General features: G+C 48.1%; 1 protein-coding gene across 3 annotated transcripts; it reads right to left on the bottom strand.

Moving 5' to 3' along the window:
* Nucleotides 1-37783: 37783 nt before the first annotated feature.
* Nucleotides 37784-71064, bottom strand: sh3bp5lb (SH3-binding domain protein 5-like, b). 3 transcript variants are annotated; one of them, XM_072259161.1, is made up of 7 exons: nucleotides 70654-70738; nucleotides 68013-68092; nucleotides 44285-44347; nucleotides 42789-42917; nucleotides 41356-41517; nucleotides 40247-40420; nucleotides 37784-39824 (listed from the first exon to the last, which is right to left on the bottom strand). In XM_072259161.1, the coding sequence occupies exons 2-7, from the start codon at nucleotides 68028-68030 to the stop codon at nucleotides 39396-39398; spliced, it is 975 nt and encodes a 324-aa protein (XP_072115262.1). In that variant the 5' UTR covers nucleotides 68031-68092; nucleotides 70654-70738; the 3' UTR covers nucleotides 37784-39395. The 3 variants fall into 3 exon arrangements, with proteins under 3 accessions (XP_072115262.1, XP_072115261.1, XP_072115263.1); XM_072259160.1 differs by having other exon boundaries at nucleotides 67290-68092; nucleotides 70654-70673; XM_072259162.1 differs by lacking the exon at nucleotides 68013-68092 and having other exon boundaries at nucleotides 70654-71064.
* Nucleotides 71065-72089: the final 1025 nt, after the last annotated feature.

The following is a 72089-nucleotide window of genomic DNA, read 5'->3' as shown; positions in this document are numbered from 1 at the left end:
ACACTAAATCATTCAGCAGCTGCATTTTACAGTGTATCCACTGGACAGCTCAGCCACTGGAACCATTTAACACAATCAGCTTTCATAAAACATCTATCTGAGTTAGTTCATCTGTGAAGACGCTCCCATTCCATCATGGCTGCTCACCAGAACATCATACGTTGTGTCCAAGATTGGAAATTGCTGGATCCAATGATGATTTCAAAATACAGATGGTGAAAATCAGTCTGAACCTGAACGTGCCCACATACCCATCCCCACTGTGTTCCCGATCCCCATTCCCAATTATTCCACATCTCCATCCCCACTGTGATCCCTCTCCCCATTCCCACTGTGATCCCTCTCCCCCATCCCCACTGTGATCCCTCTCCCCATCCCCACTGTGTTCCCTCTCGCCATTCCCACTGTGATCCCTCTCCCCCATCCCCACTGTGTTCCCTCTCCCCATTCCCACCATGTTCCCTATTTCCATTCCCACTGTGTTCCCCAACCCCATTGTGTTCCCTCTCCCCATTCCCACCATGTTCCCCATCTCCATTCCCACTGTGTTCCCCATCCCCACTGTGATCCCTCTCCCCATCCCCGCTGTGTTCCCTCTCCCCATTCCCACCGTGTTCCCTATTTCCATTCCCACTGTGTTCCCCAACCCCATTGTGTTCCCTCTCCCCATTCCCACCATGTTCCCCATCTCCATTCCCACTGTGTTCCCCATCCCCACTGTGATCCCTCTCCCCATCCCCACTGTGTTCCCTCTCCCCATTCCCACCATGTTCCCTATTTCCATTCCCACTGTGTTCCCCAACCCCATTGTGTTCCCTCTCCCCATTCCCACCATGTTCCCCATCTCCATTTCCACTGTGTTCCCCATCCCCACTGTGATCCCTCTCCCCATCCCCACTGTGTTCCCTCTCCCCATTCCCACCGTGTTCCCTATTTCCATTCCCACTGTGTTCCCTCTCCCCATTCCCACCGTGTTCCCCATCTCCATTCCCACTGTGTTCCCCATCCCCATTGTGTTCCCTCTCCCCTCTGTGTTCCCTGTCCCTGTCCACCCTGTGATTGCCACCTCACTGTGATTGGAAACTTGTTCCTGTCGTGATGTCTGCTGGAGTGTGAGTGGAGTTTGCCTGTTGTGTTTGGTGTTTGTCCGGGCCAGCACGCTGTCGGTGTGCTGAGGGGCCCGTTCCTGTGCTGTACCACTCTGATAATCTGCAGTGTGAGAGAGAGTTTATCAGAGAGGGCCCACAGACTGAGAGAAAAGGAGAGATAGCGACAGAATTAGAGACACACAGAGGCACAATCAGATGGATCGACAGAGAGAGGCAGGGAGTAACAGAGAGAGACTGACCAAGTGGGAGGCAGACACAGAAAAATGGCAAGACAGGCAGACAGACATAGTTAGAAAGAAAGAAAGATAGACAGATTTAGATGGAGACGGAGACAAATAGAGAGAAGAAGACTGACAGAGACAGACAGAGAGACACAGACAGGGAGAGACAGACACAGACAGAGCAACAGAGTGAGACAAAGGGAAAGAATGTTAAGAAAATGATAGAGAGAAAGACACAGTGAGAGACTGAGAGACAGAGAAAGATGGGGGTGTGCACATCCGGGTGGTTTTCTCTCAAAGAATCAAATTCCTTGCTGATGTTTGGGCTCACGTTTACAAAACCTTCTCCGAGTGTTTGGGGCCGTTCCCACGACTGCATTAGCAGTGTTCAATGGGATATGAATTACAGATATTAAATTATTCAACCTAATAGCATTTGTGAAAAGCATGCAAACACAAGCAAGATCAGGTTTTTATATTAAATATTAAATCCCGGGAATGGGCCTTTGGAAGTCTCTGGAGTAGTCAGGATGAGCACGCAGCTCATCACTGGAAATACTTAGATTAAAGCTCAGGATCACAGAAATTCACAGTTATCCACACCAATCATCATCTCATTTATCCAGGATTATGTGTTCCCAGTTCAGCGAATAACAAGGGTTAGACACAGAGTGAAGCTCCCTCCACACTGTCCCTCACACACTCCCAGGGCAGAGACAGTACGGGTTAGACACAGAGTGAAGCTCCCTCCACACTGTCCCTCACACACTCCCAGGGCAGGGACGGTATGGGTCAGACACAGAGTGAAGCTCCCTCCACACTGTCCCTCACACACTCCCAGGGCAGAGACGGTACGGGTTAGATAGAGTGAAGCTCCCTCCACACTGTCCCATCACACACTCCCAGGGCAGAGACAGTACGGGTTAGACACAGAGTGAAGCTCCCTCCACACTGTCCCTCACACACTCCCAGGGCAGGGACGGTATGGGTCAGACACAGAGTGAAGCTCCCTCCACACTGTCCCTCACACACTCCCAGGGCAGAGACGGTACGGGTTAGATAGAGTGAAGCTCCCTCCACACTGTCCCATCACACACTCCCAGGGCAGAGACGGTACGGGTTAGATAGAGTGAAGCTCCCTCCACACTGTCCCTCACACACTCCCAGGGCAGAGACGGTACGGGTTAGATAGAGTGAAGCTCCCTCCACACTGTCCCTCACACACTCCCAGGGCAGAGACGGTACGGGTTAAACTCAGAGTGAATCTCCCTCCACACTGTCCCTCACACACTCCCAGGGCAGAGACAGAACGGGTTAGACACAAAGTGAAGCTCCCTCCACACTGCCCCACCACATATTCTCAGGGCAAGAAGACAGTAAATCTTATTGTGTGTGTGTGTGTTTGTTTTTGTGTGTTTTATGTTTCCCTTTCTCTACGCTCCTCATGATTCTGGACACGTCTATAACATCACTCTCTCATCTCTTGCACTCGATGGAATGAAGTCCCATCCTGTCCAACCTCTCTCTGTATCTTGGTCCCTTGCGACCCAGCAACATGCTGGTGAATCTGCTCCTCATTCTTTCCAGCTTACCAGCATCTGTCCCACAGCAGGGAGACAGTACAGATCGTGTTCAGTGAGTTGTGGGCAGGCTGTGTTCATGCCGGAAGCATGCCAGCACTCGCAGGCTGCCCCCAGCTCATCCTCAGCTGGTGGTTGATGCAAACAATACATTTCACTGGATGTTTCGATGTGCAAGTGACAGATAAAACCAACCTTTCATCGTTGTCTTTAGAAGTGAAGGCAATACTCCAACGAGTTTGCATCACAGCCTCCCCACCGTGACCCTCTCCCCTCTGCCTCTCTCTCTCTCCCACACACAGCCACAGACTCATCTGCTTTGCCTGTCCATCAATTTAAAACAAATTCATTTCTACACACATAACTCCTCCGATTAGTCCTCCCGTCTTCACGAATGTCTGCTTCAGGCTTCCGTTTAAGAAGACGGTCGGCAGCCCGACCCTCTCCAACTGTGGCTGGGCGATGAGAGAGCCTCCTCAAAAGCTCTGCCACTGTCTTACGTTGGACCCCCTCAGGTTTGAACCTTGGACCGGTGAGACAAGCACAGCAGGAGGAGGCCATTTGGCCCCTCGGGCTGACCTGTCCTGGGACTCAGCTCCTCCTCTGTGCCTGTTCCACGTTTAGAACACAGAGCGGTACAGAGTACAGCACAGGAACAAGCCCTTCAGCCCAAAACTACTTAAATTGGTAAAAAGATGGGCCAGTTACACTAATCACTTCTGCCTGCACCAGGGGTTCCCACCCCGTGATCCACGGACACCATGCTTCATGGTGGACACCCATGGAACCCCTGGCCTATGACCATATCCTTCCGCTCTCTTCGTGCCTGCTAAACGTCGCCCAGAAGTCGCCAATGTATCTGCCTCTACCAGTGTAGTGCCGCGCCATCACTGTACTGTCTCCGGATATCTGACCTACCGACGTGCAACACTTCACAGTTGGCTGGGTTAAACTCCACCTGCCACTTCTCTGCCCATATCTGCCTCCACTTAAAATCCTAATGATCTCTGGGTTACGCAGACTCACTGCCCGCTACGAGAAGAAACGTTGACATCCGTCCCATGGTTTTACATTGACCGGCCCCTCATGGTAAAGAATGAAAAGGTTAAAGATAAAGATTAGCTTTAAACACCAAGGCATCGATTGGTCTTAGAGCAGGCTGAAAGGTCGGCACACCATTGCGGGCTGAAGGGCCTGTACTGTGCTGGGAGATTCTGTGCTCTGTACAGTGAGACGTGTTGTTTCCACGTCAACAGCCCGAGGCGCGCTGGGGGCAGTCCGCAAGTGTTACTGTGCTTCTGGTGCGAGTGTAGCACGCCCACAATTTACTAACTCCAATCCATGCGTTTTTGGACTGTGGAGCACCCAGAGCACCGGGGGAAACCCACACTGTCACAGGGAGAAAGTACAGGCTCAACACAGAATCTTCAAACGGTGTCCTCTCTTTCAAGGTTCTCCAACTAGTGGAAACATCTGAATATCTACCCTCATACTCTTCTCACCACCCCCCTGTGGTTCCCCTCCTCCTTCCCTTTCTTTCATGGTCCTGTTAGAATCCTTCTTCTGCAGTCCTTTCCCTCTTTCTCTTCTCACTTCCCAGCTTCTCACTCCATCATCCCTCCCTCACTCCCCTGTCTCACCTGTCACCTGCCAGCTGGTACTCTATCCCCCTCCCTCACTCCCCTGTCTCACCTGCCAGCTTCTCACTCCGTCCCCCCTCCCCCACTCCCCTCTCTCACCTGTCACCCACCAGCTTCTCACTCCATCCCCTCCCCCACCCCTGTCTCACCTGTCACCTGCCAGCTTCTCACTCCATCCCCTCCCCCACCCCCATCCCACCTGTCACCTGCCAGCTTCTCACTTCGTCAGCCCTCCCCCACTCCCCTGTCTCACCTCTCACCTGCCAGCTTCTCACTCCATCCCCCTCCCCCATTCCCCTGTCTCACCTGTCACCTGCCAGCTTCTCACTCCATCCCCTCCCCCACCCCCGTCTCACCTGTCACCTGCCAGCTTCTCACTCCATCCCCTCCCCCACCCCCGTCTCACCTGTCACCTGCCAGCTTCTCACTCCATCCCCCCTCCCCGACTCCCCTGTCTCACCTGTCACCTGCCAGCTTCTCACTCCATCCCCCCTCCCCGACTCCCCTGTCTCACCTGTCACCTACCAGCTTCTCACTCCATCCCCCCTGTCACCTGCCAGCTTCTCACTTCGTCAGCCCTCCCCCACTCCCCTGTCTCACCTGTCACCTGCCAGCTTCTCACTCCATCCCCTCCCCCACCCCCCGTCTCACCTCTCACCTGCCAGCTTCTCACTCTGTCAGCCCTCCCCCACTCCCCTGTCTGCCCCCTTCCTTCCCAGTCCCAATGAAGGGTCTCCGCCCAACACATCGACTGTTTATTCCTCTCCATCGATGCGGCCTGACCCCCGAGTTCATCCAGCGATTGTGATGGTCAACATCTGCCTGGTTTCACAGACACAGTACCACCTGCTTTGCACTTAAAATAACTTCTTTTCCAAGCACAATAATCAAGCCTCTGGCAAGCCCCCTTGGGATGGCACATGTTTCAATAAGGTGCCGCCAGTGTTGGAAACTCAATACAGACCCAATCAGTGAGTTTCCCTTCCCAGGACCATCAACCATAAATATCTGGTGAATCCCCTTGGAACTGTCTCCAATGGCATGACACCTTTCCTCAGGCAACGGGAGCAAAGCTCCATCAGACACTTGAACTGGTGTACATGACATCTTCAGTTTCCTGAACTGGTGAGGAAAACTTAATCCAGTCTCCTGAACTGGTGTGGATAATTTCATTCAATCTGCTGAACCGGTGAGGATAACATCACTCAGTCTCCCGAACTGGTGTGGATAACGTCATTCAGGTTCAGAATCAGAATCGGGTTTATTATCATTGGCATGTGATGTGAAATTCGTTAACTTAGCAGCAGCAGTTCAATGCAATACATAATCTAGCAGAGACAGAAATAATAATAATAATAAATAAAATAAAACATAATAAACAAGTAAATCAATTACATATCTTGAATAGATTATTAAAAATGTGCAAAAACAGAAATACTGTATATTAAAAAAGTGAGGTTTTGTCTAAAGCTTCAAAATCCATTTAGGAATTGGACGGCAGAGAGGAGGAAACTGTTCCTGAATCACTGAGTGTGTGCCTTCAGGCTTCTGTATCTCCTACCTGATGGTAACAGTGAGAAAAGGGCATGCCCTGGGTGCTGGAGGACCTTAATAATGGACGCTGCCTTTCTGAGACACCGCTCCCTAAAGATGTCCTGAGTATTTTGTAGGCTAGTGCCCAAGATGGAGCTGACTAGATTTACAACCTTCTGCAGCTTCTTTTGGTCCTGTGCAGTAGCCCCTCCATACCAGACAGTGATGCAGCCTGTCAGAATGCTCTCCATGGTACAACTATAGAAGTTTTTGAATGTATTTGTTGACATGACAAATCACTTCAAACTCCTAATAAAGTATAGCCACTGTCTTGCCTTTTTTATGACTACATAATGTGTTGGGACCAGGTTAGATCCTCAGAGATCCTGGCACCCAGGAACTTGAAACTGCTCACTCTCTCCACTTCTGATCCCTCAATGAGGATTGGTATGTGTTTCTTCATCTTACCCTTCCTGAAGTCCACAATCAGCTCTTTCGCCTTACCGACGTTGAGTGCCAGGTTGTTGCTGCGGCACCACTCCACTAGTTGGCATATCACACTCCTGTACGTCCTCTTGTAATCACCTGAGATTCTACCAACAATGGTTGGATCATCAGCAAATTTATAGATGGTATTTGCGCTATGCCTAGCCACACAATCATGTGTACACAGAGAGTAGAGCAGTGGGCTAAGCACACACCCCTGAGGTGCACCAGTGTTGATTGTCAGTGAGGAGGATATGTTATCACCAATCCGCACAGACTGGTCTTCTGGTTAGGCAGTGGAGGATCCAATTGCAGAGGGAGGTACAGAGGCCCAGGTTCTGTAACTTCTCAATCAGGATTGTGGGACTGATAGTATTCTCCTGAACCAGTGAGAATAACTTCATTCAATTTCCTGAACTGGTGAGTAAAAGTTCATTCAGTCTCCTGAATCAGTGTGGATAACTTCATTCAGTCTCCTGAACCGGTGAGGATAGCTTCATTTAACCTCCTGAACCAGTGTGGATAACTTCATTTAACCTCCTGAACCAGTGTGGATAACTTCATTCAGTCTCCTGAACCAGTGAGGATAACTTCATTCGGTCTCCTGAACCAGTGAGGATAATTTCATTTAACCTCCTGAACCAGTGTGGATAACTTCATTCGGTCTCCTGAACCAGTGAGGATAATTTCATTTAACCTCCTGAACCAGTGTGGATATCTTCATTTAACCTCCTGAACCAGTGTGGATAACTTCATTTAACCTCCTGAACCAGTATGTTCAGTTCAGTGTGAACTGGTATGTTCACACCAGTCTCCTGAACTGGTGTGGATAATGTCATTCAGTCTCTTGGACCAATGAGGATAACTTCATTCAGTCCTCTGAACCAGTGTAGATAAATTCATTTAGTTTCCTGAACTGGTGAGGATAACTTCATTCAATCTCCTGAACCAGTGAGGATAACTTCATTCAGTTTTCTGAACTGGTGTAATTCACCTTTGCTCTGAGCTGATTCTATGATCTACAGATTCACTTTTATGGACACTTCACAACTCATGTTCTCAGTATTATTTTTAGATGCAGTTTACCTTCTTTTATACATTGGTTGTGTGTCATTCTCTGTCCTTTTAAGCCTAGTTTCATAAAACCCAATTTCTTTTTTTCTGTAAGTGACTGCTAGAAAATGAATGTCAAGGTAGCACATAGTAATTCTAAGAGTATTTACTTTGAACTTGGAGCAGTTCTGTCAGAGAGTGTCTTACCACAGATGCTGTCTGGCTGGCTGGGAGTGGAACTTCGAGCTGTGTACAGTACTCCAGACCTATTCACACCAACACCCTGTACAATTGGAATGAAACTTCCCAATTTCTAAACGCTACTACAGTGCCACTTGCCCTTTTAGCCACTCAACGCACCTGCAGGCTAACCTTATGACTGCAGGACAAGCTCCTTATTCAGGCGTAGTCTCTGGGAATTCGAGGACAAGTACGGGTGAGCTGTTTAAGATGTTGAACATTCAGTCTACCTCCTCGTGGCCCTCACACTTCATGTGTCCACCTAAACTGCACTTTCTCTGTTTCCTATTTGGAACTCCTTGATGTACTTAGAGAACTTAGAACTAGTATTCATTAATCTCATTTTAATAGTGTGTAAACCCATCGACCCTACTTCACTATTCCTTCCCTTTGTTTTATTTATTTATTTTTTGTCATTTTCCTGGTGTTCCTCTGACTGTATAGGGTGGGCTGCACACCACACTTTGATGGACACAATTGTGAGGGTGCCTCAGGCGATGGGGTGCAATGGGGGATTACATTCCAGGTACAAGTAATCCAGAGGTTTAGAGAGATTAGTGCCAAATGGATCAGGAGTTCGATTCCCTCCATTCCCACTGGACAACTTAAATCCCACTTAAGTCAGGGAAAAACAAAATTGGAATTAAAAAGTTGACAGAAGTTGTTAAAAAAAAAGTTCATCACTTGTAGGTTGTACAACTTGTGGGATAATGTGTGTACGTTGTATATGGGTTATGTCAATTTAAGTTCATGTTATCTTCTGCTTGACATTGCATTTAAGGTACAGTTTCTGTGTCTCCATCCATCTCTCCTCCTCCCCCATGTCTCTATTCCTCTCTCTTCCTCCGTTGTCTCCATGCCCTTCCCACCGAAGTGTCTCCATTGCTGTCTCCTCCCATATCTCCATCCTCTCACTCTCTCCCGTAGTATCTCTCTCCTCCTGTATCACCATCCCTCTATCTCCCGAGTACCTCTCTCTCCTCCCATATCTCCATCCATTCACTCTCTCCCCAGCATCTCTCTTCTTATATTATCTCCATCCCTCTCTCTTTCCTCCCATATCTCCTTCCCTTTCTCTCTCTTCCCCAGCATCTCTCTCCTCCCATAACTCCATCTCTCTCTCCTCCCATATCTCTACCCTCTCTCTTCCTGAGCGTCTCTCTCTCTCCTGTATCTCAATCCCTCTCTTTCTCTTCCCCAGTATCTCTCCTCCCATATCTCCATCCCTCTCTCCCTCCCTAGCATCTCCCTCCTCTCATATTTCCATCTCCCTCTCTCTCCCCCAGCAACTCTCACTCCTCCCATATCTCCATCCTCTCTCTCTCTGTTCCCCAGTATATCTCTCATTCCATATCTCCATCCCTCCCTCTCTCCCCCAGCATCCCTCTCTCTCTCTCGCTTGTCCATCCCTCTTTCTCTTCCAGTGTCTCACTCTCTCTCGTCCCATATTCCCATCCTTCATCCCCCCCCCCCACTACCTCAGAGTATCCATCCCACTTCCTCTCCTGGATTTCCTTACATCGTCCTTCTCCTTCCTCCCACTCTGACCCCGTCTGCCTCAACTCTGCCCCCACCCATCCACCGCCCTCGTCCACATTTCCCCGACGCGGCGCCATGTTTTATAAATCCCCAGCAGTTTGAGGTTGACCATGATGAAGTTACACCTTCCGTATGTGTACGGGGGAGAGCAGGCTGCGTCGCCCCCAGGAATGAAGCCCCCAATGCACAGGATCGCAGGAGGATGCAGCCACCTTCCCCTCGTTACTACCATCAGGGAGGAGGTACAGGAGTATCCTCAATGCTCAGGAGCAGTTTGTTCCCCTCCGCCGTCACATCTCTGAATGGTCCACGAGTTCTCCATATCGCTTTCTTCTGTATTTATGGTCGTAATTTCCATGCCTTGCGCCGCACTGCCTCTGTGAAACAGCAACGATCACGCGAGTTCAGTCGGTGATAGTGAGCCCGGTTCGGAATCTGAGACCAGTGGAGGAGACCCAAGGGTCGAAGCGGAGTGTTCTCCTCTCCCCTCACGCCCACCACCCCTCGTGATGCCCCAGCCCGGCTGCCGATTCCGTCAGCTCCACTTGTCCGTCCCCCGCAGGTCTGCTGAAGGATGAAATCAGTTTCAGCAGGTAACACCGCGGAACAGTCAGTCTGCTATCGATCGCGCAGCGCGGTGAGAAACATTCGCTCTTCACTCCCGCTTTAATGACTCAACGTGTCCCGTAACAGAGAGGAATTGGAAAGCAGGCACTTCCAAATTAATGAATTATTGAGTAATCTAATCTGCTGTTAATAGAGAAGTGTATAGATTGCATAGTTCGACTGGTTGAAATCAGCCTGGCGCTGCACAGAGTGAAGCGCTATTATAAATCAGCATGTCACCGGAGCTTAACACAATTTCCAAATCAATACGACATATTGTTCTAGATCACTGTCATATTGCTTGCTGTTTCAAGCTGTTCTGGATCGCATCCGCACGGTGTAGCCTGATATATATTTATAAGCAGTCACGATGACTGGCACAGAACACAATGTGAAACCAGCGTAATTTTCTGCAGCGAGGCGGTCGCACGTTTCCGTCAGTAGAGCAGGGCCGGCGAACCTTCTGTTTTTGAGAGCGTCTGCCCAAATTGGCGATCATCTTCCCTCGCCTGCCGCAGTAATCTTCAGCAGAGAATATCAGTGATTTAATGAATTAGTAACAATTAGTGGAGAAACATAGACAAAATGCTGGAGGAACTCAGTCGGATTCCACTCCATAGATGCTGACTGACCTGCTGAGTTCCTCCAGCATTTTGTGTGCGTGTGTGTGTGTATAGCTTGTTTACGTGTACTCATTATTTTCTGTCAATAAAGGTATTACAGGGACAGATTGAAACAAAGGAAGCATTTTAGAAAACCTGTTCAAATTTATTAATATATTAAAAAGACAATTGAAAAATAACGTCATTTCCAAATAGTCTTGTCATTGTGACTGGTCAGCATCCAAATACTGATGCGTGACGCCAGGTGTTTTTTTTACACATAATGACAGCCCCATATTGACCAGGTTGTTACAAAAGCCCGTGACGTTAAACAACTTCATCCAATGAGGAGATCAGCTGTTGGAGTCTCGGTGCTTCAATCGTGCTGACTCCGCAATCAATTTAACCCTTACCTCCTAAACCCTCCAGTTTTCTTTCGCCCATGTGTCTATCGAGGAGTCTTCTAAAAAGTCTCTCATATATCAGCTTCTACCACCACCCCTGCAGTGCGTTCTAGACACCACTCTGTGTCAAAAAAACCTCCCTCCAGTCAGTTTAAAAGCAGTGCCCCTGGTTTTGGCCATAACTGCCCTGGGAAAAAGATGCTGGGTGTTCACTCTAAGCCCCTTATCATCTTATACCTCTATCAAGGCAACTCTCATTATCATGAGCCCTTCGGGCCTGTGTGGGGCGCCAAAGGGCGTTGGGCTCCAAGGTTTCTAGAGCACCTGAATTGGCTAATTGTTGTTTAGCTAGACTCATTAATCATTTAGAGTTCCTTATGTTTTTCTGGAGCGACCTGCTCTCCGTAATGTGGTCTCCCGGTGCCTTCTGTTTAAGCTGGTTAAGTTTATTTTGATAGGCTGAGGGATTCCACGTTACTTGCATTATTTAAGTGGATGTCTGATTAGCGCTAATCACGGGGTCCGAGTTTTGAGAGTGTAACTTCTCACAGTGTTGCTCTGCCGTGGCACCAATGTTCTTTTGGAATTATAATGAATAAACTCTTGTCACCATCTCTTTCCCAGAGTCTGTCGTTCCTCTGCACTTGGGCTCCGATATTGCCAGCACAGATCTGTGACACTCTGTTGCCCCCCAGAGAAAAGCCCTAGTGCACTCACCCTTTCCTCTCCAATCCAGGCAAATCACCTCTCTAATGCTTCTACATCCTTGTTCAACCTACTGCCTGCAATTCCAATGGCACAGATACTACTTATGGGCCCGCGCCCGAATGGGTCTTGCTGCACACAGGCATAGGCAGCTTCCTTTGGTGAGGAGCTGTGAGTGGAATTGGCCAGCACTCGGTGAATACCGCAGCCATAGTCTCACGATGGAAGGAAGGTCACAGGTGAAGCTCTATCAGATGTAGAAGCAGAATTAGTCCATCTAACCCATTAAGTCTGCCATGCTATTTAATCCTGGCTGATTTTTTTCACTCTCAGCCCCTTTCTCCTGACCCTTAACCTCCCTTTCCAACTAAAACCTATCAGTCTCTGCCTTAAACACACTCAACGGCTTGGCTTCCACAGATTCAGCACCTTCCGGCTGAATAAATTCCTCCTCATCTCTGTTCTAAAGGGATGTCCCTTCATTCTGAGGCTGATCCTAAACTCTCTCTCTATCAGAAACATCCTCTCCGCATCCACTCTATCCAGGTTCCAGTAGGTCCTCATCTCTGTTCTAAAGGGATGTCCCTCCATTCTGAGGCTGTGCCCTCTGATCCTAAACTCTCTCTCTATCAGAAACATCCTCTCCGCATCCACTCAATCCAGGTTCCAGGAGGTCCTCATCTCTGTTCTAAAGGGATGTCCCTCCATTCTGAGGCTGTGCCCTCTGATCCTAAACTCTCTCTCTATCAGAAACATCCTCTCCGCATCCACTCTATCCAGGTTCCAGTAGGTTTCAATTGGACCCTCACCCCTCATTCTTCTAAACTCCGGTGAGCTCAGAAATCAAATGCTCCTCATACTGAGGTTCAAGGACAGTCTCTGCCCTGCTGTTACTGTTTTACCTTGTTCTACCTCAGTGCTCTGTGTAACGATCTGATTTGCATGAACAGAATGCAAGACAAGCTTTTTTGCTGTACCTCGATCCATATGACAATACTTTTATACATTATTGAGATAATAAACCCATTTACCAGTTTAAGCCTTTCATTCCTGGTATTATTTTTGTGGACCTCCCCTGGATCCTCTCCAACACCAGCACATCTTCTCTGAGTTATGGGGCCCAGAACTGCTCACAATACTCCAAGTGCACTCTGTCCAATGCCTAATAAAGCCTCAGCCTCACATCCTTGCTTTTGTATTCTAGTCATTTGAAATTAATGATAACATTGCACCTGCCTTCCTCACCACAGACTCGAACAGCAAGTTAACCTTTAAGGAATCCTGCACAAGGGCTCCCAAGTCCCTTTGCACCTCAATTTCTGAATTCTCTCAGATTTCTGATTGGAAGCTCCCTTCACCTTTGAGGCAGCTGCTCCCAGCCTCGGAAGCTCATCCCATCGTCCCACATCAGCAACATCCAGGGAAGTAAAGCAGGGCAAGGAGTCACATATAGGCTGCACCCATTAAGAACAGCCGATCTCCCTGGGGGAAGCTGTTGAACCTGATAGACATTTACAGCAAGCTGGTCAATTTGGGACTGTTGTTTACTGTAAGGAAATCATTTAAAAAATTATTTTAATAATTTAATTTAATAATTGCTGCTGAGAGATTTGAACTCAAGTCTCAGGATTTGCACATTCACATGCACTGCAGAGGTGGTGAACAGCTTTGTCAGTAATGTCTCGGTGGACCACGCAATTGTCAAAGTCTTTGCCATAAAAATGGGTGTCAGTAACCAGACACTGCTCATTGTCCTTTCCCCACCTCTCACTACCTCCCTTCTCCCCCCACCTCCCCGGTCGCAACCTGCCTACTCGTGGTTACAGTGCTGCCCTGGGATCTGACTGTGCACAGCTTGCCAGCAGGGACAGCAGTTGTAGGCAGGCCACTCATCATGAACATGAGGAACGAGGTAGTGAGGGTGAAGGTTCCTGTCACTTTGCTGGTGGTTGAGACTGTCTGACTGGATCAGAATCACTGATGCGTGCTGCGAAATTTGTTATTTTGTGGCAGCAGTGCACCACAACGCGTAAAAATCACTATGTTACAGTACAAAATTTACGTAAAAGTAAAGAAACGGGGCAAAAAGGGAGAAAAATAGTCAGGGGGTGTTCATGGACCATACAGAAACCCGGTGGCAGAGAAGAAGAAGATGTTCCCAAAATGTTGAGTCTGTCTCTTCTGGGTCCTGTACTTCAATCTGGGTCCTGATGGTAGTAATGAGAAGAGGGCGTGTCCTGGGTGGTGAGGGTCCTTCACGATGGATGCCACCTTCGTGAAAAATTGCCATTTGCAGATGCCCTCAATGGAGGGGAGGGTTGGGCCCTCAATGGAGGGCAGGTAGTGTTCTCGATGGAGCTGATGGAGCTGTCTGAACTTACAAACCTCAGCAGCTTCTTTTCAATTTTGTGCACCGCAGGCTCCATACCAGGTATGCAACCAGTCAGAATGCTCTCCACTGTAAATCTGTAGAAACTTGTTAGAGTCTTTGGTGATACACCGAATCTCCACAAACTCCTAACGAAGTCTAACTCTTGTGCCTTCTTTGTAATTGCATGAACACTTTGGGCCCAGGGTAGAACATCACAGATATTGACACGCGGGAATTTAAAACTGCTGAGGACCTGTGTGTGTTCCCTCGACCTCCCCTTCCTGAAATCCTCAATCAGTGCCTTGGTCTTACCGATGCTGAGCGCAAGGTTGTTATTTCAACAGTGTTCAATAAGTAGATCTATCTCACTTGTGTACGCCCCCTTATTGCCAGCTGAGATTCTGCCAGCAACAGTTGTGTCATCGGCCAATTTGGATTCGTCCCAGACACTGTGAACAAGACAAAGTCCTGGGCAACGTTGTTTGGCAGATACCAGCGTTGTAACTGTACTGGAGCTGCCTGGCCAGAGTTGGACCTTGTTCTGGGCTGTGACTGTCCCACACTCCAGTGGGGATGTTGTTTGTTCCCAGAGACATTGAATTTATTTTATCTGTATCTCTGCCAGTCAACAAAGAAATCTGTGAACTCTCTCTGTACAGTATGTTCTGAAGCACTTTCTGCCCACACTCTGCAGTTAATTGCAATGTTCTAGATTGAGAGTGAATAGATTTCTTTGAGCCATCAGTAGTTGTCAGGCAAAGGGAGTGAGGTCAGGATTACTCATGCTCTGTTGAACGGGGAAGTTGACTTGAGAAGTGAATCATCTACTGTTTCAGAATCATTGAATTTTAAGACCATTGCCTCTACTGGGGCATAGACTAATGACAGCTCCTTGTCAGAGCCCTCTGTCCTGGGACAGTCTTTCAAGCTGTCCTCACCTTTGCTGGATCCTTCCGCTCCCAGGGATGGGGCCTTTGGGACTTCTGTTGGCATTCCCGTAGCTCCAGGTTTTTACGGAAGAGGGTTGCTTTCCCCCTCCTTTCACAGCTGGACTTGGGACCGTCAATGGCAGAGCTCATAAACATTGTACAATAGAAATCAATTAATCCACAAGATCAGCAGGACACTGAAACGGAGAGAGCACAGCTCTAGATCAACATGTCCCTTGATGCAATGTGATAAAGTTCAAAACTGCTTTGTGTGTGGGAAATGTTGTCTCACAAATTCACTAGTTTTATTTCAAGCGGGCAGGAGTGCAAGGTAGTGAACATTATCTATACTAACTTTATTTCATTTTCTTTTAGAGATACAGCATAGTAAGAGGCACTTCCATCCCAATGAGCCCACACCACCCAATAGCACCCATGTGACCAATTAACCGAGTGACCCGTGTGTCTTTGGGATGTGGGCACCCAGGGGAAACCCATGTGGTCTTGGGTAGAACATACAAACTCCTCAGAGACAGTGGGGGAACTGACCCCAAGTTACTGGCGCTTACACTAACTGCAATGCTACTCTGTCCCTTGATAAGTTCCTGTACGTACGGCTGGCGTACAAGGTTAGATTGCTTGGGATCGAGGAGACATCTACATTATCACCGAGGGCAACGCCTGCTGAATGCTGGAGGATCTCAGCGTTTATGGAGGGGAATAAACAGTCAATGTTTTGGGTCAATGTTCTGTCGTCAGGACTCATAGCAGAGTGTGATGGTGAAAGGTTATGGCTCGGACTGGAGGCCAATGATTCATGGCATGCTACCAGGATTGGTACTGAAGCCGCTGTCACTGACAACAAACAATGTTCCCACACTGCTGTGACACTGTGCACAAGTTCGTGTGGGTCCATGCAGTCTCACTGTTCCAAATCAGTGTCGGTGTTAGTTCATTATTGTCACCAGTACCGAGATACTGTGCTTGAGCCTATGGTAGATGCTTTCTGTCTTTTGTATCTTCTGCCTGATGGGATGGATGGAGTCTCTGATTCTGCTGGCTGTTTTCCTGAGCCAATGAGAGGTGTAGACAGAGTCAATGGAGGGGAGGTTGGTTTCCATGATATACTGACTCAGGTCAATGACTCTCTGCAGTATTCCATGATCCTTTCTCCACAGGTCTAGGCCAACAACACGGAGGTAGACGCGCCATACATGCACCAACAGACATCAGACCACATCAGTCTCCCAGGACGTTTGGGACACAGGATTCCCACAGATGAATCCCAAACATCTTCCACAGGACCTCCTGCCCCTTCTTACTTCCCCTTCCAATGGAAGGAGGGGGACAGGGAGGGGGAAGGGGAAGGGGTGAGTGGCTTCCTTCAAGCCAATGGGAAGCGGCCCATCCAAACCCAGTGCTGCTGATTGGACGATGGGAGGGAGAGCGGAGGCTGATTGGTTCCTCGGCAACACGCCAAAGGCTGGAGGAGCTCAGCAAGCCTGTCAGCTCTTGCCCCCCACCCCCCACTTCCCTCCATCTTTTCTCACAGTCCACCAACCCTCGACCTGTCAAACCAGATGATGTCTTGGACCGGGTATGTTGACTGTGCATTGCTGCCCTACCTGCTGAGTTCCTCCTGCAGTTCTTTTTTTGCTTGGGATTCCAACTTCTGCAGACTCCTGTATCTCCTGATTGGTTCCTCACTGAAACTGCATCCCAGTGAACCAGACATCAAAGTCTTTTTGTTATTTTCTCCTTTTTCTAAAATTTTATTTAGAGATTTAGCATGGTGACAGGCCCATCTGGGCCAATGGGGTGCCCTACAGACAACTGCCCTGTCTCAACCTGCCTGTACCTGTGGGCAGGGGTGAGGGGCTGGAGGAGAACCAGGTGCAGTCTCCACCTCTGGAGGGAAGGCATCCACCCCTACCCTCCTGAAGAAAGCAGCAACCATGAGCAATGGCTGAGATCAGGAGCAGAGTCCGTGGTGGTGCTGAGGAGAGTGACCCAACCCCTGACCTTGACCTTGCAGGATGGAAATGGCTAACACAAAGGCCATAATTTTAACGTATCTGGGGGATGTCAGAGGTTAGTTTTTTTTACAGCAAGTAGTGGGTGGCGGTAGAGGCAGATACATTAGGGGTATTTAAGGAACTCTAAGATAGGATCTGGATGATAGGCACATTGACTGTCCATTCCCCTCTACAGTATGACAGAATGGAGTCATACCTCACAACTGGCCTCGTTATGATCTTGCACTGCCCTTTCTCTGTAGCTGTTACATTTTATTCTGTATTCTGTTATTCTTTTATCTTGTTCTACCTCAATGGGTTATGATGCAAGACCACAAGCCTACAAGTCATAGGAGCAAAATCAGGCCGTTCGTCCCACCAAGTCTAAGCTATTCGATCGTGGCTGATTCATTTCCCCTCTCGACCCCATTCTCCTGCTTCTCCTCGTAACCTTTGAAACCCTGATTAATCAAGATCCTATCAACTTCTGCCTTAGATATACCCAATGAACTGGTCTGTGGCAATGAAGTCCAGATTCACCACCCTCTGGCCAAGGAAATTTTTCCTCATCTCTGTTCGAAATGGAAGTCTCTCTATTCTGAGGCTGTGCCCTCTGGTCCCAGACTTCCCCACCAGAGGAAACATCCTCTCCACATCCACTCTATCTAAGTCTTTCAATATTTGACAGGTTTCAATGAAATCCCCCCACATTCTTCTAAACTACAGTGAGTCCAGGCCCAGAGCCATCAAACACACCTCAAATGTTAACTCTTTCATTCCTGGGATCATTCGCATGAAACTCTTCTGCCTTCTCTAATCTCCAATGCCTGACATCTTTTCCTAGGTAAAAGCCAAAACTGTGCAGTTTGACCATTGCCTTATAAAGCCTCAGCATTACATCATTGCTTTTATATTTTGGTCCTCCTGAAATGAATGCTAACATTACATTTGCCTTTCTTACTACTGATTCAACCAGCAAGTTAACCTTTAGGGAATCCTGCACGGGGACTCCCTTTGCACCTTGGATGTTTCAATTTTCTCCCCATTTAGAAAATATTCCACACCTTTATTTCTTCTACCAAACCGCATGAACATACACTTTTCTACAGTATATTCCATCTGCCACTTCTTTGCCCTTTCCCCAATATGCCCAAGTCCTTCTGCAGACTACCTGCTTCCTCAACACCACCTGCCCATCTACCAGACTTCGTATCGTCTGCAAACTTGGTCACAAAGCCATCAATTCCTTTGTCCAAATGATTGGCATAGAATGTGAAAAGAAGCCGTCCCAACACAGTCTCCTGCGGCGCACCAGCAGCCACCTGCAGCCAATTGGAAAAGACCCCTTGCCTTCTGCCCATCAGCCAATCTTCTAAGCATGCTAGTATCTTTCCAGTAATACTAAGGGGTCTTACTTTGTTAAGCAGCCTCATGTGTGGCACCTTGTCAAAGGCCTTCTGAAAATCCAAATAAACAGTATCCAAACTTTTCTTTGTCCATCCTGATTATTATTTCCTCAAAGAGTTCCAACAGATTTGTCAGGCAAGATATCCGGTTAAGGAAACCATGCTGACTATGGCCTATTTTATCATGTGCCTCCAAGTATCCTAAGACCTCGTCCTTAATAATCGACTCCAACATCTTTCCATCTACTGAGGTCAGACTAACTGATCTATAATTCCTTTTCTTCTGCCTCCCTCCCTTCTTAGTGTGGAGTGACATTTTCAATTTTCCAGTCCCCGGAAACATTCCGGAATCCAGCGACTCTTTAAAGGTCATTACTAATGGCTTCATAATCTCTTGAGCTACCTCCTTCAGAACACTGGGTGTAGTTTATCTGATCCAGGTGACTTATCCACCTTCAGACCTTTCAGTTTCCCAAGCACCTTCTCCATAATTAAAGTAGTTACATACGTTTCTGGTCCCTGACACACCTGCATTTCTGACACTCTGCCGGTATCTTCTGCAGTGAATACTGACGCAAAATACTTAAGTTTGTTTGTCATTTCTTTGTCCCCCATTACTAGCACCACAGCATCATTTTCCAGTGGTCCGATATCTACGCTTGTCCTTCTTTTACTCTTTATGCATCTGATCAGCCATCAGACTCAAAAGCTTCTCGATACACAGGATGGACCCAGCTGCTGATTTGGAAACGGTAAAAGGTGGGGGGTGAGTGTTTCATGATCAACTCTCGGTGGTGCTCCAATGTGGAGGTTTTTTGAACTTATGTTCCCCGACCTTGAACACCTAAAGTCATCCATTCTATTTACTTAGGACGTTCTCCTCCATAATTCAGACCACAGTTTTCATAGCACCAGCGGCCGACTATAACCAAGCTCTTGAGAAACGACATGATGCTGTTTCAAACAAGAAAGAGTCCATCCCGACACATTTTAAATCATGGTCGGGGGCTTCAGCCAGGCTTGATTGAAGAAAACCCTGTCCAATTACCATCAGTATATAACCTGTAGCACCAGAGGTCCCAACACACCAGACCACTGTTACACTACGATGCCTACCGTTCCTTGCCCAGATTTCATTTTGGTAAATCTGATCATTTGTCTGTTCTTCTCCTATCTGCTTACAATCAGAGGCTAAGGAGCAAAGCTCCAGGAATTAGGACAACAAAGAGGTGGCCGCAGGAGGCAGAGGAGTGGCTATAGGATTGCTTTGAATCAGTGGAAGGACACATCTGTGGATCTGAATGAATACATCGTGATTGTCACAGACTTCATAAAAACAGTTGTAGATGAGGGTGTCCCCACTAAATCATTCAGAGTCTCCCCCAACCAGAAGCCTGGGATGAACCATGAGATCTGCAACCTGCTGAGGGCCAGATCAGAGCCATTCAGGTCTGGCGACCAAGCAGTCCATATCTGATCCCTGGAAAGCCACCTCACAGGAGGAGCGGTAATTCGGACTAAACTTGAATCAATGAGGGATGCTCAACAGTTCTGGAAGAGCTTGAGTACTGTCATCTCTTATAAAGTTAAATCAGGTGACATAGGTCACAACAGGGCTACACTTCCAGATGAGCTCAATGCCTGCTAGTTTGGCTTTGACCTGTGGAGGAACAATCACAAACTCCCACAGTCCCCGGTGATCCTGTGATTTCAGTCTCTGAGGTCGACGAGTGAGCAGCCTTTGGGAGAGTGTACCCGTGGAAAGCATCCCGCCCAGACGGGGTACCTGGACAAGGATGAGTAACTGTGCTGATCCACTGGCTGGAGAGTTTCCAGAGATCTTTAATGTCTCGCTTTTGCATTCTGAGGTACCCATCTGCTTCAAGCAGACTTCAACTACACTGATGCCTGAGAAGAACATGCTGACCTGTCTCAATGACTGAAATCCAGTAGTACTTACATCCATAGTGATGAAATGTTTTGAGAGGTTGGTGATGAAACATATCTACTCCCGCCTGAGAAGTGATTTAGATCTGCTCCAATTTGCCTACCGGCAGAACAGGTCCACAGCTGATGCCATCTCATTGGGTCTTCACTCAACCCTGGAACATCTGGACAGCAAAGATGCAAACATCAGGATGCTCCTTATCAACCACAGCTCAGCATTCAATACCATCATCCCCTCAAAACTAATCCATAAGCTTCAAGACCTTGACCTCAATACCTCTTTGTGCAATTGGATCCTCGATTTCCTCACTTGCAGACCTCAGTCAGTTCAGATTGGCAACAACACCTCCTCCACAATCTCCATCAGCATAGGTGCACCACAGGGCTGTGAGCTTAACCCTCTGCTCTACTCACTTTACACTTATGATTGCATGGGTCAGCACAGCACAGCTCCAATGCCACGTGTAAGTTTGCTGACAACGCCACTGTTGTAGGCTAAATCAAAGATGGTGTAGAATCAGCATAAAGGAGGGAGACTGAAAATCTGGCTGAGTGATGCTATAGCAACAACCCCTTACTCAATGTCAGCAAGACCAAGGAGCAGATGATTGACTTCAGGAGAATAAAGCAAGAGGTCCATGAGCCAGTCCTCATCAGAGGAGCAGAGGTGGAGAGGGTCAGCATCTTCAGATTCCTCCGTGTTACCATCTCAGAGGACCTGTCCTGGGCCCAGCACGTACGTGCAATTAGGAAGAAAGCACAGCAGTGCCTCTACTTGCTTAGGAGTTTGCGAAGATTTAGCATGACATCTAAAACACTGACAAAGTTCTTTAGATGTGAGGTGGCGAGTATATTGACTGGCTGCATCACAGCCTGGTTTGGAAATACCAGTGCCCTCGAACGGAAATTTCTACAAGAAGTAGTGATATAGCCCAGTCCATCACTGGTAAAACCCTCCCCGCCGCTGAGCACATCTAAACGAAGTGTTGTCGCTGGAAAGCAGCATCCATCATCAAGGACTCTCCACCACCAGAACATGCTTTCTTCTCTCTGCTGCCATCAGTAAAGTGGTACAGGAACCTCAGGGTTCAGGAACAGTTATTACCCCTCAACCCTCTTGAACCAAACTCAAATTCACTCAATTTCACTTGCCCATCATTGAAATGTTCCCACAGCCTATGGAATCACTTTCAAAGGTTCTTCATCTTGATATCACAGGAAAGTTACCGGCATGGTTAGAGCATTGGCTGATTGGTAGCAGGCAGCGAGTGGGAATAAAAGGATCCTTTTCTGGTTGGCTGCCAGTGACTAGTGGTGTTCCACAGTGGTCGATGGTGGGACTGCTACTTTTTATGCTGTATATCAATGATTTAAATGATGGAATAGATAAGACCATAAGACCACAAGACGTAGGAGCAAAATTAAGCCATTTGGCCCATTGAGTCTGCTCCACTATTCAATCATGAATAATCCTTTATTCCCCTCCTCAGCCTCATTCCCTGGCATTTTCCCTGTAACCTTTGATGCCATGTCCAATCAAGAACCTATCAAACTCTTCTTTAAATACACCCAACAACCTGGCCTCCATAGCTGCGTGTTGTAATAAATACCACAAATTCACTACCCTCTGGCTAAAGAAATTTCTCCGCATCAGTTTTAAATGGATGGCCCTCCATCCTGAAGTTGTTCCCTCTTGTCCTAGACTCCTCCACCATGGGAAACATCCTTTCCACATCTACTCTGTCTAGGCCCTTCAAGATTCAAAAGGTTTCAATGAGATTCCCTGTCATCCTTCCAAATTCCAGCAGGTACAGACCCAGAACCATCAAATGTTCCTCATATGATAACCCTTTCATTCCCAAAATCATCCTTCTGAACCTCCTTTGGACCCTTTCCAATGCCAGCACATCTTTTCTATGATGAGGGGCCCAAAACTGTTCACAATACTCGAGGTGAGGCCTCACCAGTGCCTTATAAAGCCTCAGCATCACCTCCCTGCTCTTGTATTCTCGACCTCTTGAGGTGAATGCTAACATTGCATTTGCCTTCCTCACCACTGACTCTACCTGCAAGTTAACTTTAGGGTGTTCTGCACAAGGACTCCCAAGTCCCTTTGTATCTCAGATTTTTGGGTTTTTTCCCTGTTTAGAAAATAGACTGCACATTTATTTCTACTACCACAGTGCATGACCATGCATTTTCCAACACTGTATTTCATTTGCCACTTCCTTCCCATTCTTCTAACCTGTCTAAGTCCTTCTGCAGCCCACCTGTTTCCTCAACACTACTTGCCCCTCCATCAATCTCGGTAACATCTGCAAAGTTGACAACAAAGCCATCTATTCCATCATCTAAATCACTGATATATACAGCATAAAAAGAAGTGGTCCCAACACCAACCCCTGCGGAACACCACTAGTCACTGCCAGCCAACCAGAAAAGGATCCTTTTATTTCACTCATTGCCTCCTACCAATCAGCCAATGCTCTAACCATGTTAGTAAATTTCCTGTACACTATGGGCTCTTAACTTGATAAGCGGCCTCATGTGTGGCACCTTGTCAAAGCACTTTCTCTCTTGTAAAAATTCCTTGCACCCGTTATTTCTCTGACCTCATTTTCTAGCTGTCCTATATCCACTCTCATTTCCTCTCTTTTCTTTGACATATTTGAAAAAGCTTTTATTATTCACTTTGATATTGTTTGCTGGCTTGCTTTCATATTTCATCTTTTCCCTCCTAATGATTCTTTTAGTTGCTCTCTGTAGGGGTTCAAAAGCTTCCCAATCCTTGTCTTTCCACTAATTTTTGCTTTATTGTATGCCCTCTCTTTTGCTTTTACATTGGCTTTGACTTCCTTTGTAAGCCACAATTGTACTATTTTGCCATTTGAGTATTGTTGTTGTTTTTGGAATACATCTGTCCTGCACCTTCCTCATTTTTCCAGAAACTCATGCCATTGCTGTTCTCCTGTCCTCCCTGCCAGCATCTCCTTCCAATTTACTTTGGCCAGCTCTTCTCTCATACCACTGTAATTTCCCTTACTCCACTGAAATACTACTACATCAGAATTTACTTTCTCCCTGTGAAATTTCAAGTTGAACATAATTGGTAACCAATAGAAATGGCACATATACCCATACACACGCGTGTGCACATACACACACACACTCACACGTGCACACACACACAAACGGACTACTCATAGGACACATAAAAGATGAACTATGTAGATCACCAACATTTCATTCGAAACTGAACTGATGGTGTTGCCCAGCTGGGTAACGAAACGCCTGCAAGCTAACAAGCCAGCTCGGCGAGCTAGTCAACAACAACAACAACAACAACCATCTCGTAGGCATTCAACAAACTCACTCTCTTGAGATCCATTACCAACCTGATTTTCCCCAAATCGACCTGCATGTTAAAATGTCCCATGACTACTATAACACCGCCCTTTTGACATGCCTTTTCTATTTTCTGCTGTAATTTGTGGTCCACCTCCCAGCCACTGTTGGGGGGCCTGTATATCACTGCCATCAGGGTCCTTTTACCCTTGCAGTTTCTTAACTCAACCCACAAAAGATTCAACATCATACCTGGCAATCTGTGATAGTGCAACAAGATCATCCACTTTATCTCTTATACTCCATGCACTGAGACATAACACTCTGAGTACTGTATTTGCTACCCTTTTTGATTCTGCATCCCTAATGCACTGATACTCACCCTGCTGGCTTCAATTATGTCCTATTATCTGTCTGCCCTTTCTGACAGTCTGACTGCATCCTATCTTTGCTTTTTTTTAAACCATCCGTCCTATCCCGAGTTATTTCACTCCAGTTCCCACCCTCCTGCCACATTAGTTTAAACCCTCCCCAACAGCTCTAACAAGCCTACCCACGGAAATATTAGTTTTCCTCGGGTTCAGGTGCAACCCATCTCTTTTGAACAGGTCACTCCTCCCCCAGAAGAGATCCCAATGATCCAAGAACCTGAAGCCCTGCCCCCTGCACCAGCTTCTCAGCCACACATGAATCTGCCAGATCATCCTGTTTCTACCCTCACTGGCGTGTGCCACAGGCAGCAATTCAGAAATTAATACTGTCCGACTAAGGTCCTGCTTCTCAGCTTTCTATCCACTTCTCTAAATTCTCTTTTCACGACCTCTTTTCTTTTTCTTCCGATGTCATTGGTACCGATATGTACCAAGACATCTGGCTGCTCTCCCTCCCTCTCCAAAATGTTGTGGATGTGATCCGAGACACTCCTGACCCTGGCACCTGGGAGGCAACATACCATCCGGGTGTCCCGTTCACATCCAGAGAATCTCCTGTCTGGTCTCTGGATTATTGAGTCCACTATCACTATCAGTTCCCTCTTTCCCTTCTGTATCATGGACACAAGCTCAGTGCCAGTAACCCGGTCTCCGTGCCATTCCCATGGGAGGTCATCCCCCACAACAATATCCAAAATGGTATACTTATTATCGAGGGGAATGGCCACAGGGTGCTCTGCACTAACAGCCTATTCATATTTCCATTTCTCCTGACAGTCACCCGGCTACTCGCCTCCCGAACTTCGCGGTGACTACTTCCCTGTGTCTCTGACCGATACCCTCCTGACTCTCCTGTTGCCAAGTTTGCTAATGATACGAAGATTGGTGGAGGGGCAGTTAGTGTTGAGGAAACAGGTACGTTGCAGAAGGACTTAGATAGATTAGGAAAATGGGCAAGAAAGTGGCAAATGAAATACAATGTTGGAAAATGTATGGTCATGCACTTTGGTAAAAGAAATAAATGTACAGACTATTTTCTAAATGGGGAGAAAGTCCAAAAATCTGAGATGCAAAGGGACTTGGGAGTCCTCGTGCAGAACACCCTGAAGGTTAACTTGCAGGTAGAATCAGTGGTGAGGAAGACAAATGCCATGTTAGGATTCATTTCAAGAGGTCTAGAATACAAGAGCAGGGATGTGGTGCTGAGGCTTTATAAGGCACTGGTGAGGCCTCACCTTGAGTATTGTGAACCTTGGGCTCCTCATCTAAGAAAAGATGTGCTGGCATTGGAGAGGGTTCAGAGGCAGACAAGGATAATTCTGGGAATGAAAGGGTTATCATACGAGGAACATCTGACAGCTCTGAGACTGTAGGCCAGGGAGTGGGGCTGAGGAGGGGAAAAAGGGTCTGCCATGATTGATAGTGGAGCACACTCGATGGGCCAAATAGTCTAATTCTGCTCCTGTGTGTTATGGTCTTATATGTATTGTTTGTTTATTTATTTATTTATAGATTGATTATTATTGTTTCTTTCTTTCTGTATTTACTCACTAGTTGAATGCCCAACTTGGTGCGGTCTTTCATCGATTCGATTATGCTTATTATTCTATTATAGATTTATTGAGTATGCCCACAAGAAAATGAATCTCAAAGTTGTATATACGTACTTTGAGAATAAATTTACTTTGAACTTTGAAGAAGCTTTAGGCATCCTCTTAAATTATTGATTAGCTTTTCTTCATATTTTATCTTTTCTCTCTTTATGGTTTTTTAGTTGCTTTCTGTTTGTATTTTAAAGTTTCCAAAGTTTCTACCTTCCCACTATGTTTTGCTCTGTTATATGGCCTCTCTTTTGCTGTTATGCTGGCTTTGACTTCCCTTGTCTGCCATGGTTTCCTCATCCTCCCTTCAGAATGCTTCTTCATCTTTGGGATGTCTCCTTCTTGCACCTTCTGAACTTCCCCCAGAAACACCAGCCATTGCTGCTATGCCATTGTCGCTGCTAGTTGCCCCTTCATCCCCATCCAATCAACTTTGTCCTGCTCCTCTCTCATGCCTCTGTAATTTCCTTTGCTTCAATGTAATACTGATACATCTGATTTTAGCTTCTCCTTCTCTAACTGCAGGGTGAATTTCATCATTTTATGATAATTCGTTCCCTAAAGGTTCCTTTACCTTAAGCTCCCTAATCAAATCTGGGTCATTACATAACACACAATCCTGAATTTATGTTCCCCTAGTGGGTTCAACCACAAGCTGCCTTAGAAAGTCATTTTGTAGGCTTTCTGCAAATTCTCTCTCTTGGGATCCAACACCAATCTGATTTTCCCAGACTATCTGCCGATTGAAATCTGCCATGATTATCGTAACATTTCCCTGTTTACATGTCTTTTCCATCTCCTGTTGATTTTGTAGCCCACATCCTATTTACTGTTCGGAGACCTGTATATAACTCCGATCAGAGTCCTTTTACCCTCGCAGTTCCTTAACTCTACCTACAATGATTCCACATCTTCTGATCCTATGCCATCGCTTTCTAAGGGATTGATTTCATTTTTTTTTACCAACAAAGCCACCCCTACCCTCTCTGCCTACCTGCCTGTCCTTTTTATGCAATGTGTATCCTTGGATGTTAAACTCCCAACTATGACCTTCTTTCAGCCGTAACTCAGTGATGCCCACAATGCCATACCTGCCAATCTGTAACAAGATCATCTAGCTTACTTCATATATTGTGTGCATTCAGATACGACACCTTTAGCCCTGTATTTATCACCCTTTGCAATATCATCCCCCGTTACACTGCAGCCATTCCACTGATTGCAACTTTTCCCCATCAACTGCCTGTCCTTCCTGACAGTCTGCCTGCACTGGTGCATGGCACAGGCAGCAGTCCAGCGATTAGCTTACTACCTCACTCTCTAAATTCTCTCTTCAAAGCCTCCTACCTTTTCCTACTTATGTCATGAATACCAATATGTAGCAAGACTTCTGGCTGCTCACACTTCCCCTTTAGAATGCTGTGGAGCCAATCCAAGGCATCCCTGATCTTGACACCTGGGAGGCAACATACCATCCAGAAGTCTATTGCTGCCACCGAATCTTGTATCTCTAATGATCGAATCCCCTATCAGTAGTGCTGTCCTCTTCCCCTACTCCCTTCCCTTCTGAGCCTCAGCACAAGACTTGGTGCCAGAGATCTTATCGCTGCGGTTTCCCCCCAGTAGGTCATACCCCCCAACAGTATCCAAAGTGACATGCTTATTATTAAAGGGAACGGCCACAGGGATACTCTGCACTGGCTGACCATTTCCTTTCCAGCTCCTGACAGTCACCAGATTAACTGCCTCCTGCAACTTAGGGGTAATCACTTCCCTGCAGTTTCTATCTGTCACCTTCTCAGTTTCCCTCATGAGCCAAAGGTCGTCGAGCTGCAGCTCCAGTTCCTTAACACGTTCTCTGAGCAGCTGCAGCTCGGTGCACCTGATGCAGATGTGGTTATCTGGAAGACTGGAAGTCTTCAACAATTTCCACTTCTCACATAAAGGACTCATACAGCCACAGAGCCATTCTCACTGCTCAAACTATGTATTAACAGAGGAAGAATGAAGAATCTTATCAGATATGTACCTTGCCTAAGCTTGTACTCATCAAAACCCGATAAGCCAAAAACTCCCCCCTCCAACACTGGTCCACTCAAACAATGGCCGCTCCAACAATGGCTGCTCTGCTTCTCCCTGCCTTATTTTTATTTGCCCTTGCTAATGAATCATGATTTGATTGGGTCACCGGAAAATGCCGAAAGCCCACAAACACATGGGGCTCCTCCTCCGGTCTCAGATTCCAAATCAGTTCATTATCACTAACTGACCCGATGTGATGTTTGTTGTCATTTTATAGCAAGACATAAACATTACTGTAAATTAAAAACATAAATAAATAATACAAAAGAAAGGAATATCCAGGTACTGTTCATGGACCATTCAGAATTGTGATGGAGGAGGGGAAGAAACTGTTCTTAAAATGTTGAGGATATTCCTGTACCTCCTCCCTGGTGTTAGTGATGAGAAGTGGCCATGTCTTGGGTGACGAGGGTCCTCGATAATGGGTGCCAACTTTGAGGCATTTTGAAGATGTCCTCGATGGTGCCCATGATGGAACTGGCTAAGTCTACAACCCTCTGCAGCCTCTTGTGATCCTGTGCATTGGAGGCTTCATACCAGGAGGTGAAGCAACCAGTCAGAATGCTCTCCTCAGTACACCTATGGAACCAATAGAATGCTCTCCTCAGTACACCTACAGAGCCAATCAGAATGCTCTCCTCAGTACACCTACAGAGCCAATCAGAATGCTCTCCTCGGTACACTTACAGAGCCAATCAGAATGCTCTCCTCAGTACACCTATGGAAATTGTATAATTTGTATTTTCATTATAATCAAGCTAAAACATTTCTTAAGTTTACCCACAAGGATTCTATATCTTCAGATACTACAGTATGTCATCTCTTTTTAAGGATTTGATTTTATTTTTACCAGCAGAGCCACCCCGCTCTCTCTGCCTAGCTGCCTATTGTTTCGATACATGTGTATCTTTGGATGTTAAGTTCCCAGTCACGACTCAGTGATGCCCACAACATCATACCTGCCTCTAACTGTGCTACAAGATATTCTACCTTATTCCAGATACTAAGTGCATTCAAACATACCACCTTCAGTCCTATATTCATCACCCTTTTTGATTTTAGCTCTCTGTTACACCTTAACTCATCCCACTGACTATCATCCGCTTGTCCCTCCTCACAGTCTCGCTCCATACTGCATCAATTTGTATATCAATTGCCCCATCCTCAGCCCTATCACTCCGGTTCCCATTCCCCTGCAAAATTATTTTAAACCCTCCTCATAGCAAACCTGCCCATAAGGATATTGGTCCCCTTTGGGGACAGGTGTAACATGTCCATTTTGCCCAGAAGAGATCTCAATGATCCAGAAATACAAAGCTCTGCACACCCCCCCCCCGCACCAATTCTTGAGCCATACTTTCATCTGCCAAATCATCATATTCTTCCCCTCACTGTACAGACAGCAATCCAGACATTACTTCACTGGAGGTCCTGCTTTTCAGCTTTCTGCCTAACTCCCCAACATCTTTCTTTAGTACATCGTCCCTTTGCCTACCTACGTCACTGATACCAATATGTACCATGACCTCCGGCTGTTCACCCTCAACCTTTTGAACACTGTGGATCTGATCTGAGACATCTCTGACCCTGGAACCTGGGAGACAATCTACCATCTGGGTGTCTTTTTCATATCCACAGAACCTTCTGTCTGCTCCTCTAACTGTGGAATCCCCGATCATTACTGCTCTCCTCTTCTCCCCATTTCCTTCTGAGCTACAGAGTCAGACTCAGCCTTATTATTGAGGGGAACCGCCACAGGGATGCCCTGCACTGGCTGCTTATTCCCTTTTCCTCTCCTGACAATCACCCACAGCCTCTAAGGAGCTGCAGCTCGCTGCACTTCATGCAGAGGTAGTTATCAGGGAGACTGGGGGTTTCCCAGTGCTCCCACATCCAACGCAAGGAACATACCACTACCTCCGTACCCATTCTCAGCACACTAGCACAGAGAGGAAAAAACTTACAAGGAACTTACTTACTTGCTTAGAATCTCTGCCTGTGCCTGTTGAGCCAAAACCTGACCACTCTCACACTGGCCCGCTCACACAATGGCCACTCCGTTTACACCCCACTTCTTTTTATTGGCCCTGCGCTGATCGCAGTCCGCCAAAAATAGCCGAAAGCACCTCGCGCTGATTGCAGCCCTCCAAAAGGAGCCGGGAGCACCGTAGCTCTGTTTTAAACTTTGCGCTAATTGCAGCCTGGGAAAAGAGCTGAAAGCTGATTTGATCTGGATGAACAAGGTGCAAGGCAACACTTTATCTCGGTACATGTGGCAATAATAAACCTGTATCAATTCCAATTCCAAAAGAAATGCTGCCCGACCCGTGTTTTGGGTGTGTTGCTCCAGATTGCCGCATCTTGCACTTAAAGCAACCTAGGCTCAGGCAGAGGTGCCGGAGGAGGTCTGAATGCTGGTGAACGGTTACAGAACAAACCAGCCACGGGACAGTGAGCTACCAAAGGGGGCACAATGTGCCTTCTACCGTGTTTCTGATGCTCTGGGGGAGTGGAGTAGGGAGCGTAGCGGCTGCTGGCAAGGACGGACACCCCTATCCAACTCTCCTCCCTGGGCCACTTGTGTTAAAGCACTGCCCCAATGTGGGGGCTGGGATCTGGGGACAGCGGAACTCGGTCCCTGCATCCAGCAGTCATGGTGCTTCTCCCGCCAACCTCTCCCTCCGGCTCTGCGGCGTCAGGATGGTGCGGCTCGTCCCGTGGTGACTGCCCAGCCCTCAGGCGAGTTGACACTCCTGCTCTTGACAGTGGCTGCCGCGCGTCCCCGCGCAATGCAGGGCGCCGGCTGGGTGACAGGGAGAGTGAACTAGGATGAGAGAGGGTGGGGAGAGCAAATTCTGGGGTAGTCACAGCTCCTTCCTGCCTCCTACATAGCCTACACCGTCAACAGATAGTTCACTTACATCCCTCAATATACCCTCACCACATCACTCCGTCCCTCAGTAACCCGTCACCCTCACTCCACCCATCAGTGAGCACACACTCTCCCTCATGCCCTCCTCCTCTCAGTAACCCCACACTCCTCACTCCATCCCTCAGTCGCCCCTCTCTCTTCATGCTATAGTCAGTAACCACTCACCCGTCAATCCATCCCTCAGTAACCACTCACCCCTCAATCCATCCCTCAGTCACTTTGCTTCCATCCCTCAGTAACCCCTCTCCATCACCCCATCCCTCAATAACATCTCATCCATCCCTCAGAAACCCTCTCCCCTCACACTATCAGAATAGATTAACAGGTAGGGCAAGTATTTCTTCGAGGCCCTGTGATGTTGGAGATTGAAGGGTTGACCTGTTACAGGTACTCTATATAAGATTAAAGTCATAGATAAGTCAAAAGAACCATAGAACATGGAAATCCACAGCACATCACAGGCCCTTCAGCCCACAATGTAGACTACTCTACAAACTGCCAGAATTACCCTACTGCATAGCCCTCATTTTCCTAAACACCATGTACCTATCTAAGAGTCTCTTAAAAGACCCTACTGTACCCACCAGCAGTGCATTCCATGCATCCACCACTCTCTGTGTGAAAAACTTACCCTGACATTCCCTCGGTACCTATTTCCAAGCACCTTACAACTATGCCCCTCGTGCTAGCCATTTCAGCCCTGGGAAAAAGCCTCTGGCTATCCACACAATCAATACCCTTCATCATCTTATACACCCCTATCAGGTCACCTCTCATCTTCCATCGCTCCAAGGAGAAAAGGCCGAGTTCACTCAACCTATTCTCATAAGGCATGCTCTCCTATCCCGGCAACATCCTTGTAAATCTCCTCTGCACTCTCTCTAAAGTATCTACATCCTTCCTGCAGTGAGATGACCAGAACTGAACACAGTACTCCAAGTAGGGTCTGACCATGGTCTTGTATAGCTGTAACATTACCTCTCAGCTCGTGAACTCAGTCCCATGGTTGATGAGCACAAACACACCATACACCTGCTTAACAACACTGTCAACCTGTGCAGCAGCTTTGAGTGTCCTATCAACACAGACCCCAAGATCTTGCTGATCCTCCACACTGCCAAGAGTCTTACCATTTATATTATATTCTGTCCTCAAATTTGACCTACCAAAATGAACCACTTCACAGTTACCTGGGTTGAACTCCATCTGTCATTACTCAGCCCAGTTCTGCATCCTTATCAATGACCCGCTGTAACCTCTGACAACCCTCCAGACCATCCACAACACCCCCAACTTTTGTGTCATCAAAATACATTGTGTTTTTTTTTCCCCCAAGGAGCAAGTGTTAAAAACAAGAGGGTATCGGTTTTAAGAATTGAACTTCATGCCAAGGGTGGTGCATATTTGGAACAAGCTTCCAGAAATAGTGATCAAAGTGGGTAAATTAGCAACAATTAAAAGCTATTTCGATAAATAAGTGCTCTGATGAAAGGCCTCTGCCTGAAACATCCACTCTTTATTCCGCTCTGTACATACTGACCTGCTGAGCTGCTGCAGCATTGTGTGTGTGTTACTCTGAGGTTTCAGCATCTGCAGAATCTCCTGTGTTTAGCTCAGTACTTGGGTAGGGGAGGTTTGGAGGTCTAAGGGCTAAACACTGTCTAGCTCACACTAGCTTCCACAGCATCGAGGACATCTTCAAGGAGCGATGCCTCAAAAAGGCAGCAACTGTCCTTAAGGACCCACCACCCCTCCTTCACCCAGGACATGTCCTCTTCTCATTGCTACCATCAGGGAGGAGATACAGGAGCCTGGAGGTACACACTCAACATTTTAAAAAAAGCTTCTTCCTCACCACCATCAGATTTCTGAACGGAAATGAACCCATGTACACTACCTTTTTCCCCTTTTTGCACTATTTATTCAATTGAAGTATAGGTTTATATCTTATTGTAATTTGTATTTTTTTATTATTATGTCTTGCAATGTACTGTTGCCGCAAACCAACATCTATCGCGACATATGCCAGTGGTATTAAATCTGATTCTGACTGGACAAGTTGGGGCAAAAGGCCTGTTTCGATGCTTTCTGTCTATTTGCTTACAAAGAACCGTGCAACAATGGAACAGGACCTTTGGCTCACAGTGTCTGTGCTGAACCGGTGAATTAAACTAAGTCTCTTCTGCCTTCACATGATCCACATCCCTCATTTCCTTGCACGAGTCATATCACCATCATATCAGCTCCCACCACCACCCCTGGCTCTGCATATCTCCATTACCCCTCTCACCTGTTTGGCAGGTCATCAAAAGTCTCCAGCAAGTTTCTACAGATGTACAGTGGAGAGCATTCTGACTGGTTGCATCATCGCCTGGTGTGGAGGCTCCAGTGCAGAGGGTTGTAGCCTCAACCAGCTCCATCACGGACACAAGCCTTCCCACCAGAGGACATCTTCAAAAGTCAATTCCTCAAGGAGGCTACACCCATCGTGAAAGACCCTCATCATCCAGCACATGCCCGCTCCTCATTACTACCATCAGGGGCCTGAAGACCCACACTCAACATCATAGGATCAGCTTCTTCCCTGCCGCCATTAGACTTCTGAAGAGCCTATAAAGCCATGAACAGCCATGCTGGAATAGTGGAGCAGAATCGATGGGCTGAATGGCCTAATTCTGCTCCAATGTATTATAGTCTAACATGACCTCATCATCCCTTTATTTTGCACTAATTATTTATTTTTGTTATTATAGTAATTTGTTACGCCTCCACTGCACTACTACCGCAAAACAATACATTTCACGACTAATCATCAGTGATAATAAATCTTATTAACTCATACATAATGAGAACACATACAGTCCTGATGAAGGGTCTCAGTCTAAAATGTCAACTGTTTAATTCCTCTCCGTAGATGCCGCCTGACCTGCTGAGTTCCTGCACCATTTTGTATGTGTTACTCTGGATTTCCGGCAACGGCAGAATCTCTTCCGTTTTGTATAAAGTCATAGAAAACTACTAAACAGAAACAGGCCCTTCAGCTCATCTGATCCATGCCGAGACATTTAAACTGCCTTGTCTTATCGACCTACACCTGGACCACAGCCCTCCCATCTATGTACCTGTCCAAACTTCTCTTAAATATTGAAGTCGAAATCACATCCACCACTTGTGCTAGAGCTCGTTGCACACACTCACCACCCTCTGAGTGAAGAAGTTTCCCCTCATGTTCCCCATAAACATTTCACCTTTTACCCTTAACCCACGACTTCTAGCTGTAGTCTCACCCAATCTCAGTGGAACAAGCCTGCTTGCATTTACCCTATCTACACTCCTCATAATTTTGCATACCTCTATCAAATCTCCCCACAATATTCTACATTCCAAGTAATAACTATAACCTATTCAATCTTTCCTTATAACTCAAGTCCTCCAGTCCCAGCAACATCCCTGTAAATTTTCTCTCTAAGCTTCCAACCTTATTTACATCTTTCCCGTAGGTAGGTAATCAAAATTGCACACAATACTCCAAATTAGGCCCCACCAACATTTCATACAACTTCAACGTAACATCCTATCTCTTGTACACAATACACTGATTTCTGAAGGCCAATGTACCAAAAGCATTCTCTATGATCTATCTATCTGTGATGAATTATAGACCTGTATTCCCAGATCCTTTGTTCTACTGCTCACTGTGTAAGACCAATCCTGGTTGGTCCTCCAGAAGTGCAACACCTCACACTTCTCTGCACACTCCATCTGCCATTTTTCCAGCTGGTCCAGATTAGATCCCGCTGCAAGCTTTGGTCGTCTTCCTCGCTGTCCACTACACCCCCAATCTTGGTGTCATCCACAAATTTGCTGATCCAGTTAATCACATTACCTTCCAGATTGTTGATATAGATGACAAACAACAATGGACCCAGCACTGATCTCTGTGGCACTCCACGAGTCACAGGCCTCCATTCAGAGAGGCAACGACTGATTCCCACTCTCTGGCTTCCCACCCAAAGCCAATGTCTAATCCAGTTTACTACCTTCTTGACAGACCCCCCGTTCAGGACCTTGTCAAATGCTTTGCTGGAAGTCCATATAGACAACATCCACTGCCTTTTTTTCATCAATGTTCCTGGTAACTTCCTCAAAAAATTCTATAAGATTCATTAGTCACAACCTACCACAGACAAAGCCATGCTGACTATCCCTAATCAGTCCTTGTTTATCTAAGTACTTGTATATCCAGTCCTTTAGAATGCCCTACAATAACTTTCCCACTATTGATGTCAGGCTCACTGGCCTATAATTTCCTGGTTTATTCTTGGAGCCTTTCTTAAAACAGCGGAACAACAGTCCTGTCAAAGGGTTTCGGCCCAAAACATTGACTGCGCTCTTTTCCTAGATGCTGCCTGGCTTACTGAGTTCCTTCAGCATTTTGTGTGTGTTGCTCAAACAACATTTGCCATCTTTCAATCCTCTGGTACCTCAGCTGTCACTAAGAATGATTTAAATATATATATCTCTATTAGGGCCCCTGCAATTTCTGCACTTGCCTCCCACAGGAATTGAGGGTACATCTTGTCAGGCCCTGGGGATTTGTCCATCCTAATTTGCCTCAAGACAGTAAAGACCTCCTTGTCTGTAATATGTACAGAGTCCATGACCTTGCTGCTGTTTTGCCTCACTTCTATAGACTGTGCCTATCCTGCCGATGCAAAAATTCCATTTAAGATCTCCCCCATCTCCTTTGGCTCTATGCATAGATTACCATTCTGATCTTCCAGAGGATCAATTTTGTCCCTTGCAATCCTTTTGCTCTGAACGTATCCACACAAGCTCTTAGGATTCTTCTTTGTCGTCTGTGAGAGCAAACTCAAGCCTTCCTCTGGCCCTCCTGATTTATCTCTTAAGTGTTCCCTTGCATTTTTTTTTAATGCTCAAGTACCTCATTTGTTCCTTCCTGCTGCTACTTGCTATGCACCTCCTTTGTTTTTCTTAACCAGGGCCGCAATCTCTCTTGAAAACCAAGGTTCCCTAAACTTGTTACCTGTTTTATTCTGACAGGAATGTACAAACTCTGCACTCTCAAAATTTCACTTTTGAAGGCCTCCAACTTTCCAAGTACACCTTTGCCAGAAAACCACCTGTCCCAATCCACACTTGTCAGATCCTTTCTGACACCATCAAAATTGGCCTTTCTCCAATTTAGAATCCTAACCGAGGACCAGACCTAACTTTTACCATAATTACCTTGAATCTAATGGCACTGCAGTTACTCATGTTCCTCTGCACGAACTTCTGTCACGTGCTCTGACTCATTCCCTAATAGATCAAGTATCACACACTCTTTCGTTGGGACTTCTACATACTGATTAAGGAAACTTTCCTGAACACATTTGACAAACTCTATCCCATCCAGTCCCTTTACAATATAGGAGACCCAGTCAATATGTGGAAAGTTAAAATCACCTACCATCACATTCTTGAACTTCTTGCAAGTCTGCAATCTCTCTACAAATTTGCTCCTCTAAATCCCGTGGACTGTTGGGTGGACAATAATATAATCCCATTAACGGGATCATACCTTTCTTACTCCTCAGTTCCACGAGTTCTCCCATCTGTCTCGACCGAGCACTGCTGTGACATTTTTCCTGACTATTAATGATGCCTCTCCCCTCGGTCAACAGAACCCCAGAATATTGGACTGCCAGTCCTGCCCCTCCTGCAATCAGGTCTCACTCATGGCTACAATGTCATAATTCCATGCCCTGAGCTCATCTGCCTTTCCTACAATAGATCTTGCATTGAAATAAATGCAGCTCAGGACATTAATCCCACCATGCTTGATCTTTTGATTCCTGACTTTGTCTGAGATCTTACCAACATCCGCCACCACAACCTCTCCACTTTCTGTTCTGGCACTCCGGTTCATGTCCCCCTGCAACTCTAGTTTAAACCGCACCGTGCAGCTCTAACAAACCTTCCCGCCAGGATATTAGTCCTCTTTCAGTTTAGGTACAAACTGTCTCTTCTTCCTCCCTCCTCACCAATTCCTTAGCCACGTGTTAAATGGTACGATCTGGCCTCACTAGCACGTGGCACAGAAAGCAATCCTGAGATCACAGCCCTGGAGGTCCGGTCCTTCAACTTGGCATCTAACTCCCTGAACTCACTTTGCAGAACCCTGTCCCTCTTCCTAACCATGTCATCACGACCTCTGGTGCTCACCCTCCCACTTAAGAATGCTGAGGACTTGATAGAGACGTCCCTGGCTCCGACACCCAGCAGGCAACACACCATCCAGGAATCTCGGCCTTGTCCACAGAACTTCCTTTCTGTTCCCCCCAGCGAATCCCCTTTCACCACATCTTGCCTCTTCTACCCCCTTCCCTTTCCGAGCCACAGTCAGACTCAGTGCCAGAGTCCTGACTGCTGTGACTTTCCTCTCCTGGGTCATCCTCTCCCCCGCAATAGTTGTGTTGACAATAAGCCTGATTCTGATGCCAGGAGGAACACCTATTTCTGGCTCCCCATAATTTCATGAACTTCTATCAGGTCTCCAATCAGCCTCTGATGCTCCACAGAAAACAACCCACCTTGGTTTGACCTCTCCTTCCGGCTCCTACCTTCTAAACTAGGAAAACTCACACAAAATGCCGGAGGAACTCAGCAGGTCAGGCAGTATCTATTGAGAGGAACAACAACCTGCTGAAGAAGGGTCTTGACCTGAAATGTCGGTGGTTTATTCCCCTCTGTGGGTGCTGCCCGACCTGCAGAGTTCCTCTGGCATTTTGCATGTGTGTTGACGTGGATCTCCATCACCTGCAGAATCTGTTGTTCAGCATCCTGCTAACCATCTTCCGGACCTTTTCCAAAGCTTCCGCGTCACAAGAGCAGCTTTGCCCTCCAAACACCTACACTCCCCCACCCCCCCCCACCCTCCCAATAACATCCGTGGAGCTGTAGTCCTGGCAGGGACCCAGGAGAACGAAGGAATGGCGAGAGATTTGGCGCAGAAATTACAATTTTATTTACTGCAGAACCTACTTCCCAGTCACCAGGAAGTGTTATTGAAAAGTTAGCAACACTGGGAGAGACCAGTCATCCTGAAGGTGTGTTGAGGCTGCTCTCTCTCTCTCTCTCTTTCTCTCTCTCTACAGAGAGAGGGATGAACTGAGATGGATTGGCCAATGTGTACAGATATAAAAACAAGTCTGTAATAAATACATCCCAGATACATGGGCAGCCCTGCAGTCATCAGACCAGGTTCCCTGAGCACCAGGTCCATCGTGCATGGGATTACCAGACCAGGGGGGGTTCCAAAGCGGACGGATCTTCAATGCAGATCGAATGCCTCTCCTTCCACAAGGGGATGCTGGATGGGCACTCTGGGGCAAGGGAGGTGCGAGAGGACATGAAGAGAAGGGAGGCTCACACTGACCAGAGCACCAGAGCAGCACATCGATGAGTGAGCGTGTGCAAGGGGGAATGGGGAAGGAAATTCTTCTGTACCCGGGCTGAGATACACAGGCTGTGCGGACTCTGGCTGAGGTACAGAGGGTGTGCAGAGTCTGGGTGATCTGCCCAGGCTGAGACACAGAGTCTGGAAACACTGGGGATTTACGGGGCTGAGATACAGAGAGTCTGGAAACACTGGGGATTTACGGGGCTGAGATACAGAGAGTCTGGAAACACTGGGGATTTACGGGGCTGAGGTACAGAGGGTGTGGAAACACCGGGGATTTACGGGGCTGAGATACAGAGGGTCTGGAAACACTGGGGATTTACGGGGCTGAGATACAGAGGGTCTGGAAACACTGGGGATTTACGGGGCTGAGGTACAGAGGGTCTGGAACCACTGGGGATTTATGGGGCTGAGGTACAGAGGGTGTGGAAACACTGGGGATTTACGGGGCTGAGATACAGAGGGTGTGGAAACACTGGGCAATTTCTCCCAGCTGGGCTTGCCACTCATGGGCGAGGTACACTGGGGTCCCAGTGGTAACACAGTGATGAATCCAGGCTGAGATAAAGAGAGCGTGGAAGCACTGGGCGACTTCCCCTGGCTGAGACACAGTGAGAAAAATCACTGGGTGATTTATCCAGCTGACACAAGGGAGGAAACACTGGGTGACACAGAGAGAGGGGCAATATGGTGCGATTCACTCGGGCAGGACAGGAGATTGGTAAACCTCTGCGTAATGTGCCGGAGGCCAGCGACAGTGAAAGAGAAACCCCTGGATTAAGTACCCATGACAAGAAAAAGATGTGGGGTGGGGAGACATCCCTGGATTATTTGCCATGCCTCAGTCATACACTCCTGCATCCCTATGGAGTAGAGTACAGCCTCCTGGCAGGTTATCTCACAGGGAGTGACCATGGTCCACAGACACCCTGTGGACAGATTCCAGGAGGGCTCCTGGAGGTACAGTACAGTCCTGGGTATGCGGACCCCGGGCTCCCACCACTAGCCCCCTACACCCTGACCTTTATGGCCAACGTCTCCAATGCCCCTGTGCAGGTGGATGTAGGACGCCCTGGGAGGCGAGTACCTGGGGCCAGTGGAGGGGGTGGTGGGGGAGGAGACAGGAACTGCCCACCCCTCCCAGACCAGCGGGCTACAGGCTGACGCTGCGGTGGTGCCTGTAGAGGAAGGTGGAGTGAGTGCTGCGTGTCGTCTCGGGCTCCGTCTCGTCACTGTCCAGGCTGGTGGCATCTGATAGCTCCTCTAGGTGCTCCACCGAGTCGAACTTCTGCAGGTCGGAGGCGATGGTCTGGAAGCTAAGGACGGACAGGGTATCAGAGGCAGGGCCCTCGGCTCCCAGTGGGGTGAGGGCCGAGGCCTCCTGCACCTCCCTATCCCCCTCCTCCGGCTGGGCCGGGCTAGACTCGGCGCCCACGGGCGAGGCGCGCCGGGGTGCCACAGCCCGCAGGCGCCGGGCGTGGATCTGCTCACTGATCTGTTCCAGGTTCCTGAGGGCCACCGAGTATCGAGTCTTGGCCTGGGACACCCGCTGCTCCAGGGACGTCACCCGGGACTTGTGCTCCTGGGGGCGGGGGGGGGGGGAGAGCGAGAATTAGTGAGGGGGAGAGTGAGGCGATGGGGTAGGAGTGTCAGTGGGAATGGAACGGAAAAGATTATAGCACACAAGCTAGATCGATCAGAGGGAGGGAGGGTCAGTGAGGGGCGGGACGGAGTAGTGGGTAGGACACCGTCTGATCCAGGAATATCACTGGACTGGTGTTGTCGTCAGAAGGATGAAGAGACGGGAGCGGGAGGTGTGGTGGAGGGGAAGGTCAGTGAGTGAGAGGAAGGGATGGAGGGAGGGAGAGGTGTAGAGGAGGAGAGGGTAGGGACCGTGGGAGTGGCAGGAGGGCAGAGGAAAGGAGGGAGCAGAGGCGAGGATGGAGTGTGAAATGCACTGGGATGTAGGGTAACGAAAGGAGGGGATTCAAGGACAGACAGTACCTCCAGAATCTGGTTGAACTGGGCCTTGAGCTCGAAGTAGGGCTTGGATTTGAGGATGAGCCTCTTGAGGGCCTTCTGCAGCTGCTGGACACGGCCCTCGGCCTGCTGGCACTGCTGCGTCACCCGCTGGTGCTCCCGCTCACTCCTCAGGCGCTCCTCCTCCGCCTCGTTCACCTGGTGAGGGCGGATGGGGAGCAACGGGTGAATAACAATCACAATCAAACACCAGCTTGGGAGGACGCCTCACCGAGCTGCTGTCACTTTGCACGGGCGAAGTCCGCCTGTCCCCGTGGACCCCGTGCACCATTCTGGGTTTGGTCACAACCCCAGGCACTTCGCATCCACCCAGGGGCACGGCTCTAGGCTCCTAGCACCCACCAACAGGCCCTTCGGCTTACGATGTTGCGCCAAACTTTTAACCTATTCCAGGATCAATCTAACCCTACCAGCTCACATAACCCATCTTTTTCCTTTCATCCGTGTGCCTCTACTTCCACAGAAGGCTCAGGGAATTTGCTAAGTCCCCAAAGACCCGGACCAGGTTTTTCAGAAATGCGTAGGAAGCATCCTACCTTGGTGCCTTCCATCTTTGCTCTGCAAGGAATCGCAGAGAGCTGTGGACTCAGCCCAGTGCATCATGCAAACCAGCCTCTCTGCCTCTCTTCCATGGACTCTGTCTGCACCTCCTGCTACCTCGTGAAAACAGCCCACCCCCAACGTAGTCTCTCCTCCCCTCTCCCATCGGGCAGAAGATACAAAAGCCTAAAAGCACGTACCACCAGGCTCAAGGACAGTTCCAAACACTGTTATTAAACTCTTGAATGGACCTCTTGCACGATAAAACAATGAACTTCTGATGTCCTAATCTATTTCATGGCACCAGGGTGCGTGGGCTGCCCCCAGCACATCCTCGGGCGGTTCTGGTTGTTAACCATTTCACCGTACGTTTTGATGACCAGCACACACGATAAATAAATAAATCTGAATGCAGGGGATCCCAAACAGGGCCATGGGGGAGGGGGAGGGTCAACACAGGACAGGGGGGGCGGGGGGGGAGGTGTCTCAGGATGATGGCAAGACTCTGAGCCAGGGGTGCGGGGCTGGTTTACCTTCGAGGTGGCGTGGTTCAGCATCTCCTGCCAAGTGGGGTCCAGCCGGTTCCGGTCAGCCATCAGACCCTGCTCGGCCACGTACACCATCTCGCGGGCGGCGTTGTGCATGCTGACTGCCCTCTCGTATCGCAGGGCTGCCTTCTGCGTCTCCTGTTGGGCCTTCAACGGAAAATGTGAAGATCAGATTTCCTCTTAAAAATCACAACGTACGGCGAAACATACAGTCAATTGTGACGTTTGGGTGAACGGCCAACACGGTCTGACGATGTGCTGAGACAGCCCACAGGCCTCGCCACACATTCCCACAACTCACTAGCCCTAACCTGTGCTACCTGTGACTGCAAACGTCTCCCATGGGTGCTCCTGTTTCCTCACACATCCCGCACACGTGTCCCAAGGGAGCTGCCAAGGTGGGTTTACTGGCAGCAGTAAATTCTCCCCCTGGCATGTGGGTGGGTGGTCGGATCTGGGGCGAGTTGATGGGGACGTGGGGATAATAAAATGAAAATTTTAATGCAACAATGGATGGTCAGCACAGATTAGTTGGGACGAAAGGCCTGTTTCCATGCTATTTTTCTATGGACTCGGCAATGCACACTTCACGCGAGGTGGATCTGCGGAGTGGTGCTCAGCAGAGGGAGGAGCTGGTCAGTGAGACGCGGAACTGGGAAACAGTTCCCCACCCCCACAGTGCTGGGCTGTAACGTCAAACCCAACCACCACTGCCCGCACTCCCGTATTGGCCAGCGCCCAGCAGCAACTCCAGGGTGCTGCCACCACTCTGCGAAAGGGGCTCATGGCACCCTGGGGTGCTAATTCCCACAGGTCGTCCTCCTCTGGATATTGACGCTCACCCGGAGAGAAAAACAAGCAGAAGATGATGTCGGGAGTAACCCTCGGCAAAGGGATCCCCTCCACCCCAGTGAGACTCAATCCCCTTGGCAAAGCGTCGCGCACCCCGGGGAGACTCGGACCCTCAGGACAGGGACCCCCCCTCCCCACCCCACCCGGGGAGAATCAATCCCCTTGGCAGAGCGTCGCACACCCCGGGGAGACTCGGTCCCTCAGGACAGGGACCCCCCCCCTTCCCACCCCAGTGATACCCAATCCCCTTGGCAGAGCGTCGCACACCCCAGGGAGACTCAATCCCTTGGGACAGGGACACCCCCTCCCCACCCCGGGGAGAATCAATCCCCTTGGCAGAGCGTCGCGCACCCCAGGGAGACTCAGTCCCTCAGGACAGGGACACCCCCTCCCTACCCCACCCCAGTGAGAATCAATCCCCTTGGGACAGGTCCCCCTACCCCGGGGTGTTCAATCACCTCGCCAGAGGGACCTCACCCCAGTAAGAGCCAATCCCCTCGGCGGAGGGCTCTCCCCCCACACCAGAGTCACCTCTGAACACGAGTGTCCTGGCTCAGAAACCTCACCTCCTTGGCCTGCCGCCGAGCCTCATAGTACGGGCGAGCCTTCTCAATGCAGCTGCCCAGCTGGGAGCCCTGGGCATTCAGCTTCCTGGCGGATTCCGAGAGGATTTTCCGGTAAGTGTTCCTGGCCTCCTATGGAAGACGTATACATATACACGTTTGTCTGGCTGTGTTTTTCCATGCCTGTATCTGCAAGGACGGAGTCTCTAATCCACAGTATTGCCCAGTAGGCTCTGGGGCCGATTGAGAGGTGATCCCAGTGGGCTTGGGGGGCAGGGGTCTGGACTATATATGCATATTGTGCGTCGTTGTACATTACTGACATTCAACAGGAGCTTGTATGGGTGAGAACTGTTCATCGAGCCGCAGTGTCGCAGGGGCGTCAGGCCTCTGTTACTCCATGAATGTGTTCCTGTGTGTGACTGTCGGTAATGCGTTTTGCACCTTGACCCCATAGCAACGCTGTCTCATTTGCCTGTGTTCATGAGTATTTATGTATGGCTGGATGACAATTGAACTAGAATTGAATTGAGTACTGTCCACATGCAGGTAGCTGTGGAAAGAGAACATAACATCCAAGGGTAACACAAAAGTGTTTCGGGACCATAGGGCCCTGAGAGGAATAAACATGATCCTTGATGAGGATGGGAATCTGTTGGCTTAGTCTGTGCTGGTCATGATTTGTCTAGGTTTTGTTTACAATATGATCATACATTAGGACAGCAGTGTTCTGAATTTATAATCAATTATTCTTGTAGAAGTAAGGGCAGGGACAGTATGGGTTACACACAGAGTAAAGCTTCCCCCCACACTGACCCCTCACACACTTCCAGGGCAGGAAGAGCACAGGTTACACACGGGGTAAAACTCTCCCTACACTGGCCCCTCACACACTTCCAGGACAGTAACATCATGGGTTGCACACAGGGTAAAGCTCCCCAACACTGGCCTGTTCCAGGGCAGGAAGAGCACGGGTTACACACGGGGTAAAACTCTCCCTACACTGGCCCCTCACAAACCTCCCATGCCGTACATAGGGTAAAAGCTCCCTGATGCCAGAAGCATGTTCCCAGAGACTGCGGGTCCAGGAACAGGGTCCAAGGTAAAGGAGTAAATTATTTTTAAACTGAGATGAGGAGACATTTCTCATCCCGGGGACTGGTAAGCCTGTGGAAAACTTGAGAACAGGAAGCCATATCATTACGTACATTCAGAAAGGCACTGGAAATATTTCTTAGTGGAAGGGATACGAGGAGAGAGCTTGGGTGGGATGGCAGAGACTTTTAAGCCACTCTGCTATTTCAAGGGGCCTGGTGGTAGGGGGCAGCACAGGGGATCCAGGTGCACATCTACAAGATGGCTGCCTTGCTCCCAAGGGTCAGGCTCTGAGCTCAGCTGAGAGCGCTCCTGCCAGGATTGTGCGCTGGAACACGGCAGCTGTCTCCCTGGGGGGGTGGGCAGTGGCTGGAGGACGGAGGGCGGAGGGAGGACACACTTACGTCCAGCTGTAGCTCCAGCTTGTTGATCTCCTCGCTGGCCTGGTTCAGCTGTTCCAGCTCCTCCTGCAGACAGGAGGACAAACTGCGTCAGTGCCCACCGCGGTCCACCCAATCCGTCACCCTCACAAACGGGCATGCAGACTCACACACGTGAAAACGTCCTGGCATGCAGAATTACACATACGCGCGCACGGAAAGAGGCAGCCCGCACGGTCACCGGGCAAACGTACCAAAGCGGCAGGAAGTGCATACGGGTCGCGGGTGCTGTAAAGCGTTGTGTTAACCTCTACGCTAACCTAACGCTCACGATGCCCAGTGTCTGCCGAATCTTCTGTGTAGCAGATGACTGACACTGACCCTCCAACTAACAACATCGATGCTCTGCACAGACCTCCTCCTCCATCTCTCCCACTGATCCCACATCCTGGCACCCCACTATTTTCCCTGACCCCCCCAGGCCCCCAGCGCTCACCCAGGACATTTCTGATCAGTGTCCTTCATGCACGTGACACCTCCCCACACCCACCCCCATCCCCAGTCAGTCACAGCTTCTCTCCTGCAATATTTATTCCTTTCTACACAGGGCTCTGGCCCCAACAGTCCAATTAGTACAAGTGATTCTATCTATGCCACTGTTCACAGTGTGCGCTGCCCTGGACACTGGACTCTCACGTCTACTCAGCTACCGGCCACCCGTTTCCACGCTCCAACACTTAACCCTTTCACCCACCGCTCCCCGGTCAGTCGAACCCGGCCTGTAGCCAGGGGAGTCAGAGGGCACCACAGCACAGAAACAGGTCCTTCGGCCCATCTGTGCCGAACTGTTACTCTGCCTGGTCCCACTGGCCCACAGTCGTACTTGAACAAATTTCTCTTCAATGTTGTAATTGTACCCGCACCCATCACTTCCGCTGGCAGCTCATTTCACACTCACACCCACCCTCCGAGCAAAGAAGCTCCCCCTCAGGGTCCCCTAAATATTTCACCTTTCACCCTTAACCTGCAGCCTCCAGGTCATTAAACCTCTCTCCCACCAATCTCCACAGTCAGTCCAATCCTGAGAGAGTATTAACCCTTTCACTCACTGCTCTCCACTCAGTCAGACCCCAGGCAGCCCAGCCATGAGTGTATTAACCCCACTCACAGTCCAACTTCTGGCAGCCTGTTCCCAGGGGAGGGAATTAACCCTTTCATCCACTGCTTCCCACTCACAGTCAGACCCCAGGCAGCCTGTCCACCTGGTAGTGAATTAACCCTTTTTACTCACCACTTCCCACTCACAGAATCCAGGCAGCCTTTTCCTGTGGGTATTAACCCTTTCATCCACTGTTCTCACAGTCAGACTCCAAGCAGTCTATTCTCAGTGGAGGGCATTTGAATGCGCGTGGCCAAGTGGTTGAGGCTTTGGGCTCATGATCTGAAGGTCATTAGTTCAAGCCTCAGCCGAGGCAGAGTGTGTGTCCTTGAGCAAGGCACTTAATCACACACTGCTCCTGCATGCTTATAGCCCAGTGGTAGCGGTTGATACAGTATGGACAAGTAGACAAGCACCACCACCATTTCTCACTCACAAATCAGATCCTAGGCAGGGGATTAACTTTCTCACCCTACAAGATATTTTCAGTATTTCTCTCAGCCATATTCCCCCCCCCCACCCTCCATCCGGCTGCTGTTTGCCCACGATCTCAGCCCTCACCCCATCCAGTCCGTGGTAAGCAAGCCCTCCTGTCCTTCCTCGCCAACCTCCCCTCTCCCCCACCCCTGCCTGCTGCCCCCTCCAGTCTGTGTGGGATCTTCGTGACGGGACGGTTTATTGCAAGCGAGTTAAAGGCCGAGCGAGAAGCCCGGGGCGCGCCCTGGTTCACAGTATGTAGCCACGACCATCCAAGCACAGCACCACCTGCCTGCCCTTTACAGAGCAAGATCCCAGCCCCTACAACCCCTACAGTACCACTGACCTGAAAACAGCCCCCTCCAGCCCTGCAGGCCTGACGGTCCATAGTGAGAAACCACAGGTCACAGTGCTGCCCATATCCACTGGAGGGGCTCGGTGGGTCGAGGAGGGCAGGAAACTGGTAAAACTATCAAAGGAAGCAGGTTGCAGGGTGTGACTCCCAGTGCAAGGCACAGGACAGCCCCGAATCCCCACACACCGGGGAGGCAAGGTGAGGACTGGGTAGCCCGTGTTGTATTCACCTACACAAACAGCCAACCACATTGTCCATCTGGGACGGTGGGGCCACTGCACAGGGTCGGAACAAGCTGCCAAGGGTTGCAAACTGAGCCAGCTCCAGCATGGGCTCTAGTCTCCCCAGCATCGAGGACATCTTCGAAAGGTGATGCATCATGAAGGGCTCCCACCACTCAGAACTGCCCTCTTCTCATCACAACCATCCAGGAGACGATAGGGGAGCCTGGAGACACACACTCACACTCAACATTTCAGAAACAGTTCCTCCCTCCCCCCCCCACCCCCAAACTCCCGCTCCACCGACAGGTTTCTGAACAGCGAATCAACCAGCCCATGGACACTACCCCACCAACTTTTTTTGCACAACTACTTCAGTATTATAAAACTGTGTATTTGTTCCTAATAGTTATCAACAGAGGAATTCCTCTGTCACATCCCTTCGATTGACTATAAATGAATAAAGTTAGCACAGACACCCAGAGCTTATCATGGAGTGTGTTGATACAACAATTTTCATCCAAATCTTCATCTTCATTGCAACATTCAAGGTGATTGTCAATATCTTCATAATTCCTAACTTGTTGAAGTAGTGAAATCGTTTCATTTTCACTCCTGGCCATCCCTAAGCGGGAATGCTTGACACCACATTGAGCAAAACACTTCTGAATTGTCTCATTGCTCTTTCCTCGGCAATTATCAGTGACAAAAACCACTGTTTTCAATATAAACTCGTAACTGACACTATTTAAAAACTAATCACTCTAAGCATGGTGTAGTATCTGATAGCCACGTGACTGACACCAGCTCAGAAGCGCTCAGCAAGTTTCCTGTCCCAATTAAGCAGTACAGCATCCCAAATAAACAAAGGGAATCCCAGTTATTTTCTCCATTAAACTTGTTTCTGATTATAAACGAACACCCCGAGGTCAGCTTTCTGCTGAGGCCACCAATCTGCAATCTACACCTTGATCTCTTGTTTAGTCATGCATTAATCCATGCAAAATTCTCCTCTCTAAAGAAGCCAGCCTTCAGAGGTTAGTTATAGCCTCTCAAATTGGGCCATCACCCTCATCAATCTCTCCTCTCTCCTACGTTTCAATATCCTTTCTGAATGCCGTAATCCTACATCACGTCTACAACTGTACAAACTACCTACCCGTTTACTCTGGGTTTACACTGACGTTCTAAATATTTGACACACTAATTAATTCCAAATTGTTATTTGACATTTCAGAATAAGTTGTACAAATGTTCTACAGATACTCTGCAGTCCATTAAATGGGCATTATTATAGAATATAGAAAGTACATCCCAGGAACTGGCCCTTCGTCCCATGAAACTGTGCAGAACTATTTAAACTAATGCCCTGTTGCTGACCCCACTCCTCATCTCTCATCCTGCACTGGTCACTTATCATCTGTTACTGCCACTGTTTTATGTAATTGTAAAACTGCTCGTTTTATTAGAAGTGCCAGTAACATCATACTGTCTTATATAAACTGCACCCGACACTTTATGCCAGGCCACTGGGGGACTTGTGCTCATATTATTTTGTGATTCTATGTGCTGGATCACAACTATACACGCAGTGTGTGACTCTATGTATTGGTCCTGGAGGAACGATGTTTCATTTAGCTGTATACACGCGTATCGTTGAATGACAATAAACTGGAACTAATGATGCCTACTGCTTTCTTCCTGCACATGCGCCATACCCCTCCATTCTCTGCACATTCATGTGCCGAAGAGATTCTTAAGCACCTCTACCTTATCTGCCTCCTCCACCACCAGGCAGCCACCATTTTCAGTGTAAAAACTTGCCCCAGACACCTCCTTTGAACTTGCACCCTCTCACCTTCGTTGCATGCCCTCTGGTATGAGATATTTCCTCCCTGGAAAGAAGATACTGGCTGCCTGTGCCTCTCAAACATTTTATAAGCTTCTCTCAGGTCTCCTCCCAGCCTCTGTTGCTCCTGGTTCGTCCAACCTCTCCAGATAGGACCTGCCCTCTGACCCAGGTGGCGTCCTGGCAAATTCCTTTTGAAGCCTCCAGATCCTCCCTGTAATGAAGTGCCGACTCAGCCGGCTCCATCCTCCTTTTATCGAGGGCATCTGCAAAAGGTGGCATCCATCACCACCCAGGACATGCCCTCTTCCTATCACTACCATCAGGGAGTTGGTACAGGAGCCTGAAGACCCACACTCAGTGTTAGCAACAGTTTCTTCCATCCCGCCATCAGCTTTCAGAACAGTCAGTGAACACTACCTTGTTATTCCTTTTTCACACTAGTTACTTATTTGCTTTATTGTTTATTAAAACTTGGTATAAGTTTGATCTTGCTCTGTCCTGCTGCATAAAGCAACTAATTTCACAACATATGTTAATAAACCCTCTGTGTTTAAATATTTTCCACAACACTTTGCTCCAAGTAATATCATTCAGTATAATTTTGTACTCTGCTGTTGTTGTTCTATAGACTGTTTGCAACATGAAGCATTTAAGATTATAGGTCAGTTTTGCTTTTTTTCGGTGTCATATTACCATCCTGTTAAAGCAAAAGTTAATCAATAAACAATTAAACACGACATCCTCCAATTCACTGCTTGTGAACGGTGGGAACACCAGGCAATGAGGGAAGAAATACAAGCATCTGCTGACCAAATGCTAGACACAGAAGATTCGACAACACACACAAAATGCTGGAGGAATTCAGCTGGCCAGACAGCATCAATGGTGGGGAATGGACAATCACAGTTTCAGGCTGAGACTCTTCATCAGGGCCTTAAAGCTCTCTGCTTCTTTCTGGACAACAGACCTAACTAGTTCCACTTGCCACCACTATCCTCGGTCTGGCTGAAATGGTTCTCACCCTCAACAACTTCCCTTTCGCTCCTCTCATCTTTTCCGAAACCCAAGTAACCATGGGCACTTGCATGGGTCCTTTTGGGAAGGCACGTGGAACAGTCCGTGTTCCAAGTCTCACTGGCAATGCTTCACAACTCTTCCTGCGCTATATTGACGACTGCATTGGTGCTGCTCCCTGCATTCATACTGAGCTCTTCAATTTCATCAACTTTTTTTTAAAAGATTACTTTATTTGTCACGTGTACATCGAAACATTGAAACACAGCAAAATGCATTGTTTTGGGTCAACAACTAGCACAGTCCAAGGATGCTGGGTGAGGCCCATAAACGTCACATAACTAACAGCACTCATATGTCTTTGGAAAGTGGGAGGAAACGGGAGCACCCGGAGGAAACCCACGTGGTCACGGGGAGACTATAGAAACTCCTTCAGGACAGCAATGGGAATTGATGCATTCCCCTCCCCCTCCCCCGCCAATCGGTGTTTGCTGGCACTGTAAATCATTGGGCTAACCGCTATGCCATCGTACCTCCAACTTCCACCCTGCCCTCAAATTTATTTGTCCACCTTTGACACTTAGCTCCCCCTTTCTCAATCTTGCTGTCTCCATCTCTGGAGACAGGTTATTCACTGACTCTCACTGACCAAACAGTCCTCACAAGCAATTCCATACATCTACCTCAGCTCCATCTTCCTCCTCGACTCCTTAGTGTCCGGATCCCACATACCCTCTGAAGTCAGGCCTCAAAGACTGACTATCCACAGCTCCGAGCAGTCAAGGGCTTTCAGCACGCCTGTCTCTTGTCCTGCTTCAGTGAGACAGCCTCCTTTTCTAGATTCCAGAGACCTCACTGCTATCACTTTTCACTGTAGATTCATACCCTCTGCACTGACAATGATTGAGCAGGCTTTGGAGAGGAGGAGGAGGGTAGAGAGTGATGAGAGTGGGGGAGGAGGGTAGGGAGTGCCAAGTGTGGGGAGTGGGGGAGGGCAGGCCGGGAGTGGGGGAGGAAGGTAGGGAGTCGGGGAGAAGGGTAGGGAGTGGGGTAGGGAGTAGGGGAAGAGGGTAGGAAGTGCCAAGAGTGGGGAGTGGGGGAGGAGGGTAGGGAGTTGGGGAGGAGGGCAGGGAGTGGGGGAGGGGAGTAGAGGGAATCCAGAGCACAGGGGTGAGGTGCCGAGAGGGCAGTGAACATAGTCATAGTCACAGTCATACTTTATTGATCCCGAGGGAAATTGGTTTTCGCTACAGTTGCTCCATAAATAATAAATAGTAATAGAACCATAAATAGTTAAATAGTAATATGTAAATTATGCCAGGAAATAAGTCCAGGACCAGCCTATCAGCTGAGGGTGTCTGACCCTCCAAGGGTGGAGTTGTAAAGTTTGATGGCCACAGGCAGGAATGACTTCCTATGATGCTCAGTGTTGCATCTCGGTGGAATGAGCTTCTGGCTGGATGTACTCCTGTGCCCACCCAGTACATTATGTAGTGGATGGGAGACATTGACCAAGATGGCATGCAACTTAGACAGCATCCTCTTTTCAGACACCACCATCAGAGAGTCCAGTTCCATCCCCACAACATCACTGGCCTTACGAATGAGTTTGTTGATTCTGTTGGTGTCTGCCACCCTCAGCCTGCTGGCCCAGCACACAACAGCAAACATGATCGCACTGGCCACCACAGACCCATAGAACATCCTCAGCATCATCCGGCAGATGTTAAAGGACATCTTTTTCACATTAAGCTGCGGATAATTCTGCTCACACCATGTGACAAAGTTTCCTACCGTAGCCCTGTACTCGACCTCATCTCCCTTGCTGATGCATCCAACTATGGCAGAGTCATCTGAAAACTTCTGAAGATGACAAGACTCTGTGCAGTAGTTGAAGTCCGAAGTGTAAATGGTGAAGAGAAAGGGAGACAAGACAGTCCCCTATGGAGCCCCAGTGCTGCTGATTACTCTGTCAGACACACAGTGTTGCAAGCACACGTACTGTGGTCTGCCAGTCAGGTAATCAAGAATCCATGACACCAGGGAAGCAGCCACCTGCATCGCTGTCAGCTTCTCCCCCAGCAGAGCAGGGCGGATGGTGTTGAATGCACTGGAGAAGTCAAAAAACATGACCCTCACAGTGCTCGCTGGCTTGTCCAGGTGGGCGTAGACACGGTTCAGCAGGAAGACGTTCAGCAGAACCAGTTGCCTGAAGGCGATTCTCACAAAGTGATAAGTGCTGTGGTCCTCCTTGAAGGGCCAGCAGTGGAAAAGGTGAGCAGTTTCAAGCTCCTGGGCGGCTACATCTCAGCGGATCTATTGCAGGCACAGTGTATCGATACAAAGAAGGCACGCCAGCAGCTATACTTCATTAGGGGTTCGAGGAGATTTGCAAAGACTAGCAAATTTCTGGAGGTGTACGAATTTCTGGAGGCGTACAAATTTCTGGAGGCGTACGGTGAAGAACGTTTTGACTGTTGTATCACCAGCTGGTATGGACAGGATTGAGAGAGGCTGTAGAGCAGGGGTTCCAAATCTGGGGTCCACGGACCCCTTCCTTAGTAGTATTGGTGCATGGGGACCCCTGATGTAGGCTCAGCCCGCTCCACCATGGGCACCAACCTCCCCTCCATCGAGGACATCTTCAACAGGCCGTGCCTCAGGAAGGTGACATCCCTCACCATCTGGGACGTGCCCTCTCCTCATTACTACCATCGGGGAGGAGGAACAGGAGGCTGTAGACCCACACTCAATGTTTCAGGAATAGCTTCTTCCTTTCAGGGAATTATGTATCTGAGCTCCCAGATCCCTTTGTTCCTCCGTACTCCTCAGTGCCCTACCATTTACTGTGTATGTCCTACCTTGATTTGTCCTTCCAAAATGCAATATCTCGCACTTGTCTGCATTAAATTCCATCTGCCATTTTCTGGCCCGTTTTTCCAGTTAGTCCAGATCCCTCTGCAAGCTTTGAAAGCCTTCCTCACTGTGCACAACACTTCCAATCTTAGTGTCATTAGATTTCTCAACGGTTCACGAACACTCCCTCACTATTCCACTTTTGCACTATATATTTAATTTTTTTTACTGTCACTTATAGTGACTTTTTTCTGCTGCCACAAAAACTAATTTCACGATATGTATCAGTGCTAATAAACCCGATTCTGATTCACCAGCAGCTTCATTCTTCAAGCGGCAGCAGAGTTTAGCGCCTGCTCTGATTTTTTTCACAAGGCTAACAGCGAGTTGGGTCAGGGTAAACACACCGAGTCACCTGCTTGGTTCCAATTGCGGCAAGGCAAACTCCTTACTGCAAAACATTCAGTCAACCGAATTACCCTGGAATCGAGTCAAACAGTGGACAGAACAACAGTGGGCATGTTTTGCCGCTAAACAAGAAGCATTAGACCACTTGAAGCAAATTCAAAGACGAGTTTAACCCTGCAAGAAATCAATCCCTCATCTGAGTTCACCACAACAGGGTGACTTGCGCTTTTATTTTCTGCTGCCAGATTTTACGTGCACCCTCTATATATTTCGTTTTAAATTATGCATAGACGGATAATGTATAATTCATACTCATCGAAATCTGTTGTTCCCCCTCCCCACCCTATTACATTCTGCCAACAGCATCCACTAATATGTAACATGCTGGTTTAAGACAATGCATTATTTTATTAGTACAGTTTTGCTGCTGGTATTTTATTTTCTGCAGATCTGCTCAAAACGCAATACGTGTTCATTTAATCCCATTATTTATTGATTGAGATACCGCGCGGAATAGACCCTTCTGGCCCCTTGAGCTGTGCCGTGACCTCCGATTTAATCCCAGCCAAACCACGGGACAATTCACAATGAGCAATTAACCAACCAGCCCGCAGACCAGAGCAACTGGAAAAAAACCCAGGCGGTGACGGGGAGAACGTACAAACTCCTCACAGGCCGCAGTGAGAATCGGACCTGGGTTGCTGGTACTGCGAAGTGTGCTACACTGCTGTGATTGTACAATTATGTCATTTTTGCAGTTTAAAATAAAAAAAATTCAGTTGATTAAGGCTTGTGGAATGAGCCAATGTCTTGGGAACATAATGTAGAAAACCGCCCAAGACTCCTTCACGGGAATGTTCCCAGAACACCGTCTGACTATAGCCACATCAGGTGATGCAAGCAAGCAAACTAACATTTGGTTAAAGAGACACATTCGTCATCTTATATGCCTCCATTCAAAAAAGAATTCCTCTCCTCCAGATTCCGCATCCACGTTTCTCTACCCTCGGTCCAATCGGATAAATTCGGACGGCTGCTTGTGGTGGCACAGGAGCGCAGTGTGACACCTGACAGCGTCAGCAACCCAGGTTCGATCCCTGCCACAGCCTCTGAGCAGCTTGCATGTTCTACCCGTCACCAGTGGGTTTCCTCCCACCTTCCAAAGGCTGGTAATGGTCACCTCCGTGGCGCTGAGGCTACGCTGGCGCCGGAAGCGTCGCGACAGTTGCGGCTGCCCCCAGCTCACCTCTGATTGGTGCCAGCGATGTACTTCACTGTATGTTTTAGTTGCTGGAGTTTCTCATGTGGGGCTTGCATCATCAGCCGTTCTGACAGAAGAGGCAAAGGCCCCACCCGAAACCAACAGAGATTAATGCAAAATACCGCCCGCATTGTGACACGCAACCGGAGTATCTGGTAATTAACTCCTGACTTGTTGGAGAGGATCTGTTACTGAAAGTCAGGAGCATGGTGACATTTCCTCTTGGCAAACTCTGTGATGTGATGTGGAAACCACCTGGGCTCGGGTGCTGTTACTTCCCATTACCAAAACATACAACACTAATGACTTTTTCTGATCCTTTGCCAGGCCTGGCTCACATAGGCAAGGTTACCTTTATGGGCTAATATCTGCCTGACAAACATCAGTGTAATCTTATGGTTTCCCAGACCACTTTACAGAGAAACATAGAAAACCTACAGCACAATACAGGCCCTTCGGCCCACAAAGCTGTGCCAAACATGTACTTACCTTAGAAATTACCTCGGGTTACCCATAGCCCTCTATTTTTCTAAGCTCCATGTACCTGTCCAGGAGTCTCTTAATAAGACCCTATCGTATCTGCCTCCACCACCATCACCGGCAGCCCATTCCATGCACTCACCACTTTCTGTGTAAAAAACTTACCCCTGACATCTCCTCTGTACCTGCTTCCAAGCATCTTAAACCTGTGCCCTCTCATGTTAGCCATTTCAGCCTTGGGGAAAAAGCCTCTGACTATCCACACGATCAATGTCTCTCATCATCTTACACACATCTATCAGGTCACCCCTCATCCTCCATCACTCCAAGGGGAGAAAAGGCCGAGTTCACTCAACCTATTCTCATAGGGCATGCTCCCCAATCCAGGCAACATTCCTGTAGATCTCCGCTGCACCCTTTCTATGGCTTCCACATCCTCCCTGTAGTAAGGTGACCAGAACTGAGCACAGTACTCCAAGTGGGGTCTATATAGCTGTAACATTACCTCTTGGCTCTTAAACTCAGTCCCACGGTTGGTGAAGGTCAATGCACCGTATGACTTAACAAGATGGGTGAGGCTCAGGAGTAAACATAACTCCCCGTGACAATGGACGCCCTTGTGCGGAAGACAGGAGAAAAGCAATTACTTTAGCCCCAGGACATCGTGGCAGGAGATTCCTCAACCACGTCAACAGTTGCTTCGACAACAATCTTCCCTGTCACAAAGTCAGAAGGCTCACAAATTACTGTGCGGTGTTCACGAGCCCTGTAATAATACAAGGCTCTCTCCAACCTTCACCAGAGGTGATGTTCACAGTAGAAGATCGTCACCTTCAACATGCTAACCAATGCAGACCCCAAACAACACTGGACCTTTGTGCCTGAACTGACTCACGGCCAGGATGTCATGGCAAAGAAAGTTCACCAGTAGTGCTTCAGGAGGCTACAGAAATCTAGTAGGCCCTGTAGACCCTCACCAGTTGTTATCGATGCACCAGAGGGAGCATCCTACCTGGATGCATCACGATTTGATATGGGAACTGTTATGTCCGAGGTTGCAAGAAACTGCAGAGACCTGCACATCACGGGAAACAGCCTCCCCTCCACGGACTCTGTCTCTACTCTTTGCTGCTTTGCTAAAGTAGCCTGCGTAATCAAAGATGCCTCCCACCCTGTATATTCCCTCTTCTCCCCCCTCCCGCGGGGCAGAAGAAACTAAAGCCTGAAATAAAGTGATTCCAGATCCACCACTGATCCGCTGGCACTCATATTGCCCTGTGAGTGAAGAAATTTCCCCTCACATCCCCCTTAAATAGATTGGAGCGGATCTCACTCCTCTCTCCACGGCACTGAGGCTATGAAGACTGCCCCGGCTGCTGTGCTCCGTGCCCGCTAATACGGTGATCTGATAAGTGAGGCTTTGGGCCTACTCCAGGCTGCTCCACATCAGGGGACTCATTTTTGGCTCACAATGCTATTGTTCGCTTCAATTGTTTGCATGGCTTTAATTTACTTTTTCCTTCTCTTTTTTCATTTTTTTTTCCCTTTAGTTGGGTTCTTTTGTGTTCCTTGCTTTGTGGCTACTCGTGAGCAAGCAAATCTCAAGGTTATATAGTTTTTACATTCTTTGATAAATTAATCTTGAAATACTTCGCCTATCACTGTAAACCTATGACCTCTGATCCTAGCCTCACCCAGCCTGATGGGAAATGTGTGCTTGCATTTACCTTAGCTATACCCCCCTCTGTAAGATCTCCCCTCATTCACCAGTGCACCAGGGAATAAAGTCCTAACCTCTCAGACAGGCACATGGATGATAGAAAAATGTAGAGCTACGTGGGAGCAAAGCTTCAGATTGATCTTGGAGGTCAGCACAACATTGTGGGCCGAAGGGCCTGTACTGTTCTATGTTCTGTTCGGCCTTGCCCTACAATTCAGATAGTGCTAATGTACCTGCCTCACCCACCTCTCCTGTCAGTTCCATATACTGACCAGCCACTGAGTGAAAAGCTTGTCCTGCCGCCCACCCCTGACGAGGTTCCTATTAAATCCCCCCGTCTCACATTAAAACTATGCCCTCGAATTCCTGATTCCCCAGCCCTGGGGAAAAGACTGTGCACATTCACCTTATGCGTGCCCCTTAAGATTCAAAGTTCAAAGTAAATTTTATTATCAAAGTAGATACGTCACCATACACTACCCTGAGCTTCATCTTCTTGTGGGCATACTCAACCAATCTGTAGAACAGAATATGAAACATTGCCCAACTAGGACGCTCAAGCAGAGTGCAGAAGATGGCAAATACAAATACAGTCGGCCCTCCGTATCCATGGGGGGGTTTGGTTCCGGGACCACCCCCCCCCCACCCGCGGATGCTCAAGTCCCGTATATAAAATGGCGCAGTATTTGCATATAACCTATGCACATCCTCCAGTATACTTTAAATCATCTCTAGATTACTTATAATACCTAATACGATGTAAATGCTATATAAATAGTTGTTATACTGTATTGTTCAGGGAATAATGACAAGAAAAAACAGTCTGTACATGTTCAGTACAGAGGCAACCATTGTAGCTCTTCTGGGAACACTGATGCTGCCTCGGCGTCAGCCAGTGCCGATTCTCCCGTGATCTTTAAGCTCTTGAGGCTGTAGTGCTTTACATAGCTAGCCAGCCATCTCTTACTAGCCTTAATCTCCTTCCACTCGCTCACAACACAAGTAAGAAACGAACCAGATGCGAGGCGAGCAATGCTCAAACAATGAGTGCTGGAGAGAGAACTTCTGGTCTTTTTCTCAATCCCGATCCGCGGTTGGTTGAATCCGCGGATACGGAGGGCCGACTGTAGAAATAAATGTCGAGAATGTGACATGAAGAGTTCTTGAAAGTGTGTCCATACGTTGTGGGAACATTTCAATGATGGGGCAAGTGAAGTTGAGTGATGTTACCCCTCTGGTTTAGAAGCCTGACGGTTGAGGGGTAATAACTGTTCCTGAACCTGATGGTGCGAGTTCTGAGGCTCCTGTACCGAATTCCTGATGGCAGCAGCGAGAAGAGAGCAAGACCTGGGTGGTGACAGTTTCCTGATGACAGATGCTGCTTTCCTACGACAGCGTTTTATATAGATTCTATACTCCTCTACAAGATCATCCCTTATTCTCCTACACTCCAATTAATAAAGTCTCAACCACTCTGCGCCACTCATTTCCGTCAATCCCAGCAATAGCCTCATAAATCTCCTCTGTGCTCTTTCCAGCTTAATGGCACATTTCCTAGAGCAGGTTGCAAATCTGAACATCATACTCTAAAGGCAGCCTCACCAATATCTCTACCACTGCATCTGAACCTTGTATAACTGGCTAGATCTAACTCCTGCCTGAGAAAAGAACTGGATCCACTGCAATTTGTTCACTGCCGCACCAGACTTTCAGCGGACGAAGTCGCACTCTGTCTTGGAGCCCCTAGAAAACTGCGAGACATACGTCAGGCTTCTGTTTATCGATTACAGCTCAGCATTGAACACCATCATTTCCTCAGTACTAACAAACAAGCTTCAAATCCGCAGGAGACCACAGACAGCGCACATTGCTATCGACGCTGGCGTGCCGAGCCACTGCTCTACTCTCTCTACATCCGTGACAGTGTGGCCAGGCATAGCTCAAACACCATCCATAAATTCCCCAATGGGAGAACCAGCGATGGTGATGTGGAGGCTTACAGGAGCGAGACAGATCGGCTGTTTGAACGGTGTTGCAACAGCGACCTCATACTCACCATCAGAAAAACCGAACAACTGGTTGTGGACTTCAGTGAGAGAACTGGGAGAACACACTCCAGTCATCATCGAAAGGGTGAGCAGCTTCAGGCTTTTGGGCGTCAACATCTCAGAGGACCTCTCCTGGGCCCAACACATTGATGCAAACAGAAAGGAGGCACACCCACAGCTCTACTTCAATAAGAGTTTGAGGAGATTTGGTTTGCCACCAGAGACCCTTGCAGATTTCCAGAGACGAACAGTGGAGAGCATTCTGACTGGTTATATCATTGCCTGACAGGGAGGTACCAGTACCCAGGATCTGAAGAGGCTCCATCAGGACACCTTCAACAGGCCGTACCTCAAGAAGGTGACATCTGTCACGAAGGACCCTCACCATCCAGGACACGTCCTCTTCTCAGACAGCAGGTACAGGAGCCCAAAGACCCACACTCAACGGTTTGGGAATGGTTTCTTCCCCTCTGCAATCAGAGTTCCAAATGGTCCATGAACCCACAAACCCTACCTCGTTATTCCATTTCCTTGACACTATTTATTTGTGCAATTTGTAGATTTTACGGCTCTGCACTGCACTGCTACCACAACACAATAAATCACACGTCACATGTCAGTGATATTAAATCTATTCTGATATAACATTCCAACCTCTATACACAATGCCCCGACTGATGAAGGCCAGCAAGCAAAAAGCCTTCTTCAGCAACCTGTAACACCACTTTCAGGGAAACATGAATTTGAATTGTTGGTCTCTCTGATCTACCATGCACCCCGGGGTTCTACTGTTCTATCGCAAGCTCTGATTATCTTCCCAAGTGCCCAGAGCTTTTCTGCCACCTACAGGACACAAGTTAGGGGTGTGACGAAACAAGTTCCATCTGGTGGGACCAGTGCTATCCACCGACACCAAGAAAGTTATTCACAACCCAAGACATCAGAGCCCAATTAATTGGCATCACTTCCACAGTCCTTCATTGCTGATGGGTCTAAATCCTGGTACACCCTTCCTTAGAGGACCGTGGGAATACTTTCACCAGGAGGACTCCAGTGGCCCATAGCCACATCGTCCTGGGTAATCAGGGATGGGCAATAAATTCTGGCATTGCCTGGAAGACCCAGATCCCAAAACTACATACGGGAAAAAAATAGCATGGCTTTCAGCATTCCATGGAGATTTTTGCAGTGGAAATTTACTAGGATACTAGAAACATAGAAAAACTACAACACAATACAGGACCTTTGGCCCACAATGCTGTGCCGAACATATACTTACTTTAGAAATTACCCAGGGTTACCCAGAGCCCTCTATTTTTCTAAGCTCCATGTACCTATCCAGGAGTCTCTTAAAATACCCCATCATATCCGCTTCCACCACCGTCGCCAGCAGCCCATTCCACGCACTCGTCACTCTCTGCGTAAAAAAACTTACCCCTGACATCTCCTCTGTACCTACTTCCAAGCACCTTAACACTGTGCCCTCTCGTGCTAGCCATTTCAGTCCTGGTTTAGAGAGCATGTCTTGTGAGGAAAGGTTGAAGCTTGGCTTTGGAGCAAAGGAGGATGAGAGGTGACTTGATAGATGATGAGGCTTAGATCGAGTGGACAACCAGAGTGCTTTTTGCCAGATTAATACCGGGGGCATAAGCAGAAGGTTAAGGCTATTGGAGGAAACTATAGGAGGGACGCAAGAGGTAGGTTGTTGTTTTTCTTTACACAGAGGGTGGAATGCACTGCCAGGGATGCTGGTGGAGGCAGATACACAGATGAAAGAAACATTAAGGGCTATGTAGAAGGGAGGGTTAGATTGCTCCTAGAGAAGGTTAAAAGAGCAGCACAAAATCGTGGGTCAGAAGGCCTGCATTGTGCTGTAGCGTTCTTTGTTCTATGTTCAAACAATCAGGGAATTGAACAGTACTATGGGCCCTTTTGACCTGCTGGCACTCAGCTGAAATTCTGAAACACATCTTGAGAAAGGCAATGCTGGCAGCCAAGAAGCTCGCTGAATTAAGAGTACTTCCTTCTAGCTCAGGGGTTCCCAACCGTGGACCAATACCATGAAGCAAGGGGTGTGGGGGGAACCCTGTTCTAGTTAGACATTAAGCAGTACAAAAATGGCAGGTATTTGAGAAATGCCACTATGTCAGGAACTGAGATCTCTTCAAACTTTTATTTTATTTTTGGATTGCTAAATTATCAAAACAGTCTTCCAAGTAGAGTCACAAGGCATGGAGACAGGACCTTTGACTCAACAGGTATGACCAAGTTGCCCAACTAAACTAGTCCATTTGTCTACATCCCTTTTAACCTTCCCTGTCCAACTATCTTTTAGATGTTGCTATCGCACAGGACTGTTGAAAAGCCTCAGGCACAGGTATAAAGCTAGGATGCCCAAGGCACTTGCACATTCCTGTATTTGTCAACGTGGAGTGCAGAGCGAGTTTGTAAATCTGGCGAGAGCAAAGGATGTTAGGAATGGTGAGGGAGGAGCACTGTGGGAGGGGTATGGGACAGGTGGCAGAGGAGGAGTACCGGGGGGGGGGAGGGGGAGTAGCGTGGGTACAAACACTCCCAGCTCTGAGTCACCAGGCAAAGTAATTTGAGTTCAGACAATTGGTTTATTGGATCATTACAGAATGTCTCTCTGGTGCTCCCTGCTCCCTCCCCTCTTTCCCCTTTGCCTACCACGATTCCTCTCTCCCTGCCCCCTTCCCACTCTCAGTCCACAGCAGAGACACATATCAGAATCAGGTTTATCATCTCTCACATATGTTATGAAATTTGTTTTTTTTTTGTGACTGCAGTACAGAGGACTACATAAAATTCCATTAGCACTGAGCACCCTAGCTATCCATCTATATACAAGTAGATGCGTGACCACTGCACAATTCTGTATCTGCCTCAACCATTTTCTCTGACAGCTCATTCTATACATGCACCACCCTATGCGAGAAGTTGCCCTTCAAGTTCCCATTCAATCTCTCCCTTCCCACCTTACCTGCCTAGTTCCTGAAGGCTAGAAATATTGCTACATGTTGTGTTATATGTTCAGGGTTACTGCCTACAAGAACAAAACCAGGTTATTTGAAGCTCATCAACTTTAGAATGAAAGGGGCCTCTGTGTTCTGAGGACTGTGACCACCCCCCCCCCCCCCCGTGTACATCAAAACATCTGAGCACACAGTGAAATACAGGGCACATATAGGGGAGTTTTCGTAGAACCATTAGAAGAATGAGGGGGATCTCATTGAGTATTGAAAGGCCTAAAGTGGATGTGGAGAGGATGTAGGGAAGTTTCAGACCATAGGGCACGGCCTCAGAAAAGGAGGTCACCTTAGAACAGAATTGGGGATGAATTTCTTTAGCCAGAGTGGTGAATCAGTGGAATTCATTGCCACAGACGGCTGTGGAGCCCAGCCGTTGGGTATATTTAAAGTGGAGGTCATTAGGCTCTTGATTGGTAATTGTGTCAAAGGTTACGGAGTGAAGGCAGGAGAGTGGGGGTAAGAGGGAGAATAAATGAGGCATGATCGAATAGCAGAGCAGACTCAATGGGCTGAATGGCCTAATTCTCCTACGTCTCATGGCCTTGGCTTGTTGACAATTTCTGGAAATATGAAAATGCAATTCATTATGAGGAAAGGGCGATTAACTTCAAAGCTTCTGCTAGCATGGGGGAGGTGAGCCATGCTCTCACTTTTCCTGCATGGCTGCCCAATCTGAATAGGCAACCTGTTAAAGCCATTGCTTTCTTTAAATAATCAGTTGGAATCTGCCCCATCCTGAATTTTCCTATGCAAAAGGGGAGTTATTAACAACATGATTGCTATCTCAATGAAAATAAGGAAGGAAACTGTTAAACAGTACTTGGCAGCCTTCTTGATGCCATTGAATTCAGGAGGGATGCTTAACAAAGCTGCTGTCAGTGTAACACTCAGCTGGCTTTCCCTTTGCAGCCATCAGCTTCCTCAACTAAGGAGCTCCTGGACTGAGGAGTTGGTGTAGGAGGGAGGGCTTCAGATTTTTGGATCATTGGGCTCTCTCCCAGGGAAGACAGGAGCTGTACAGAAGGGACAGTTTGCTCTCTGGAGGGGGACTAAAATCCTAGTGGGAAGGTTTGCTAGTGCTGCACGGTGGGGTTTAAACTAAAGTTTCAGGGGGATGAGAACCAGAGTACCAGAACAGAAAGTGGAGTGGTTGTAGAGAAAGACGTTGTTAAGTCTATACAAAGTCAGGAATCAAAAGGTCGAGCAAGCTCTGAGCTGTCTGTACTTCAATGGAAGGAGTATTGTAGGAAAGACGGGTGAACTTAGGACATGGATCAGCACGTGGATTATGACATTGTAGACATTAGTGAGATTCGGTTACAGGAGAGACAGGACTGGCAGCTCGGTGTTCCTGGGATCTGTGTTTTAGAGAAGCAGCAATTAAAAAGGGAGGAGTGGCATTACTAGTCAGGGAAAATGTCACAGCAGTGCACATACACTGGAGACTGGAGAGCTCATCTACTGAGGCTTCACGGGGAGAGCTAAGGAATAAGAAAGGTATGTCCACATTAATGGGATTATGTTATAGACCACTCAACAGTCTGTGGGATTTAGAGAACCAAGTTTGTAGAGAGACTGCAGACTGTTGCAAGAAGTACAAGTTATGATTTTAACTTTCCACATATTGATTGTGCCTCCCACACTGTAAAAGGGGAGTCTGTCAAATGTGCTCAGGAAAGATTCCTTAATCAGTACGTAGAAGTCTCAACCAGAGGGAGAGTGATACGAGATCTCCGATTAGGGAATGCAACAGGGCAGGTGACACAATGCCATTAGTTTCAAGGTAATTATAGAAAAAGATAAGTCTGGCCCTCAGGTTGAGATTCTAAATTGCAGAATGCCCAATTTTGATGGTATCAGAAGGGATCTGGCAAAAGTGGATTGGGACAGGTTGTTTTCTGGTGAAGGTGTACTTGGTAAGTGGGAGGCCTTCAAAAGTGAAATTTTGAGAGGACCGAGTTTGTCTGTTCCTATCAAAAAAAAGGGCAGGAATACAAGTTTAGGGAACTTTGGTTTTCGAGGGACTTGGTTCAGTAAAAGCAGGCACATAGCAGGTATAGGCAGGGAGGAACAAATGAGGTACTTGGAGTACAAGAAATGCAAGAGATCACTTCAGAAAGAAATCAGGAGGGGTAAAAGAGGGCATGAGGTTGCTCTAGCAGACAAGACAAAAGAGAATCCTAAAGACTTCTACAGATATATCAAGAGCAAAAGGACAGCAAAGGGCAAAATTGGTTCTCTGGAAGATCAGAGTGGTAATCTATGTCTGGAGCTGAAAGAGATGGGAGAGATCTTAAATGGATCTTTTGCATCTATATTTGGTCAGGCAACCGATACGGAGTCTATAGACGTGAGGCACAGCAGCAGCGAGGCCACAGACCCTATACAGATTATGGAGGAGGAGGTGTTTGCTGTCCTGAGGCAAATGAGGGTGGACAAATCCCCAGAGCCTGACAGTGTGCTCCCACGGACTCTGTGGGAGGCAATTGCAGAAATTGCAGGGGCCCGAGCAGAGATATTTAAAACATCCTCAGCCCTGGGTGTGGTGCCGGAGGATTGGAGGAGAGCTAATGTTGTTCCATTGTTTAAGAAAGGCTCTAAGAATAAGCCAAGAAATTACAGACCGGAGCCTGACATCAAATGTGGGAAAGTTATTGGGGGGGTATTCTACATGACTGGATATACAGTTATTTGGATGGACAGACACTGATTAAGGATAGTCAGCATGGCTTTGTGCAGTCATCTAAAAATCATGTCTAACCAATTTTATCAAGTTTTTTGAGGATGTTACCAGGAAAGTTAATTCATTTACTGCAAGGCATTTGACAAGGTCCCGGGTGGGAGGTTGGTCAATTTCAATCACTCGGCATTCAGGATGAGGTAGTAAATTGGATTAGACATTGGCTTCACAGAAGAAACCAGAGAGTGGTAGTAAATGATTGCTTCCCTGACTAGTGGAGTGCCTGAGAGATCGGTGCTCAGTCCATTGTTGTTTGCTGGCTCTATCAATGATCTGGATGATAATGTAGTAAACTGGATCAGCAAATTTGTGGATGACACCAAGATTGGGGGTGTAGCGAGGAAGATGATAAAAGCTTGTAGTGGGATCTGGACCAGCTGGAAAAATTAGCTGAAAAATGGCAGATGGAATTTAATGCAGATACGTGTGAAGTGTTGCACTTTGGGAGGACCAACCATAGGTCTTACACAGTAAATGGTAGGGCACTGAGGTGTGTATTAGAACAGAGGGATCTGGGAATACGGATCCTCAGTATGGCGTCACAGGTAGATAAGGTCATAAGGAAAGCTTTGGGCACATTGGCCTTCATAAATCAATGTATGAAGTACAGGAGATGGGATGTTATGTTGAAGTTGCGTACGATGTTGGTGAGGCCTAATTTGGAGTATCATGTCCAGTTTTGGTCACCTACCTTCAGGAAAGATGTAAATAAGATTGAAAGAGTGTAGAGAAAATTTACAAGGATGTTGCCATGACTTGAGGACTTGAATTATAGGGAAAGATTGAATAAGTTAGGATTTTTTTCCCTAGAATGTAGAAGATTGAGGGGAGATATGAGGGGTATACATAGGACTTTTCTCACTGTGGTTGGGTGAAACTAGAACTAGAGGTCATGGGCTAAGGATGAAAGGTGAAATGTTTAAGAGGAACACGAGGGGGGGGAGCTTCTTTACTCAGCAGGGTGAGAGTGTAGAACGAGCTGCCAGTGGAAGTGGTGAATGAGGGTTCAATTTCAACATTTAAGAGTAATTTGGATAGGTAGACAAATGGGAGAGGTATGGAGGGCTATGGTCCAGGTGCAGGTCAATGGGACTAGACTTGTTAATTGTTCGGCATGGACTAGATGGGCTGAAGGGCTTGTTTCTGTGTTCTATGACTCAACAAGGTTTACTTGTAAAGTCCATTCATCTATGGGTTAGGAAAGGTTTAGAGGGATACAGGCCAAATGCGAGCCCGTAGTTTAGCTGGGCACCTGGTTGGCATACACGAGACAGGCTGGAGGACCTGCTTCCTTGCTGAATGACCCTATGACCTCATCCGCACAGCCGGTGTAATGCCAGCTGTGAGGTCAGGGTTCAATTTCCACCACGGCCTGCAAGGAGCTTGTACATTCTCCCCAGGACCACGAGGGTTTCCTCCGGGTGCTCTGGTTTCCTCCCACATTCCAGATACGTCCAGTTAAGTTGCGGGCACGTGCTATGTTGGCAACAGAAGCGTGGCAACACTTGCAGGCTGTAGAGCACAGTCTTCACTGATTTAACACAAACGAGGCTTTTCACTGTACGTAGAAGAAATAAAGCTAATCTAATCTAATCTGTGGCTGTGATACCCATCTATGCTAATCCCACAGAGAGGACAAAACAGTACAACATAGAAACAGGTCCTCTGGCCCATGACGTTGTATTGAATTCAACTAACAATGGCTAAATTAACCTGTCCCTTCTGGATGCACCTGGCCTTTCCCCTTCATTCTCTGCATATTCAAGTACCTATTTAACACCTCTATCATATCAACCTCCACCACCAACCCTGGCATCACTTTCTGGGCATCCACCGTACTCCAAAAAGCATAAATTGGCCCACACATCCCCTTCGAACCTCCAAGAGGATCACAACCTTGCCATGGAGTTTGGAGGCTTGAGTGCCTCAGTGACCCGCACAGCTATGTTGGCTGGAGTCTGGGCTTTGTGCCTCGACTCTTGGTAGGGTCAGCCATGCCAAACTTCGGAGGCCAGACTGAGAGTGGTCCACCGGTCCTCCAGGTTCAGGGGTTCAGCTCAGGGCTAACGACGCTGACTGGTCAGAAATAATCCTTATGGAAACAGCGACGACGAATCCTTCTTCATCTGAGTGTGATGGTATTACATGATTGAGAGTAGTGAAAACCAAGAGGAACGTACTGACACGCTGAAGGAAGCCCTGAACTCTGCCAGAGATGGAGGACCTCCATTGCTGCCCTAAACGCCAGCGGAGTAACAGGCAGTAACTATCTCGTTTGAACTCCCTACCCCCCCCCCCCACCTTGAATGCGTGCCTTCTTGTGTTAGCTATTTCGACCCAGGAAAAAAGATACCAGCTGTCTGCTCCTCGTAACTTCTATCATGTCTCCAGTGAAAACAACCCAAGTCTGTCCAACCTCTCCTGACGGGACTGCCCATTTGCCCGCATTAAACCTCTGCCCTCGAGGCAAAGGGTCTGTGCCCTGCCCTGACAATCAACAATTAGCTGCCACTTGATTGGCAGCCGCTGTTCTTCCAGTTACAGAGCACAGAAACAGGCCTTTGGACAGGCACACTGAGGACACCTTCAAGAAGGCAGCAGCCATCACGAAGGACCTTGCCATCTGGGACATGTCCTGTTTTGTTACTAGCACAGGGCAGGACTCAACGATTCAGATCCTCCCCCCTCCCGCCGTCACTTTTCTGAACAGTCAATGAACACCGACTCGTTATTCTTTTGTATTTTGTAATTTACAGTAATTTTATGTCTTTGCGCTGAACTGCTGTCGCAATACGACAGATTTCACCTCATATAAGACGATGATAATAAACGTGATTCTGAAGTACATTGATCACCAAGATAATGGTGGCTATAGAATAAGTGCTGGTAAATTGTAATTAGTGAAAGTGGGGCAATTGATGATCCATGAGCCGAAGGGCCTGGCTCTTTACACAATGCCTTTGTAAACCTCTCACAAATCTGTGGCTAACTGATGGACAGGGCACAGCACAAAACCTTCACTTCCAAAGAAATTCGGCCCGTTGAAAATGACCATTTTTAGTTGATGCACCGTAGAAAGTATTCAGCCTGGGTGCATAACAAGTTATTGGCTCTGCACGTGACCGCAAGAAACTACAAGTTGTGGACACAGCTCAGCACGTCATAGAAACCAGCCTACTCTCCATGGACTCTATCTACAGCCTAGCAGGCAGCATAATCAAAGACCCCACCCACCCCAGACTTTCTTCTCCACTCTGCTATCGAGCAGAAGATACACAAGCCTGAAAGCACTCTCCACCAGGCGCAAGGACAGCTTCTACCCCGCAGTAATCAAACCTTTGAACAGACTTCTGGTACGATAAAATGGACTCTTGGCCTCACAATCTACCTCATTATGACCTTGCACTTCACAGTTTACCCGCACTGCACTCTCTCTGCAGCTTTTACACTTCATTCTGCGTCGTTATTGCTTTAGTTCGTTCTAGCTCAGTGCACTGGGATCTGTATGAACAGTGTACGAGACAAACTTTGCACTGTATCCTGGTACACGTGACAATAGTAAACCAAGTCACACAGCCATGACACCACATTACTATTCTTCACTGTTTGTGGGCCACAGTTCTGCAGGTCATAAAAACAAGACATTCTGCAGCTGCTTGAAATCCAGAGGTACACATGCAAAATGCCGGAGGAACTCGGACAGTCCACGTTTCAGGCCGAGACCCTTCAATGGGACTGTCTTCAGCTGTTACACAGCTCTCTGCCTCCCATTCCCATGGGGGCACCTTCACCCGGGTCTGGGGGAGGGGGGCACAAAACATCGAGTCTTGCCCAGTGGCACCAATATCTAATGACTGACAGATGGTTGGCTTCATCCATCCAAGGGGGACTTTGCTAAAATAAAAATAGTCATTACTCTTCATCATGAAAAGGGCAACGTCTAATTAACTGGGAACAAGAGACTCCACAGATGACGAGGAAATTTATTCACACTTCTGCTGCAAAATTAGTAACTAATATAGTTGAAGCCTTTGTTGCAGAAATGAAGGGTGGGTTGCTCGATAGCTGAACAGCTCCCTCACAGCTCGGGAGACTCGGATTCGATCATGACCTTGAACACTGTCGACATGTTCTCCTGGGGACTACCCACGTGCTCCAATTCCTTCAAAGATCTTGGGGTTGGAAGGTTAACTGTAAATGCGAATAAAAATGTACACTCAAACATGCTCTCCTATCCGATTCCCCTTCCGCCAGCCCTTTATCTCTTCCACCAATCAACCTCCCAGCTCTTTACTTTACTTCACCCCTCCTGGTTTCAACGATCACCTCCCACCTCATACTTCTTCCTCCCCCCGCCCCCACCTTCTTACTTTGACGTCTCCTCTTCCTTTCCAGTCCTGAAGAGGGGACTCGGCCTGACACGTGGCCTGTTTACCCTTTCCCACAGGCACTGCCTGGCCTGCTGAGTTCCTCCAGCACTTTGTGTGTGTGGCTTGGGATTTCCAGCATCTGCAGATTCCCTCGTGTTTGTGTGACATCTACACACGAGTTGGAGTGAAGGAGGATGAGGGGTGACTTGATAGGAGGTGGAGAGGGTACACAGCAGTGTTACCAGGATGCAGCCTGGATTGGAGAGCATGTCTTATGAGGAAAGGTGGGCGGGCTTTTCTCTTTGGAGTGAAGGAGGGCAGCAAGCAACTTGATAGCGGTGTACAAGAGAAGAGAGCTAGTTTAAAGGTGATTGGACGGAAGTATGGGAGGGAGGGGGAATGTCAGAGGTAGGCTTTCTTAAACAGAGATTTGGAATGGGCTGCCAGGGTTGGTGGTACAGGCAGGTAAATTAGGGACATTTAAAAGCCTCTAAGGTAGGCAGATGGATGAAAGGAAGTTGAAGGGCTACATGACAGGGAAGGTTAGATTGATTAGAGTATAGAAGAATGAGAGGGGATCTCATAGAAACATTTCGAATGTTGAAAGGATTGGACAGAGTAGATGTGGAAAGGTTGTTTCCCTTGGTGGGCGAGTCCAGGACAAGAGGCCATAGTCTTAGAGTTAGAGGGTACCCAGTTAAAACAGAAATGAGGAGAAATTTTTTTTAGCCAGAGGGTCGTGGATTTGTGGAATTCGTTGCCACATACAGCTGTGGAGGCCCGATCATTGAGGGTGTTTAAGGAGGAGATTGACGAGTATCTAATTAGTCAGGGTATTAAGGGATATGGGGAAAAAGCCGGAAATTGGAACTAAATGGGTGAATAGTTTAGCTCATGGGGAGCTGCAGAGCAGACTCGATGGGCCAAATGGCCTGCTTCTGCTCCTCTGTCTTGTGATCTTATGATCACTGCTGAGAAGTTTGAGGTACAGAATAAAATTCGCTCTCACAGAATAGAAGTTTAAATAAAAGCAGAAAATTTATCTTTTTCGAATTTGCATTTCTAGATGCAGGCTTCACACAATGCCCATCACCCCTCAGCCTCCGATGCTCCAGAGAAAACAATCCAGGTTTTGCCCAACTTCTCCTGATCACTCTTACCCTCTAATCCAGTCCAACCTCCCAGTGAGCCTCTTCTGCAGCCTGTCCAAAGCTTCCACAACTAAGACCTTGTTTTAACTTTAACAGTGTCTCACACTTGCCACAAAACTACAAATTTCACAACTTATGTCAGTTATAATAAACCTTATTATCATTCTAAGCTTTGCACAAATTCACTGTCCTCAGGAGACACAAGATGCTGGAATCTGGGGCAAAAAAGGAACAAACTACCAGAGTAACTCGCGGGTGGGACATCATCTGTGTAGGCAAAGGGTGGGTGGACATTTTGGGTCAAGACCTTGCCCTGGGGTCTAAGAAACTTCGACAGGCACAGCTAAAAGTGTTCACCGCCAAAGGCCTGGGTTGTCTTTGAAGAAAGGTTTGGACAAATCAGACGTAGCCGCTAGAGTTTAGAAGAGGGTGAAAGAACTTGATTAAATGTAATATCATGAGACCAGGCAGAAGAGATCACGTTCTCATGGGAGCACTAAGAGTTTCTACTTAAAAATAAGGGGTTTGCCCATTTAAGACAAGGAATGAGGTAAATATTTTTGAAAGGGTTGCGAGTCTTTTTTCAGTGAAAGCAATCTTAGAATATTATCAGCGCAGAGGTCGACAGATTCGTGATAAGTAATGTTGATAGGGACAGGTAATCTCGTTGAAAGCCAGAGCAGGTTCCTGTTCCTAATTCTTTTACAATATATTTTTCTCTAAAGTTACCCTTCTAAAGTTCACACAATTAATTATTTGAGAGCGACTTGCTGTCGGAGCAATCGAACTTTGCAACACTGGAGCAGTCAGCCACTTTGCATAGCTCCACTCCCGCCAGCATGTAAACAAAACCCAAAGCATTGGGAAACTTGATAAGAGTACCAGCGGGGGAGCATTCCCTGGAATGCAGACCCGCACAAAGGGGAAGACCATCACACGAACTCAACAGCCAAATTCACTCCCCTGTGCCCTTGACAAACTGGAATCTGTTGCAAGGACGGGAGTCGAAGATCGAGAAGCAAGCCGCCCGCCCAAACTTGAGGGGAGAGGCTGGCGAGTTGGGAAGGGGGCACGGCGGGTTGGGGAGAAGAGGGTCAGCCCCAGCCCCACACACGGCCGGGGATCGGGCTGGGGGTGTCATCACATTGTCCCATACACGGATGGGACGCCAAGGCAAGGGCGCTTAATCTGTGACCGGTTGCGCCTCTGCAGAAGGCAGGGTTCCCGTCACCTGGATACGGGGGTCCAGCTCCTCCTCGTCCTCCCGCTGCCGCCGCTGCTGCTGCTGCTGCTTCTGCTCCCCGTCCCGGGCCTCCAGCTCCCCGTCCGCTCCGCCCGCCCCGGCGCCCTCCCGTTGCGCCGCCGGGCCCGGTCCCGGTTCCCCGCTGCCAGCGGGACTCTCCCTCTGGGCGCCCGGCTCCGTCATTCCGCCATAAACAGCGCCGAGGCCGAGGCTTCGATGCCCTCGGCTTAACACCAGAGCCGGGTGAGGGGGGGGCGGGGGAGGAGGCCCTGCCGCTGCCGCCGCCACCGCGGCCAAAACGACCTGCCGCTCGCCGTTGTACGTCACCGTGCGGCGTCGCCCGGCCCACAGGGCGCCGCCATCTTGCCGGCGGGCCGCCTCACCCAGTCGAGCAGCTCGCCGACTCACCCGAGTGTTCAACAACTTTAAGGGAGTCTAGCTTCACCGAACTTAAAGATCGCAGAAATGTCTGTTTCCTTATCATTCTGCCTTGGGCTGAAATGTTTGGGATAGTTAATGTTGCTGGAGCTCGGCATCTGCGGAAAGAGAGCAAGATCTGATTTGTTTCTTCTTTCACGGACACTTGTAACTCTCATGCCCGGAGAGTTACCCTGTCTTATTTCAAGTTTCCAGCCTCTGCAGTTACTGGATTTTCATCTGAGGCATAGGTTTGAAAACAAACTCTATTTTTATACATCACAACAAATTACAAAAGGAACTTGTTTACCCTGTCACTAAATGAGATTACACCTGATCGTCAGTTCTTCTTCCCCATTATTGAATGTAGTTAATTGTCCCTGTTGAAAACAACACAGAGGAATGTTCAACCTATGGGTTTCTGTTGGCTTTTGTTGGAGCTGAACCATCATCCCCAGTCAGAGACACAGGTCAGTCACAGAGACAGAGATACCGGTCAGTCACAGAGACAGTCATAGAGGCCAATCACAGAGACAGTCAAAGATACAGGTCAGTCGCAGAGACAGTCAGAGATACAGGTCAGTCGCAGAGACAGAGATACAGGTCAGTCACAGACAGTCAGAGATACAGGTCAGACACAGAGACAGTCATAGATAGAGGTCAGTCACAGAGACAGTCAGAGATACAGGTCAGTCACAGACAGTCAGAGATAGAGATCTGTCACAGAGACAGTCAGAGATACAGGCCAGTCACAGAGACAGTCAGAGATACAGGTCAGTCACAGAGACAGAGATACAGGCCAGTCACAGAGACAGTCAGAGATACAGGTCAGACACAGGCAGTAAGAGATACACGTCAGTCACAGAGACAGTCAGAGACACAGGTCAGTCACAGAGACAGAGATACGGGACAGTCATAGAGGCCAATCACAGAGACAGTCAGAGATACAGGTCAGTCACAGAGACAGTCAGAGATACAGGTCAGTCACAGAGACAGTCAGAGATACA

Source organism: Mobula birostris, chromosome 5 (genome assembly GCF_030028105.1).
Source record: "Mobula birostris isolate sMobBir1 chromosome 5, sMobBir1.hap1, whole genome shotgun sequence".
In the NCBI taxonomy this organism is placed as follows: Eukaryota; Metazoa; Chordata; class Chondrichthyes; order Myliobatiformes; family Myliobatidae; genus Mobula; species Mobula birostris.
The sequence above is the reverse complement of the archived record's forward strand: the minus strand, read 5'-3'. Positions and strand labels throughout refer to the sequence as shown.

Coding starts and splice junctions, on each gene's coding strand:
- sh3bp5lb (XM_072259162.1), bottom strand. CDS start 70,848: ATGACGGAGCCGGGCGCCCAGAGGGAGAGTCCCGCTGGCAGCGGGGAA. Junction 42,918..44,284: donor AGCTGGAGCTACAGCTGGAC/GTAAGTGTGTCC, acceptor CGTCTTCCATAG/GAGGCCAGGAACACTTACCG. Junction 41,518..42,788: donor CTCGGCGGCAGGCCAAGGAG/GTGAGGTTTCTG, acceptor TTTCCGTTGAAG/GCCCAACAGGAGACGCAGAA.